Here is a 72,089-nt window from a genome sequence, read left to right as displayed (position 1 = left end):
TATAGTCAGATTCCTAGCATTGATTACACTAACATTTATTCCCCAGTTGTCAAACATACTTATATTCGTGTATTGTTGGGATTGGTATCTTCTAGTGATTATGAATTATAGCAACACGATGTTACTACAACTTTCTTAAATGGTGTGCTTGAGGAAAAGATTTTTATGCAACAACCTGAGGGTTTTGTAGTTCCTGGCAACGAGGAATATGTGTGTAAATTGAATAAATCTCTTTATGGACTCCAACAGTCTCCTAGACAATGGTATAAGAGGTTTGATTTGTTCATGACCAGTCACAAATTCAAGAGGTGTGCTCGTGATTGTTGTGTTTATTACAAAAACAATGATGATGGTTTGATGAACTACTTGCTCTTATACATGGATAACATGTTGATCACAATGAAACATACGAAGGAGATTTAGAAATTGAAAGACCAGTTGAAAGCTGATTTTGAAATGAAGGACTTCGGAGCTGCCAAAAAGATTTTAGGTATGGAAATTGTTCTTGATAGGAATTATAGGATCTTGCATCTTCCTCATAAAATTTACATTGGGAAAGTCCTAAGATGCTTCAATATGCATGAAGCAAAACATGTCAACACACCTTTTGCAGCTCATTTCAAGTTATCATCATGTTTGAGTCCTACTACTGAGACTGATATGGCTTATATGGCACGCATATCATACTCTAGTGTTGTTGGATCCTTGATGTATGTTATGATTTCCATGAGCCCTGATTTGGATTATGTTGTTAGCATGACGAACCCGTGAAAAGAACATTGGAAAAGCAGTATGGTGGATCTTTCGTTTTCTACGTGATACGTCTTCTATGTGTTTACACTTTCGTAAATCTAACACTAGGGTGCTTGGATATGTTGATTCAGTGTATGGCAAAGAACTGGATAAACAAATATCGTGTTTACTTTTCATGGCTATGCTATTAGTTGGAAAGCCCATATGTAATCTATAGTTGCTTTGTTAGGAAGAGTACATGGCGATTACAATAGTTAAGGAATACATCAGGTTGAGGGGTTTATTTAGTGAACTCGATGATAGATTAAAGGTTACCACAATATTTTTTGACAATCAAAGTGTTATCTTCATGAGTAAAGATCAAATGTTTAATGACCAAACAAATCACATTGATATCTATTTCCATTTTATGTGAAATATCATTGAAAAAGGTGATTGTGCCGTGGACAAGATTCATACAGATTATAATCCCTCTGATATTTTTAATAAGAGTCTTTCTATAGCCAAGTTCAAATTATGTTTAGACTTGGTGTGTGTTTCTAATTGCAATTCAGCCTGATAGGCTCGTGGTGGAGGAAGTATTTTATCTTTTGGAATCAAGTTTTCTCTAAATAGTGATTACAGGTTCTTATGGAGTTTTGGAGTTTGATGAGTTGTTAGTGTTTAATGTTCTTGGGTGATTGTTGGGCATGTTGCAATTTTCATTGTCTATTTTGAAGTTAAGGTGGAGATTGCGGAAATATGACTTCCAAAATTGACAACTTCTGCTTAGTTCATGGACTATATTATCTTTCCATCAATCCATATCTAAAATGGGTGTATAAGGTCTAAAAAGGGCACCAGGTCTAAAATGTTTGTCTTCAGATCTAAAAAGGGTTTGTTCCTGAAATGTATTTACTCTACTCTTGAAGGACCAAATTAGCAAAACTGGTCAAACATCTTTCCCTTTTAACCTCATTGAACGCAGGAATTTTTTTTGTCAAAAGGGGAGAGTTTTGAAGACTTCTTCTTCTTCCTTTCTTGAGCGACATTTTCTAGGGTTTTTCCCTTTTATCACCAAATCATTATAGCTTATTATAATCTCTTTGATCAAGCTCTGTAAACACTGCAATATTTTAGTGGATTAGTTCTCGGCTTCCTTCACCCGTGGTTTTTCTCGATTTGGTATTTCCACGTAAATCTTTGTGTCTCTTTTGATTTACTTTTTGCTTGGTATTTTTCATTACATATGATTGATTATTGTTTGATACCTTAGTCCTATTCTACTTAGACTAATATTGTTCTCGTAATTCGGATTTCTGGGTTGTTTCATGCATTGGGGCTTTTTCGTTTTAGTGAATCTAACCCTCTTTGTTTACTACAATCCCATATAATGGAAGGCCCTACAATTATTAATTTTAACATCGATTTCACTAATTTTCTTAGACCAGCCACATTGCCAGCTGTCAACAATTTTTGCAATGTCATGTATTTCATTTTGTTAGATCATCCACATCAGTACAATATCAACTCATCTTTCAATGAAGCTAACTCATCTTTCAATTAAGGCACATCAGTTTTTCAATTATCTCTCACATCAATAATAACATTTTCAAAAGTGGTCCCTACTGACACCTCAATAATTCATTTATATTTTATTAATTATTTAAAAAACTTATATATATATATATATATATATATATATATATATATATATATATATATATATATAAAAGAAAGATTGTCCAGCTTTCTTAAATATGGATAACTTTTACTTTAGTTATATAGAGTAGTTGTGTTCAAATATTTGAGGAAAAATAAAAAGAAAAAATTATGTAAATAGAATGTTATGATAGTTAGTGGTAGGGTCCATAATGCAAGGCTTTTAAAGAATGAAAGATCTATGTATATGTGACATATTTTTAAGTTGATTATGGACCGTACCACCAACTATCATAACTTATTTAACAGATTTGGAGGTGAAGAAAATGAAGATTAATATTGTAATATATGTTTTATGATTCATGCTTTTGTAACATTTTAAAATTTGAATATTTAATAAATAAAATTAAATTTAATATTTAATATTATTTTGTTATTTTATATATTAAAATAGTATTTTAATTATACATAATTAAATTTACATGTATTTATTATCGACTAATTATTAATGTTTAATATTTAAAATATATAAAGTAGTTGTTGATATAATAATGTAATCACTTTTGAAAGATGAGTAATATTGTAATGATTTAGAAGTAATTATAAAAAACTGATGTGACATTTGTAAAAGGTGAATGATATTACATTGATGTAAATGACCTTAGATTTTATTAATTTGAGTCATGTTGTGTCTAGCTTGTATCTTTTTCATCCTAGTCAACGCCATTTTTTCATCTTTGTATTTTATTTTTTTAGGAATACAATATGATTATGTTTTGGACTCGCGTATCCTCATTCCCAAGAGTTGACAAGCACATTGTTGAAATCTTCTAATTCCAAATTGTTTTTGTACATCTTAATTGGGCCAAAATTAATTTCAAATTCTTATATCACTAAATGATTATGGTTTAAATACTTTCACATGAAAAACAATATTTTTAAGTCGTCGTTCAAGTCGCAAGCAATAGAATGATCCATATAAGTCTATCTGCAATACCTTCAATGAAGGGGTTCAAGGTCTACCTGGCCACGGACGTGTCTATGCACACCAGCCCGGACCTTTGTAGTCGAGTGTGTTGTGTTGATTTGTGGTGGGGACAATAGAGGACCACGATTCTTCTTCTCTCTTAGGCCTCAACCTTCTTTCTTCAGCTTATGTCTGTCTGTCTATCTCTTTCTCTCTCTCTCTCTCTCTCTCTCATTCACCGTGGAGAGTACTCCATGGCTTTATGGTGGCTCGTGGTGGCTAATCTAGAAGCTATTTATGATCATTTTCATGGAGACTATTATTGATGACCTAAGGACCTAGTAAACACATTAGAACAACTCTCTTGTTTCTTTTGCATCCCATGAGCCCAATTGTATTTTCATCACACAAACAACTTAACTAATCCTTCTTTATTTTTTTTTTAATTCACTTACGTTTTGAATCATAAGAATTGGACTAAAAGGAGTGGTTGCGGTCCTACCACAATTTTACCACGTTGTCAAAAAGGAACATTAGCCCTAGTGTGTGGTTTGGTTGCACGCAGTAATATCTAGCTGCACTCTTCTCTCTCTCTCTCTCTCTCTCTCTCTCTTTCTCCCTCTCCCTTCTTGTTTTTTGGTACACCACACCTAGTCTATGGCAAACAACCACACTTTTTATGGTTAAGTTGACTTAGATCCTATGTGGCATCTACGTGGCATATAAGGAAGTGTGGTTTCTGTGGCACCACCCGCTCCAGTTTTATAGGCATATTTTTAACTCTTTCAATTGTTTTTAGCATATTCCAGGAAAAGCATCCTATGATTAAGCCACCAACCATATCAATATTTTCTATCAAAAATGATCGCTTTAGGACTTGACATGATTTGAGGTTATTAAATTTTATAAATATTGAGCAACATTTTCTAGAATTCTTCATCTTCATATCCCTATTATGGTCATCATAATTGTAATTGAATTTTCGATAAGACCATATATGATCCTTCATCTTTGAATGTTGTATTACATGTATGTTTTTCCTCTTCAATCACCTTTTTCCATACTACTTCCTTAATTCTTGTGATTTTAACTCTTTTCCCTATCAACCATATGAAACATTAGAAATCACCAAATTTCTTTAAATTTAATTTTAGTGTAAACTCTTCCTACTAAATGGCTTCTTTTATCCAATAGACAAGGTTATGTCACCAAAATGCTTCCCCATTCCTTCACAATAAGAATGAATGAGTATGGGTTCCAAATACTCATAAAGAGCTTTTTATTGGTGATTTAGTGTTACCAGACATTTTAGGTAATTGGAACTAACGTGTCAGCCATGAGCTTATTATTTGTACTCTATATTATATTTTCGATGAATGTGGAGTACATGCATATATAATATCGAATTATAAGTGGGTACGACAGAATGGTAGAGGTCAAGGGGTCGCGCCACCATGAAGGGTCCTGGGGCCAACACCCCTAGCGGGGTCCAAGCGGCAGATCCCTTAGTGGTGGTCCCGCTTGATTAAACTATTAAATTCATGATTTCGCTAACTAATTTAGAAGATTGAAACCCTAATCTATCAAAGCATAAACCCTTCTAATGAGTCGTGATCTGAACCCTTTTGATCTTTCTCTCTCTCTCTCTCTCTCTCTCTCTCTTTCTCTCTCTCTCTTAAACAATCTCATAATTATATGGTAATGGCTTACGTTTCTCTGCCCATATTCACGAGTGTCTTTTTGGATTATCCTAGACTGAATTTCTCATATTCCAGGCATAAGGTGGAAATATCAATTCGGAAAGTGATCTTATCCATAAGAATCATGTTCTCCACCATTAACATACTAATATTCCCCCAACCAATACTTTTAATGTCTACCCAAGCAATGTGATCCTCAATCATGACGTCTTTAGACCATGGAACTATCTTGGAGAACCAATATTTGGTTCCACCACATGTTATGAAAGCTTCTTTATTCAAAGATAGTGGTAAGGAAATCAACATCCACCAATATAAAACGTACTTAATAGACATGTAAATGAATACTTCTAAATTCTTTATATAGTGGATAGCCTTCACTACTCCCAGTTGTGTGGAATGAGGTCATGGATAACAAAGTTATGCACTTTTGAATTAAGATTGAGTGATGGACCAGAGAATGAACCAAAGCATTTTTCACTTCCTTTAACCTCCCATTCTCTATCATATTTATTAACTTCTCGCCATTCACACATTATGAAAGAACATCAACTAGTGTTTGTAGAACTAACAGTTGAGTTTCGTGGTAGCCCATCCTTTTTCTTCATGTTTCAGTTTCTGGATCTAACGAAACCCCAACATCCATGACCCGTTTAATCTTAAATGGATCGATCTAATCCTTATATTGAAAAAACGGTTTGGCATGCCCATAAAAATCACCTGTTCAAAGATATAATAGACGAAACTAAACTTCTTCCTGAATTTATTCACTTTCTTTGCTACGTACATGTCTACAAGCATCCACTAATTTTAGAACAACTTTCACGGGTCTCACACTTCCAACGCACATGGAAAGTTTGTGAAAAAATGTTGACGCATTAATACGCTTAAGGTCTTTGATTTTGTCATTTTGAACTTGTGGCTCCCACCCTCTCAAGCTAATTTCAGTTTACCTTGATCTTAAGTTTGCAATATTTGGTTTAATCTCGATCAAAGATAAAAGCAAGTACAATGTTTGTATTGTGAGTGCTTATGAAGTATTAATTCAAGTGAGACAATGAAATATCAAATTGTTGCGCTTACAAGTAATGCAATTCAGACTTAGGATGTATTTGACAAGAAGCGTTTGGGAGTTTCTAACACTTGACAAAATGTAATGTTTTGAACAAAAAGTCTTGTTTGACACTATAAGCTTTTAGCGTTTAGTTTAAACAAAACACTTAAAATCTAAAGGTTATCTCACGTAGCGGTTAACAAAACGTTATTAGATATCAGTTACCCTCTATCCGTTAACAGCTTGTTTTGTTGAACACGCCATTAAATGAAGATACGTTTGAGTTGACGTTGTATATAATTCTTTCATAAATAGTGACATCCATTGAATGATGATTTTAAGATGCTTGTATCGATTTCACTAGTTTGAGAAAATGTAATGGATAAACTATATATAATAAGAAAAAAAGTTGTACCAAATGATATTATTTGATTACTTGATACTTATCAAGGAGGTGTCGTATTGAGGAAACAAAAGCATGCATCATATCACAACTGGGACACTCCTAAGATTCTTTTTCAAATGTGTGACTAGGTGCCACAAAAGTTGACCTTATCATCAGATGGCTTATTCAAAGCGTCATATATATATACTTATTCTTCACGTTAGATAACAAAATTTCCTCTGGCTCTGGGCCTATGGCTGAATGATATATATTATTTGATTAGTTAATATAATTCATGCATCAACTGCTTGATTATATAAAAACAAAATGAGAGAGAGAGAGAGAGAGAGAGAGAGAGAGAGAGAGAGAGAGAGAGAGAGAGAGAGAGAGAGAGCATACTCCGAGGAACCAGTCGTTTACAAGAAACGCGTACAAAGTCCACACACCACCATTCAGAAAGAGGAAGAGGGAAAGAAGAAATGGCATATACTTAACACTTTTAGTTGTCACCACTAATCTCTGCATTATTAAACAATCACAAACTCATTGAATAAAGAGATTTGACTATATATATAATATTGTTATTAAAATAAATTAATGGAATATTACGATTGACGATAAAGTATAATTCGAAATCGACTACTTTTATTTCTATAAATATGTCGACATTGATAACTCTATCCACCCACAACAGCAAATTAAAAGAAAATTATCCATGTAATTAATTTAAAATTTATCATTTCCATTGTAACAACTTTTCACTAGGTATTATCTAGAACTAAGTAATAACCAAAAGTATACATTTTTGTTGTCTGTTTTTTAAATAACAACAGCTATATTTCTTTATTATTAGAACAGTAATAATATTTTAAATTCTGTTTTTTTTCAATATTTATTAAAAATGGAAAAAAAAAAATAATACTAAAAAGTCATCATGTATTTTTTTTATATTTTTGTTTAGGGTTGGATCGAGATCCACTTACCATAGCTGAGAGAGGAGAAGCGTACATGACAATATTAAGCCCAGCACCCAACAAACCTATCACATCAATCCTCATGTCTCCATCCATCAACAACTGCGTAACCAAAACAGCCACCGCAAACGCAACCACGTCCACAATCCCAGCTAGCTTCGCCGTTTTCGCCTGAACGATCATATTCCCATAATTAATATATACTCACATCAATCATTATAACACATATAATGAGTAATTACGTTACACACTTACCCTTGTTGCTGGAGATGCATAAATGAGGAACAAGGAAATATAAAGAATCTCTACAACAATGCCAAAACCATTAACAGTTGCGACCAGATAACTTCCTGGTTTCGTGATTCCATAATATGTCCATAAACTTGAATTCAGCAAAGTGCAAATGTAGGGAAGGCTCTGAAACTCTTCTGTTGATCCTTTCTGCACTATTCTCCAAAACGTCTTTCTGCATCAAACACATCACCATTTTCATTTGATGATTAAAAGGAATTAATGGGATGAGATATTCTAAGCCGGACAACACATTATATACTTACACTGGGGAGAGAAACATCAAAACAGAGATGATGTTGCCTGCAAAAAGAAACCATTGTACGTTAATTTGCTGGTATGTGTACATGTTGAATTATCAAAGATTAAAAAGAAATAATAATGTACCAATAATCCCCACATAGACATACAGGTTGTCCATATCTTTGAAGAAGAAGAAGAAGAAGAAGACACAAGAAATCGATCGAGCAGATTCGCAAGGAAGAAAGTTTGCTTATGGAGTTGCAATGGAAGACTAATCCCACCTGCCCTCTTGATTATTATGTATATTTTCCTTTTTTATATATTTCCTACATTTTGGACGGTTGATATGTTGTTGTACATATATATTTTATTAAAATCTGATGGAAATTTTCAGCCTTGTATATGGCTTCATATTTTCCCCTAATAAATAATGTTGCAAAGAGAACTGCACGGTGTTACTTGAGGCCACGATTCATTTACAAGAAACACGTAGTATAATAATAAGTAACTGTAGATTAAATATCATAAACATGTGTGTCCATGCGTCGCTGTCCGTCCGGTCCATTGAGCCAGCTTTCCTGGGCCAAGTTTGATGAAATTACTGGATTTTATTAAATGTTTTTGTAGTCTAATGGACCCATTGTCATATCATGCTAGATTGCAAGATTGTGCGTGAAAAATGTGTTTGTATGCAGTGGCCGATGCAGTGATTTGGGAGTGGGGCACACGCCCTCCATTGCAAAAAAAAAAAATTACACATAAATACCCTAATATTTTCACATTATTTTTTCTTTTAAAAAGTTACTTAAGACATTAAGTCATACAAAAGCGTTCGCTAAAAAAAACTCGAAAAATTAGACACATGAAAGTTATTTTCGACGAACATATGTACTTCCGACATTTAAGCATATATACATTTTTCATATGTGCACATTTTTTTGAGATTTTTTTATTGCGAATGCACTTCTATATGACCGATTTAATGTCTTAAGTCACTTTTTTATAAAAAAAAAGATTATAACGTCCAAAAGACAGTCAAAATATAGAAAGGCGTTTCAAAATAGCATAAGAGTAAAACACAATCATAAATGTGGAATCTCCAGTGGATGTGATGCAATCATGACGGACCCTTTCCTTTGGAACCAGGAGTACATGAAACATTTAAATATAAAATTGTAAGCACAAAGTTTAATGAGTTCCCTAAACTACCACATATTATGCATAACATATATAACGTGTGAATGTTGTTGTCTTCCCATAGTCTTACAAGCACTCGTTGTTGCAGTCCTCCTATAGTCTTTATTACTATAGTCCTCCCATAGTCTTCCGTACGTCTGCCATGATCCTTCATTGGTCTTCCATAGCCCTATCGAAAATACTAGATATCCGAATTATCCGCTCGATTTTTTCGGGTATCGGATAAATTTTTTCGGGTAATTCGTTAACCCGATTTTTTCAGGTCGGGTAAAGGGTATTTTTTTTGGGTTTCGAGTATACCTGAATTACCCGAATTATTTTAAAAATTCTTTTTTTTTTGTAGAGCTTGTACTATGTAGCAGGTATTTAATCACGCTCAAACTAACTATTATTATTGTAAAACATAAATCTCTTTTATTATGATAATATGACACTAACAATATTAAAAGTAATTGTTTATATATCATCATGTTGTAATGCCCCGATTCTCAGGTATTATTATTATGGCTTTAAGTTTCAAGTTTTAAGGTCTACTCGATGGTTGGATGCTCTGACCCGTCGAGTAACAACGGGATTGGGCCACATGTTTAAGTGACCAACTCGCCGAATCGGAAGAGTGACTCGACGAGTTGGAGCTGGAAGGTAAAACCCTAATTTTTGGGGTTTTGCATAATTTTTAAGGAATCATTAGCCTCTTCTTAATCCCTTACAACCTCCAGAGAGTCCAGCAAACCTTATTTCGTGTGTAAGCTTCATTTGAGTGTGTTTGAGCTTTGAAAGGTGGAATTTGTGAAAGAAGCTTGAAGGTCAAATAGCTAGCAGCAAGGAAACTCGTGTGGATCTACAAAGCCTGCCTCAATTAGCTTCATTTTGAGGTATCAATTTGTGATCTTGGCCTTATTTCCTTCTAGATCTCATATGGGTGAAGTTTAGGGGTTGTTTGTTTGGCAGGAATGGAATGGAATTCAAGGGAAAGGATTCCAATTCCCTTGAATTCCTGTGTTTGGTTCAGCTTTAAGGGAAGGAAAAGGAATCCTAAATGAAATATTTTTCCTTCAAATGAAGGAAAGTCCATTCCTTCACCATTCTAATGGAATTAATTCCATCGTAACATGGAAAGTAACAGATTACCATTTTGCCCTCACTAATTATCCTTCATCAGGTAAACCTAGATACATCGTGTCATTCTCGTTTTGCCGCAACCTCTCCATTACGTCTTCTCCACTTCTTCACAGGTGCTTCATCCCAGGTAATCTATTTCTCTCTCTCTCTCTCTCTCTCTCTCTCTCTCTCTCTCTCCTTAATCAAATTTTATACATTCAAACCACACAACGCCCTATGAAGTCGACCCCAAACAAAGCTACTGTGACATCGATGGAGGGTTTTTTTTCTTCATTTGCTATTGTGACCCCTCTGATATCATGATATCAGAATCTGAAAAAAAAATCCATTTCTTTCTCTTCAATAGTTTTATTAGTCGAACTTGGTTTATAGTGGATGTGATTTCGGGATGCTTTTTTTGTAAAGAATCGAGTGTTTTTTGGTTCAAAAATGATCTGAACCGTACATCCATACTTACCAATGAGATAGCGAGAAGTGATCGAATTCTCACTATGTTCTTGCTCTAGATTGTGATTGATTGGTTAATATGCATAATTTGATTATTTGATATACCAAAAAGTACGTTGATGTTTACCCTTACCAGAAGTATCCTTTTTTGTAAATCTTCCAAGTTTTTCATAACTTAAATACTGATTTATGGAGTTCTTGATCATACACACTTATTTTTCTAATGCATTGTATCAATTACGATTGCTAATAACATTTTTTTGGAATTAATAGAACAAAAATTTTGTTGTGGTTTCATTTTTTATGTGAAAATAATTGTTGTACATGATATCAGAATATACCATTTTGTTTTTTTGCTATCAATGGAATATGTATACCGTTTTTCTGTTTTACAGGAAAATGTCTCGACTTATTTGCTTAAAAAACCTGAACCTGTTCCCAATAACTCAACTGATCAAAGATGGAAGTGTTTTAAGAATTAGGACCTGTATTTAAAGGATTTTATAAGTTATGAAGCGATTTGCATGATTTTCGCATTATGTTGACACGAACATTCAATAATAAATTAAATTAAATTTTACTACTTTTATAATTTATATAATGTATCTTTAAATATAAGTTAAAAAAGAAAGTAAAATTAAGCAAAATACATAAAAAGGGTAATTTTGTCATTTTACATGGATTCCGATTCCAATTTCTACGAACCAAACAAAATCTGGAATTAATTCAAATTCCATTTCCTACCAACCAAACAGGATATGGAATTGGATTCAAATTCCAGACAGATTCCTTTTCCAATTCCAAATGCAATTCCTTCAGCAACATTCTGCGAACCAAATAGTCCTTTAGGGTTTTTGCCTTGAAATGGAGTTACTATTGTGTATGAGCTAGATCTGAAGTTGCAACTCCAGATGTAAACCCTCCTTGGGATCTAGGTTCATAAAGTTTCTAGCTTGGGCATGTATGAAACCTCCCTTTTGAGTTAAACTCCATTTCAAGTTTGGATTTGGCATTATGAACCATTAGAGCCTTGCATGCATGTAAAGTTTGCAACTTTACGTGATAAGCACGCCCTAGGAGCTTAGATCTGCAATACAGAGTCCTTGCATGTCTTAAAAGCACATGTATGGATGAAGGCCCGTGGAAACTCAGCGAGTTGCATGGTTGACTCGGCGAGTCCTATGAAGATGGCCTTGGGCTCAACGAGACGTATGAGAAACTCGGTGAGTCTGATGAAGATTATCATAAATTCGGCGAGTCAGGTGTATGACTTGGTGAGTCTGATGAAGATTGCCTTAAGCTCAGCGTAACAGGTGAGTGACGTGGCGATTTTTCTAGTTATACAAGGAAGTCGTCGAGTAGCCGAGGGTACTCGACGAGTTGAGGTTAACATGGATTGTTGACCTTGACAGTTACCTTTGACTTTGACCAAGGGTTGACCAGTTGACTTCTAAGGGTGTTTTGGTAAATTGGATAATTATAGCAAAGGTCATTGTTGAATATAGGTGTTAGAGTTGAAGCTACATTTGGAGGAGTTTGACATTACCTTCCAAACGATTGAAGTGGGTTTATGACTCGGGATTCATGAGTAGTAATAGTTTTTGTATCGTTATGATGTTCGTTGATGAGAGGAGCATCAATTAGGCCCTTAGAGTGGTGGAGGAAAGTGGATATCTGCAGGGTCAGAGTGTTGGGCAATTGAAGTGACCACAGTAGTGTCAATCGGTCATCGGGAGCATTCCAGTCATAAGCTGAGGGCCGGAGAGGGCATACCAGACTCATGCTTTGGGCTCAGAGGCAATCCAGGCCTATGCTGAGGACCACATAAGGGTATTCCAGTTATAGGCTGTAGGCATAGAGATTGTGTTGGTTATGTTTGTTGTAGGATCATGTACGGGTTGGATGTATTGTTGAAGATTCGGGGGAAATTGCACTCGGTTGTGGTGAATCTGAGGATGGTGGATGAGTCGCAAGGATAGATCTTTGGATCTCTAGGTTATGAGTAGACCCGAGTTATGGTCATGGAGGTTTTCCAACCTAGGGTATTCCATCCTAAGGATGACCGGACCTTATGATGGACTGGATTTGATATGTTTGGTATTCCAATCCGAGGGTTGATTAGGCCAAACATGTGATGGATACAAGGGTATTCCCTCCTAGGGATGATTGGAGTCGTTGTAGGCTCGCCTGGTATTCCAGCCCGAGACTGTTTGGACCAGGCATGAGTGTTCGTATTCATTAGTGGATTGATTATGCATGATATTTTGAGAGCTGAAGGACGCATCATCCTGTCAGGCGGAAAGGGACTAGATTTAGGAAAGGGACATAATGAGTTTCCAATATTGCAAGTTACTCGGGTTATCACTAGTTTTGGAAAAGGGAAGATAGATTAGTATTGTGAGAGATCCCAGTGAATTATGGTAGTATCTAACTTTCACAAGTCTCGAAAGTGTGTTCATGTCAGGAAGGTGGTAGTACTATATGGTGATACTTAGATTGATGTGTTCTAATATTAAGGAGAAGAGGCCGGTGGCCGGATTGGAGCGTTAGGCAGGGATCCTGCACAGGAAGGAGTTGTTTTAGAAAAGATGTTGTGGTAGTGTTTGAAGAGACCTGAGTTGGCTGGGTGGTCGAAGGCTGAAATGCAGGAGTGTCATCCTAAAAATCGTGTACTCCAGCAGGCTTCGAGGACGAAGCCTAATTTAAATGGGGGAGTGTTGTAACGTACCAAAATTTAGGAGTATATGTTAGGGGATTATGTGTAAATTAAGGATTCTACTCGGTGAGTAGGTAGGCTGTCACACCCCAAAACCAGAACGGCGGAAACGATCTGGAGTGGAGGACGTCATGTCAAGTATCACAACATATGCAGTATAGTAATCAAAGTAAAACAACCATTGAATTAATAGTAATAATTACATAAGTTACATTTAATAACAACATCGAAGTAAATACAGAGAATAACATAAAGTGCAGCACGGTACAAGGCTGTCTTCACAAAAGCTCTCGGAGTGTACCTGTCTACTGACGACCTGAGACTACAAGTTATTTTGAAAGCGAGTATCAGCATTTTAATGATGGTGAGTTCATAAGTATTTAATGGCATTGATATAAATACATGTTTTTATTCAAAATAATCTCATAAAATATGGTGGTTTAGAATTTACAGAGTATTACAATCCTTTCCATAAAATCCTATATTTTCTAATAAAAGTGGTCTTCTACCAAGACCCAATTGTTTATGTTTAAACCAAGGAATATCTCTACTAAAAGCAGTCTTTTACCAAGACCCAACTGTTTTATGTTTAAGGAGTAATTTCCCCCAAAAGTACTATCATTATCAAAATATAGTTTATACTTTAAAGAATACGTGAGAAGATCACGAGCAAAAGTAATATGGAAAATAATATTTTTCCTCAGCAGTAACACTACTGGTTAAAGGTAAATAAATCATAGACTCCGGGCGGGACGCCTCAAATAGTCTAAAAGAATGAAGTACAGACTCCAGACGGTATTAAGTGAACGATACGCATTGGAGAGTCTAAAAGGATGAAATACAAACTCCAGGAAGTATTAAAGGAACAATACACCCCAGAGAGTCTAAAATAATGAAATACATACTCCATGAATTATTAAGGGAACAATACCCCTAGGAGAGTCTAAAATAAGGAAATACAGACTCCAGGAGGTATTGAGGGAACAATATGCCTCGGAGAGTCTAAAATAGCCTTTAATCTTATGTAAATTAGTTTAACGGATGAAAATGTGGCCTAGTATATAACTAGGAAAATATATTATGATGGTTCCATATATAGAAAATACCGTGATGATACTTATTACCTTAAAGCCATGAATTATAAGGTAAGTGTAAAGATACTCGTAACCATACTGATTGACGATCGAATACTTGACGACCTACTGGCGTCGGAATGAATGTGACATTTGTCACCCCTTGGCTTGGTTGGTCAGGACTGTAGCTAGCAGTCAGGATGTGGGAGTGTCTGTCCTGTATAGATCTATACACACAATGTCCGCTCTCCCTCAAGGAGACTCTGGTTACCAACTTGACAACGGTGGAATCTGCGTTATAAGGATGTATCTCGTGATTTGATTTCTATAAACCTTTCCTTTTACTAAAAAGTATATGTTTTAGAATATATATATATATATATATATATATATATATATATATATATATATATATATATATATAAGTTCTCATTCATGAATGTTAGGGTTGGTTTCTAAACTATACATATTATAGTTTACTTGAGAGGTTATCTAGATGCCTTTGCTACCCAAAGGTGATGAATTGGCTAATAGAACTTTTATGAATATATATGTATACATAATATATAACTAATATCGAAACGACCTTCAGATGGATAGCCGATACCCTAAAGCCACATCCAAACAAGGAAAAGGAATTAAAGCGAGCTAGCCTTCCTAAGTCCTTCAAACATTACTTATATAACTATACATATATACGCATGCATTTGACAATATAAAAGTATAAAAAGAATTTTTTGGTAAAACCTTTGGAGAATCTATAATTAAGAATTTATGACTTGATGTCAGTTTATAAAAACAGGATTTGAAAACCTTTAGCTGGATAAAAACAGTTTAACATGTAGAAATCTATTTGCTAGCCAGTTATTAATCACATGCGATTGATCTAATAACTTACTAGTTCAACTTGTATTCCCCCCCCCCCCCCAAAAAAAAAAAGCATTTAAAATCATTTAAAAGGTTAATTAAGGGGTATGAACTCACCTTACGTGGGTGATTCGGCTGAACGGATGGTATAGGATGCTAAGTGTCAAGTTAGGACTTGAACACACACGTGAATCCTATTTAACATGTAGTGATACATTTAAGTATCTAATTAGTCATTTAATAACTAATTATGCAATTAAAGACATCCTAATACATGAAAACACTTTGCTACAAATGCTAGGAGTACTAAGGGTTGCATATAAAGAGAGTATGGCCTCACGTTGGAGTTTACTCCTCAAATGGTGGCCCTTATGGGTGTTTACGATTTCTGGACCACTTCCCCCATGAGTTTATGGCCGTAAACTCATGGAAGTGGTACCATTGGGTGTTTAAAGGTCCTAAACCACTCAAGGAATTAAGCTAGACTCGAATCAAGGGATAAGGAAGTGACTAGGGCTCAAAATGACCCTTTTTTGGAGTTTACGGTCATAAACACATGGGTTTACGGCCATAAACTCATGTTTGCCCATTCCTTTCGTGTTTTGGTGTTTCTATCTTATGCATGCAAGGTTCTAGTCACTTATACAAGCCATAGAAGGTGTTAAGGGCACTTAAACACCATTGGAAGGTGTTTACGGTTTTGGGAGATCTCCCCAAACTGTAAACACATGTTTTCTTGGGGATCTTGATGTTCTTCAAGGGTTTAACATGTATTCGAAGTAAATAACTTGATAGGAGGAGTGTACTTACTTATAGGAAGCTCGAAGGAGTGTTTGGAGCCCAAGAACACTAGTATGTGTTCTTGGTATTTTGAAGAACACTTGAAGATCTAAGAAAAGATGAGATTTCCATGGATGAAATCGAGTATAAACACTAGATAAGGTGTTATATGAACGAATCTAGGAAGAAAATGCTTACATTTTGGTGTATTTGACGGAAAAGTGATATGATACTTGAGAGAGAATTCTTGGTGTTCTTGAGTTGGGAAATGAAAAATGAGCTAAGTGTGACTAAGTGTCATATTTATACTCATTAGGGTTTACGGCTGTAAACTCCGACCGTAAACTCCAAACTCTTGGAGTTTTGAGACTTACGTGATGCACGACAACTTCTAAAGTACACTTCCTTTTTATTTGTTCGTTTGACAAAAACATTTAAAATAAAATACTCAAACGGACTTAAAACAGGCCAAAATTGTTTTGAGATGAATTTGGATAATTTTTGATGTGCTGGATTTTGGAGTTTATACAAATGAAAATTTCGGGTTGTCATATATGCGTACTCGTTGAGTTGGAGCGGGTTTTGGCCACATGTTAAGTGACCAACTCGCCGATTCGGCGGCTGGACACGACGAGTTGGTGTTGGGAAGAGAAAACCCTAATTTTAGGGTTTGCACCCTATTTAAAGGACCTTAAGTGCTTACCTCAGCCCCCTTATCACCCCTTGACGTCCAGAAGCAGCCCTAGCCTATCCACCCCCCCCCCCCATTTTGAGTGTGTGAAAGAGGGAAAGTATGTTTTGAAGCAATTGCAAGAAGAAGGTTGGAGTTTAAGAAGATCATATAGGAGCTGGTGGATTCGATTTCACTTCTTAGTGGCATCAGTTTGAAGGTAAGAAGTCGTTACCTTGACCTTGTTACATCTAGATCTATTCATGGATGATTGGGCTTCTCGTCACCCTCGTATGAATGTAAAGTTATTTGGGAGCGGGTTTAGAGTAGAGGAGTTGCGGCGTTTTGAAGATGATCATTGTTATAGCTTTGTGAAATAAGTGGGAAAGGTCCCATGCATGAATGGCATGCATGCATAAGTTTTAGGTTTTGGTTGGGTATGCCCAGCGTAAGTTGGACGTATGCCCAGCATAATGGCGAGAAAGATGCGGGTTGGCTAAGTGAGTACGCCCAGCATACTCTCAAAAACCCCAAACCCTAATTTAGGGTCAGCCACTATATAAGGAACATGTTGGTTCATACCCTAGCCTCCATAAGCTCATCCTTAACCTCAGAAACCCTAGAAACTCGTATTCCCTCCATTGTTGGGTGTGTTTGACCTTGGAAAGCTCATTTTTGACAAAAGAAAGGCTAGGAGGAGAAAGGAGAAGTTGTCAAGGAAGAAGAGGAACAATTGGAGCTTGTAGATCTAAAGAGATACCATCCTTTAGAGCTTGTTTGAGGTATAAAGCTTCTTGCTTGCCATCTATTTTGCATAGATCTAAGTGTTGTGAAGTTTTTATCATCTTTCTTGTCCCAAAATTCTCATCTTGATTCATGCTTTGTGTTGGCCGAGATTACCTGTGCTTTCAGACCTTTGGAAAGGTCTTGAGTGAGAAAAATGAGGTCCCAAGGGCTGTAGTTGTTCCATGTGTGAGATATATAGGTCTTAATGGATTAAGACCTTGGATTAAGAGCTTTATGGACATCCCAAGTGATAAACTTTGATACTTTATGAATCTTAGGCATATTTGGCCTAAGGATATGAAGTTTGGGCTTAAGAGCTTATGCCATTAAGAAGTTATAAGAACTTAATGAATAGCGCAGTTACGCCCCGCGTAACCCCTGAGTACGCCTCACGTAGCGGGCCAGAGCCCCGATCCCTTTTTTCGAATCATTGCAGTACGCCCAGCATACCAAAGAGAGTACGTGCAGCGTACTCCCCCTGATTGGATCTTAATATTGGGCCTTTCAGTTTGGGCCGTCTATGGGTAGTCGGTTATTGGGCCAAGTCTGGGAATTTATGGATAGAGTATTTTGGGCCCAATTATTGTTATGGACATTAGATCTAGGCCCATTTGGTGAGGTGGGCCCAATTTGGTAAATTGGGCCAATATTGGACCTTGTATAAGATTTGGACTTTGGTCTTGGCCTGATAAGTGAATGTATGCTTGGCCTAATGATTATTTTGTTATAATGGCTAGTTCGGGATTTGCGGTGAGTTGGTGATTCGAGAGTCTGCTTCTTCAGTTCAGAGTATCGGCATTCGCGAGGTGAGTTATCCTCACTATATCGACAGGGTCTACGGCACCAAGGTCGGCCCTTTATCGAATTGAGATTCGGATATTTGTTGTTATGTTATTGCTTTGATATGTTTGCATCCTGGTAGCTAGAATGGTATATGTTAGAGACCTGGTTAAGGTCGGTTTCTTGATATGTAGGGTGATGCTATGCTAGTGACCGGTTAGGTCGGTATCCTGGTTAGGATGATGATATGTTACGTGATCTGCATGATCGGCTTGCTGACTATGAACTGTTATATGATTGTATGTTATGTGCACATGGTTGTTTGGACTAGAGTTGGGTTGAGGCGGTCCTGCTTTGTGCTGTAGGCTAAGATACCCAGGGCGGACCAGTTGTTCCGAAGGCCCAGCGAGCGGTCGGGATAGGTTGTAGGCCCCACGAGGGCGAACCAGACGTGCCGAGGCTCGGAGAGTGAACTAGGCCAACTAAAGGCCCGATGCGGGCGGACCAGTCATATTATAGGCTCACAGAGTCGACCAGGTGGGTTGAAGGCCCGGTGCGGGCGGACCAACCACACTGTAAACTCGAGGGACATGACTAGACTCGGAGGGTGGACCCGGTGGACTGAATGCCCGATACGGCAGACCAGTCACACAGTAGACCCGATATGCATGGCTGTTCTATGTTCTGTTATGTATGCTATTTATGTTATGGGCCGGAAGGCACTATGCTATGGGCCGGAAGGCAATATGTTTTGGACCGGAAGGTCGTAGCCTGGAAGGGTGTATATGTGGTTGGTATTTTGGGGGTATCTCACTAAGCTTCCGGGCTTACAGTTGTGGTTTAATGTTTTTCAGGTTCTTCAGGAGACCGTGGCAAGGCGAAGGCGTGATCGTACCGCTCCTCGTGTTTATGATTTACGTTATGGTTCTGGGAATACTCTGATAATAAATGTATTGAAAACCTTTTTGTAATATCATTATTAAAATGGGTTGTTTTTGAAAAGTTTAAATATTGTTGAAATTTTTGGTCGTTACAAGTATGGTTCATTTCTACCTTTTCTAAGCCTTAGAAGTGCCACATTTGGGATTTTGTGGTTATAAAGCGGTATGACTTCAGATCTAGAACCATTGAAGGCTCCTATGGCATAAAGGTGCCAACTTTATTGCCATAAGAGCCCCATGCATCTTGTAGACTCCATTTTAGGGCCTTTTGAGCCAAATACCCCATGCATGAACGTCAAGTTTTTAACTTTACGTGTATTATGGACCCTAGGAGGCTAGATCTATGTTTTGGATGTGTTAAACCCGACTAACATTGTAAGTCCCAAATTTTTTTTAATGTGTCAATCAAATCCAATTGATGGTGTGAAATCCCAATCAATTGGATGATGCAAGATCAAATCGAGAAGAAGAAGAAGAAGATGATGATGAATCTATGATGTATTCAATAATATGAATCATGATCAATACATGAGATTCACACACATACTTGCACCTTCTCTACTTTCTCTCTCTAGAACGCCTTAGAGTACACACACTTAAGCTCCTTGACTTATGTTCTCCCCTCTAGGCCTACCCCTAACTCCTCACCCCTTATATATATATATATATATATATATATATATATATATATATATATATATATATATATATATATATATATATATATATATATATGGACCACAAACATAAGGCCCAAACCCAATTCTAGACCGAAAACACATGGGTTTTCGGTCCAAGCTACAATTAAACCCAAAACTATTTTCACCCAAGACGAAAAACAATAAATGCTTAGAAAAGCAAAGTATAAACTAAATTTTAGACCCAACAATCTCTCCCTTGGTTTATAGCTTTTTTTTTACCAACAAAATCCCCCTAGGATTGTAGCTTGCATTTCTTCTCAGTCTTTACTCTTTGAGTTTGGCTTTAGCGTTTATCTTTGATTTCTTCACAGCTTCAAGATGAACAAATGAATCTTCTACATGAGTGACTTCATCTTGAACATTTGGGCTTCTCTTCAAAATTTGACATTGAACGCACGTTGGGTGAGGAGGCTTCTTGCAAAGATTCTTGAAAATTAGCACTTTCAGCTTCAGAATCTTCGATGACAATGATAGAGAGGGCGATTCTTCTAGATCACTTCAGCAGGTACATAGATATCAACAAATTGATTGAGGAGGCTTCAATGCAATTTGTCACATAATCTTTAAGTGTAGTTTCACCTTGCTTATGGGGTTAAACTATTGAATGTTGAAAGAATAATCTTCATTTCTTATTCCTTCGAATGAGAATTCTTCAATGATCACGGATGAAGCCTTGGCTATGAAAATCTCGATAGTCTCCATGAGTTTCATCTTTTCAAGACAAAGAAAATTTTAAGATAAAAACAAAATTAAAAGAAAACTTAGCACACAATATTTTTGGATTTTTCATATTTTTCTGAAATAAAAAATAGAAACAAAAATATTTTTGGATTTTTGATTTTTCTAAAAAATAAATAAAACAATTTTTCATATTTTTCTGAAATAAGAAAACATAAACAAAAATATTTTTGGATTTTTTATTTTTCTGAAAAAGAAATAAAACAGAAATAACAATATTTTTGGATTTTTGGTTTTTTGATTTTTGTTTGTTTTTTTTTTAATTTTTAATTCTCCCCCTAAATTTGTGCATAGAGGAAAACTATGAACAAATTTCATAAAAACAAAAAATGTATGGGATCAAAGTTGTCAAGCAATCCAATATCGTTTATCAGCACACGCCTGCATGTCTAGATCTAGTCAATCAACGATATTGTGTGGTCCATTTAAAAACAAAGGATATTCACAAATTGGATAGATTATAAGTGACAAGTCATTGTGATATATATTCCTAAATGGACCATTTAGCTGACGACGACCAAGGATATTATTGTCTACTTAAATTAAGCAGCAAGATCTATAGAAAACCTATTAAATGGTTCAGTTTTAGATGCATTAGAAGGTGTTTCCCGCTTCCTGATATACCCTGGTAACCAAGAACTTCCAAAGAACTCCTTACTTTAGGTGAGTATTCAATCATTAAGAAAGAAGTCAGATATAGAGATGCATATGTTGTATCCCATGTCGGATTTCTTCCAATCACGCAGAGGGAACAACATATGACTAACATGGATAAAGAATTTGAGAGTTAGTAGGGTGCATATGTTATTTCCTAGGTCAGATCTTTCGATCAAACAGAGGGAACAACATATGGCTAACAGACAGAAAGAATTGCATAGATAAGGGTATACATAGAGATAGAGTTGCATATGTTGCATTCCAGGTCGGATATGTTCCAATCACGCAAAGGAGGCAACATATGACTGACGGATACAAAGCAAGAAAATAATTTCCTACATACCTACTTTATCAGAACCCCCCAGTCGCCCTATCAATAACGGAATTAAGGACATGAGTCCATACATCAAAGAAATGTTAAGCCATAGTTCTAGATACATATGACTTTTAGTGTATCCTGCAGGTTCCCATGTTTATCTCACTACTCAATCTACCCAAGCATCGTATGGTCAGTCCAAGTGAAACTATCTAAGTTCACATTGTCTAGTCCTTTCATGTGTCAATAGATGTCTATTCCTTTTGTATCCTTTGTGCCTACCAACACATTGAACACAGAGTATAAACAATTCGACTTTAGTGCATTACATGAATCATAAATTTCCCTTTAGCAATATACTTCATATCACTTACTAATAATACCTACTGACGAAAGACTATAAGAAAATAAAAGATTACGTTCAAAACCAATCATTGTAAGAAAAACTCATGAGTATCGAGAAGAACACTCAAACCATAAGTCACCGATTGAATTTGCATCCAGAAGGTCTGAGAATAGCATGCATAATCTCATAACAGATCCAAAAATTCTTCACATCGTTAAGCACTAACGTCATGTGTGATCCTTTCCTTTCTTCCCTTCCTACAAAGGACACATACTCTCAAACAAAGTTCTAAATGTTGTACAGTTGAGAGATGTTCCCTATGATGTTCCAGGAACATCCACTATTAACAAACCGAAGTCTGATGATATGCCTCCATAGCTGCTCCAGCACAGAGCGGGATCAGTTGATCTTTGGAACCTAGTCCATTTCGAAACTAGTTCGAACTTTTTCATCCTTGCAAGGTAATCTATCCCATGACATATCCTACTTATCACAAACATAAGAATAAGAAATGTTAGAATCATTAGACCATTTGGGAGACTGAACCTTTGGTACCCATCTATAGTTGTGTTTAACCCATTTATTGTTCGATCAGATGGGTGGCTCAATACTTGCTTTTAACCTTGAAGTCGGTCGTCGAGATGACTTTGACCTAACCAATATTTCCTTCATAGGAGCATATCTTGAACTTGGCTTCTTGTCCAGCATTCCCTTCTTGTTTTTGGGATTTTAATTTTTGGCCTTCTGCGCATTCTAGTTGCCATTGTTTGAACGTGGTCTCAAAGGGTTTCTTTTGGAAAATCTTCCTCATGGTGCGATCTTCTAACCTTATGCGTAATAGGGAACATATGCTTGATTTGGACAATTTCTGGCAATGTGTCCTGGTGTTTCACAGTGAAAACATGTCTTTTTTTCACATAGGAATTGTTTCTTCCTGCCCCTGGTGGCGTATCCTTGCCTCGTTTCTGTTTGTTCCCACAAGCACAATTACAGCAGGAAATTTGTTTTGCTTGTTTTGGTGGCCTGTATTTACCAAAAGCAGGTTTAGAAGTAACTGAGTTAGAAGCAACAGATTCAGAGTTCAAGGAGACATTGGTCTGTTCAATAGTGTTCTCCTTGTTCTCATCTTCTACTACTTTACTTGCACAAGAAGTAGAAGCATCAGAAACGTTCACATGAATAACCTTAGTAGGCCCAGATGGTTCAGTCTTAACTGAAGTTGGGACAGGGTTTTGGCCATATTGGGCACGCATTTCTTCCACATTGGTCTCAAGGGGTGGGTTATAGTTGTCATTAAAGGGAAGTGGAACACTATTATACCCTAGGCCCTTGCTTAATTATCTTTGAACTTTAGTTGTTTTTCAATCATAGATGCAACTACCTCACTTGATACATCAAATTTCTTAAACGTGAATTCATCATCATTATATTTAGCTTTCAATGCATCAAGTTTGGCAATTAATTCGGCAAGTTGTTTCTTAACATAGTCATAGTTTTCACATTTGTTGCTATATTCCTCTTGAAGTTTTCGAAAATCCTTAGTTTTGGCCTCTAGTTGTGTTTTTAAGGGTTTTTGTACCTTCCTAAGAGTATATCCCTCATGTTTAAGGTCCTTATTTTCCGTTTCTAGTAAATCATTTTGTTCATGAAGAAATTTAATTATAGCTGCACAAGATTTAGAACATGAAACTTCATTGACCGGGATGTTTGAGTAACTCATTTTTATCAAAAAATTCCTTTTGACTTAAAACCTTAAAAATCAAGCTTAAAAGTCAAACTTGAAAAGTCAAACTTAGAAGTCAAACCGAAAAGCTATAAGTAAAAATTTGAAGGTTAAACGAGAAAGTCAAAGTTTAAAGTTAAAGGTCAAACTTGAAAGTCAAAGTCCAATTTTTTAATGTAAAAAGTCAAAAATGATAGTCAAAAATTAAAAACCAAAATTTTGGGTTGAAAATAAAACTTTAAAATTTGAAAATTTTAATTTTGGGCAAAAAATTTTAAAATTGTGAAATTAGTAGCGAAACAATGAGTCTTTTTGAATTAAATCGGGAAGAGATGTAACGTGTAGTTTGCTAGATGAGTTGGTAAGACTAGGGATGAGCGTAGGCGGGTACCCGCCTCATTTGGCGAAAACCGGAACCGGCGGTTCCTAGAAAGTTAGAACCGGAACCGGAACCGCTCCAAGCAGTTCTTAAATGTTTGGAACCAGTCCCGGAACCAGCGGTTCCGGTTCCGGGAGCAGGTAACCCGGTCGCATTAATTTTGTTAACTTTTTTTTGACAAAACCACAATTTAGTTCGATCTAAATCAAATCAAGTCGGACCAAAGACGGATAAAATCGTACCAATATATTCTAAACCGGTCTAAGTAACACACGTTTATATATATATATATATATATATATATATATATATATATATATATATATATATATATATATATGTGTGACATCCCCAAAATCACGGCCAGAAAAGACCGGTTTTGTTTATACTTTATTTCAAAATCAGAGTTATCTTTTAATAAAAGGGTTGCGGAATTTGTCCCAAAACAATAATATGATAAAGATTTATCAAAAGCATTTCCATAGAAATGTATTTCATTAAAAGACTCGGGATGTCATGTTCGTACAGATCAAAAGTATAAACAGTACAATATAAGCCTTACTACATTATTTCATATCTACAGGCCTATATCCGTAATCCCTCGTCCAAAACATCACACCTATGCTCATGCGCCACTACCTGTAATGCATAAAACTGAGTGGGTCAGGCTTGGGAGCCTGGTGAGCACATAGGGTTTTCAACCCACAATAAGTTTATTAATTTCATCAATCAACAATAACCCGATTACCCGTTCCCGTTATCCTCACTTTACGTCCCTAAACACCTATCATAAGGGACCTAGCCTAAGGATCATCATCGGGACGGACACTACTGCTAAGGGGATTCCTCAGCAATAAATGTCCTAATAGGCAACCATGTGGGGGATGGAGTACACCGGTGAACACATCGTTCACAACACCTACAGGTTGCGAACCTGCTAGTGTTCCACTGGACTGTCTAGAAGAGTCCGTGGTCTTCATCTATACTCCGCTAGATGACTGGATCAACAACAACAACATCGAGGCCTCTCATCATTTTATCACACATCACCTATTACATCTACCCATGTTTTACCCCAACATTTTCGTAGATATAAAATACATATACAGTTTAAATCATTGAAAACATGTATAACAACGTTCATCTAGCATAGATAGCAAGTATTCAGATAATATGCACACATAGCACGTAATTTATATAAAATACTTCATATCTATGTGTAAGTTGAAGGTAACTATGCACTCACCGGAAAAGGTGGTGATTCCGAACTCAGACAGCGCTTCGCTTCTTAAAAAGAATTTTTCTTCGACGAAACCTAGTATTATTACCGCTAGAGTTTAGTTTATTATTCGTCGAGACTAATTAATAGTCTAGCTATTATTATTATTATATAAGCGTCAAAAAATACTTATATAACCCATAATAATAGCCCAAGTATTTATTATAAGTTCCTAATAACGTTACTATAATTAAATAAAAGTTATATTAAAAATAGCGTAGGCGTAGCTCACTTACAGCGGGTTTTATAGAAAACCGGGCTTTGCTTGGAGCAGCGTTCCCGAGCCGAAAAGCTCTTCTTCTCAGAGCCTTCGAGCACTCCGGGGCTTCCGCCTCGTGCTAGGGAGGTTCCCTAGGCTTTTCGGGGGATTTCGGGGCTAGAGAGAGGTTCTAGAGAGAGAGAGAGAGTAAAGAGAAGAAAGAATGGGAAAGGTGTGAAGAAAATGAGGGTGGGAGAGGTGGTATTTATAGGGTGAAATGTGGCTGAACTTGGTGCCACATGTCACCATCTGGTGGCAAGCCTTGGGGAGAAAGCAATGGCCAAGATTGTGCCACATCACCCATTTTCGCACAGCACACTTCCGACTTCTAAAATCCGTAACTTTCACATACGACCTCCGTTTTTGACGTTCTTTATATCCACGCGTAGGTAATAATAAGATCTACAACTTTCATTTTGACACCGTCAGCTAATTCTCGACCAATCTTAAATTTAACAGTACAAGGAGATTATACTGTTAAACGTCTGCGTAAAATTAATAACTTCTACATACGGACTCTGTTTTTGTCTGTCTTTTTACCGTTGATTTCCTATTAATGAGATCTTCAACTCTCATTTATGTTGCGTAAGCCAAAAACCGCTCGAACTAAAATTCGAGTTTCAGGCCGTGCACTGCTAAGCCGAATCTTAGAAAAATCATAACTTCTTCATACGAAGTCAGATTTGGGTGTTCTTTTTATCGATGTTCTTAGTTTAACATATTCTACGACTTTTGTTTAGATTGCTAAGGCTAAAAAGTCTTCTATCGTAAATTCACTATTTACGTTTCCCGGTGTCGTGCCGGTTTTGTCGTAAAACTTCGGCGGGCCATAACTTCTTCTTTATAGCTCGGATTTCGGCATTCTTTATATGCACGGAAACCTTGAGACATATTCTACAACTTTATGTAGAGATATCGGGATTATCTCACACTTTAATTTTGACGCTCATTTTTATTCTTTATTAATTATACATTTATAATTAAATAATAAACACATAAACACACATAATTCACATAATACTCAAATATTTCATATTTATTACTTCAAAAAGAGTTAAAATAGTTGACCTAGACTATTAGATTGACAAAAATGCTTAGCCCTGAAAACCCGGGCGTTACAATTCTCACCCCCTTAGGATGATTCCGTCCCGGAATCATGCATCAGCAAACAAATGTGGATAGCGACTCATCATGTCATCCTCTGTTTCCCAAGTGAGATTCGGCCCATTCGAATGTTTCCATCGGACTAGCACCAAGTCGACCATCTTGCGTCGTAACTTCTTAGTCTTACGGTCAATAATTGCCTCAGGCTCTTCGATCAGCCTTTTATTCTCATCCATCCTTAATTCCGAGATTGGAATTATGTCAGGAACATCTCCCATGAATTTCCTCAAATAACACACATGGAAGGTGTTATGAATACCATTGAGTTCTTCGGGCAATTCCAGCTTGTAAGCTTGGTTCCCAATCCTCTGAAGAACTTTGAATGGTCCAATAAACCTTGGACTCAACTTTCCTCGTTTCCCAAATCGTATAAGTCCCTTCCACGGTGAGACTTTAAGTAAAACGGAATCCCCAACTTCGAAGGTTATCGGTCGTCTTTTCTTGTCGGCATAGCTCTTCTGACGATCCTGAGCTGCTAACATTCTTTCCCTAATCACCTTCAATTTCTCAGCAGTCTCATGGACTATCTCGGGGCCCATAAACTGCTTCTCTCCGGCTTCAAGCCAACAAGACGGCGTACGACACTTCTGCCCATACAAGGCTTGATAAGGAGCCATCTTGATGCTCGAGTGAAAACTATTGTTGTAGGAAAATTCTACCAGAGGTAAGTGCTCGTCCCAATTCCCTTGGAATTCGAGGGTACATGCTCTCAGCATATCTTCCAACGTCTGAATCGTTCTTTCACTCTGACCATCAGTTTGCGGATGGTAAGCAGTACTCAAACACAACTTTGTACCCAACTCCTCTTGTAGACTCCTCCAAAACCTTGACGTGAAACGACTATCACGATCTGACACAATCGTAAGAGGGACACCGTGAAGTCTTACAATTTCCTTCACGTAAGCATTTGCGAGCTTATCCATAGACCACTTCTCGTTGGCGGCTATGAAGTGTGCACTCTTAGTGAAACGATCCACGACTACCCAAATCATGTCGTGTCCATTCTTCGTTCTGGGCAGTTTAGTCACAAAATCCATGGTGATGTCTTCCCATTTACCCATGGGTACAGGTAAGGGTTCTAAACTCCCATACGGTTTTTGATGTTGTGCCTTAACCCTCGCACATGTTATGCACTCAGCCACATACTTCGCAACATCGAGCTTCATCGTCGGCCACCAGTAGTAGGGTTTTAGGTCCTTATACATTTTAGTGCTACCGGGATGAATCGAGTACATGGTCTTGTGTGCTTCTTCCATTAGAAGATCTCTTATTCCTCCCGTCTTAGGTACCCAAATTCGATCTTGGAATACATTCAGTCCTCGACTGTTCGTACCGAACACTAACGTTTTTCCCAAACGTTCTTCCTTTCGGTCATTCTTTTCTAAGGCTTCTTCTTGAGCTTTCCTGATACTTTCCACAATCATCGAGACGACTTCAATTCTTAACGCTCTTGGCCTTCTTCTTTCAAGATTGACTTTCCGACTGAGAGCATCAGCAACAATATTTGCTTTACCTGGGTGGTACAGTATCTCACAGTCGTAGTCCTTGAGAAGTTCTAGCCAGCGTCGTTGCCTCATGTTCAACTCCTTCTGATTAAAGAGATACTGGAGACTCTTATGATCAGTGAAGAGCTTGCACTTCGTGCCGTAGAGGTAATGCCTCCATATCTTTAAGGCGAATACTACCGCTGCCAACTCCAGATCATGAGTGGGGTAGTTCTTTTCGTGCTCTTTCAATTGTCGAGATGCGTATGTTATCACCTTTTCTCTTTGGGTCAGAACACAACCTAACCCGACTCCAGATGCATCACTATAAACTGCGAAATCTTCGACTCCATCGGGTAGAGAAAGTATCGGCGCTTCACATAACTTCTTCTTTAGCTTCTCGAACGCCTCATCGTGTTTCTCACTCCATGTATACGTAGCTCCTTTATGGGTCAAAGCTGTTAATGGAGCAGCTATCAAAGAAAAGCCTTGGATAAATCGTCGGTAATATCCGGCTAATCCTAGAAAGCTTCGAATCTCCGTGGGATTCTTCGGATGTTCCCACTTCATTACAGCTTCGATCTTGGCAGGGTCAACCATTATTCCTTCTTGGTTAACAACATGACCCAAGAATTGGACTTCCCGTATCCAAAAGTCGCATTTGGAGAACTTTGCAAAAAGCTTCTCCTTCTTTAACACCTCCAACACTTCTCGTAGATGCTTGCCATGCTCCTCATGGCTTTTCGAGTAAATGAGAATGTCGTCGATGAACACTATCACAGATTTATCGAGGAATGGTTTACAAACCCTATTCATCAAATCCATGAATGCTGCGGGAGCATTGGTTAGTCCGAACGACATAACCAAGAACTCGTAGTGTCCATATCTTGTTCTGAATGCAGTCTTCTCAATATCCTGCTCTCTCACCTTCAGCTGATGATATCCTGACCTAAGATCGATCTTTGAGAAGTAGCTCGAACCTTGCAGTTGATCGAATAGATCATCAATCCTCGGCAATGGATACTTGTTCTTCACCGTTGTCTTATTCAACTCTCGGTAGTCTATGCACATCCTCATGCTTCCGTCCTTCTTTTTCACGAATAACACCGGAGCTCCCCAGGGTGATGAACTAGGTCGAATGAAACCGCTGTCCAACAGCTCCTGAAGTTGCGTCATGAGCTCCTTAATCTCCGTCGGTGCTAATCGGTAAGGTGCCTTTGCTATCGGTGTTGTTCCTGGTAATAAGTCTATACGAAACTCTACTTGCCTATCAGGTGGTAATCCGGGAAGATCTTCGGGAAAGACTTCCGGATAATCGCACACAACCGGTATATTCTGCACCTCTTTCTTTTCTTTCTTAGCATCGATTACGAATGCCAAGTATGATGCACATCCTTTGGACAAACATTTCCTGGCTTTCATCAGGGAGATGATTCCAGAATTTACTCTGCGTTTGTCCCCGTACACCATAAATGATTCCTTTCCGGGTGGGTTTATCCTAACTATCTTCTTTCGGCATAATATCTCGGCATCGTTGGCGCTAAGCCAATCCATACCCAAAACGATGTCGAAACCGTTTAACTCTATGGGTAATAGTTCCTCCTGGAATTCGTTTCCGTTTAGGTCAATGACGATGTTCCTAATACGATTACTAACAGGTACGAATTTGCCACTGGCAACTTCTACAATTAGGGCGTTATCAAGTTTTTCTACAGGTAATGCTAATTTCGCACTAAATTTATGCGACACAAAGGAGTAGTTGGCTCCGGAATCAAACAGTATATTTGCAGGCAAACCATTTACAAGAAAGGTACCTGAAGCGACGTCTGCTGCCTCCTTTGCAACCTCGAGCGTCATCTGGAAGGCTCTCGCCTTCGGCTTTGGTGGTATGTTGGGTCTTCCTGCCTCCTTCTTCTTCGGGCAGTCCTTCAAAATGTGCCCTTCTTCATTACACCCATAACAGGCCTTCTGGTTAAGAGTGCATTCGTTGGCATAGTGCCCAGGCTTTCCGCATTTGTAACAAGTGACCCCTCCATCACACTTCCCAGAGTGCTTCTTCTTGCACTTGTCACACCACTTTGCTTCTGATCCTCCTCCTCTCGAACTAGACTTCGAGAATCTACCTTTCTTACCGGACCTCGAGGATCCGTCAAATTTCCGTTTCTCTCCCACTTCCGCTCTCTCCAGACCCTTTTCTCGTATCTGGGTCTCCACATTCTTAGCAGCCCAGATGGCAGCTTTTAGAGTGGTAGTTTGCTTGACCATTGGACCGAAGTCCGCTGGTAATCCGAGGGAAAATTTGTTAACCTTGGAGAGTTCAGTTGGGACGAGGTGAGGAACAAGCTTCATTTTCTCAGTAAAGCTTGCAGCGTATTCAGTAACGCTCATTCTTCCCTTCTCCAGATTCTGGAATTCGTTGCTGATCTCCAGAAGATCCTGCTCAGAGCAGTATTGCATCTTCAACTGTACCAGAAAATCCTCCCACGACATTTTGCTTGCTTCACCTTTGGGCATTGAATCAGCTAATAGCTTCCACCAGCTTAGTACTCCAGATTTCAATAGAGGAACTGCAAGAGCAGTCTTCTGCCTATTGCTACACTCGCAACTCTCAAACATTGTCTCCATCTCAGAGATCCAGTTCATGACTTCCACCGGCGTCGGGCTTCCGGATAGACTCGGTGGCTTGGATGCCATGAAATCCTTGTATTTGCATCCACGTCCATCATTTCCTCCATCCTGGTGGTTTTGCCTAACTATCGGTAGGTTGGCTTGACCAATAGTCCCACTGTAGTTTCCTTCTTCAGTCTGCCCTTCGTTCAACTCGGGCTGTTCGAGCTGAATAGTCGCTTCCTCTCGATTTTGCTGGAGCAAACGCCTGGTTTCCTCCATTTGACGATCCAACATTGCCTGGATCATCGCTTGCACTCCGGCCATCGTTATTGGTCCGGCAGCGGCTTCCACAACTGGTATTTGCTCGATCACGGGGGGTTGGTGTCTGTTCCCATTTGCGTTTACGTTTCCACTACGGGTCCTTACCATCTTGATCTATATACCGAATAAGGTGGATTTAGATCTTTATTTAGGAGAGACGTTTTAAATCGTCCTTATCACTCCGAAACGTTTACATGCTAGTTCTAATATCGTAGTCGTACGTTTAGAATCCTAAACACATAAGGTTCCAGATCCGGTCGGCAACAGACCATAGATCCCGAACAAAATAACAGCATATCATGCATAAAACATTTAGCACATAAAAGCATTTTAGGCACAATTCCTAAAATAAGCTAGTGCTCACACCTCACAATCATCGCTTAGCATTCTAAGTTTAAGTCTAGAAATCCTACAAATTCCTAGTTCGCTTAAACTAATGCTCTGATACCAACTGTGACATCCCCAAAATCACGGCCAGAAAAGACCGGTTTTGTTTATACTTTATTTCAAAATCAGAGTTATCTTTTAATAAAAGGGTTGCGGAATTTGTCCCAAAACAATAATATGATAAAGATTTATCAAAAGCATTTCCATAGAAATGTATTTCATTAAAAGACTCGGGATGTCATGTTCGTACAGATCAAAAGTATAAACAGTACAATATAAGCCTTACTACATTATTTCATATCTACAGGCCTATATCCGTAATCCCTCGTCCAAAACATCACACCTATGCTCATGCGCCACTACCTGTAATGCATAAAACTGAGTGGGTCAGGCTTGGGAGCCTGGTGAGCACATAGGGTTTTCAACCCACAATAAGTTTATTAATTTCATCAATCAACAATAACCCGATTACCCGTTCCCGTTATCCTCACTTTACGTCCCTAAACACCTATCATAAGGGACCTAGCCTAAGGATCATCATCGGGACGGACACTACTGCTAAGGGGATTCCTCAGCAATAAATGTCCTAATAGGCAACCATGTGGGGGATGGAGTACACCGGTGAACACATCGTTCACAACACCTACAGGTTGCGAACCTGCTAGTGTTCCACTGGACTGTCTAGAAGAGTCCGTGGTCTTCATCTATACTCCGCTAGATGACTGGATCAACAACAACAACATCGAGGCCTCTCATCATTTTATCACACATCACCTATTACATCTACCCATGTTTTACCCCAACATTTTCGTAGATATAAAATACATATACAGTTTAAATCATTGAAAACATGTATAACAACGTTCATCTAGCATAGATAGCAAGTATTCAGATAATATGCACACATAGCACGTAATTTATATAAAATACTTCATATCTATGTGTAAGTTGAAGGTAACTATGCACTCACCGGAAAAGGTGGTGATTCCGAACTCAGACAGCGCTTCGCTTCTTAAAAAGAATTTTTCTTCGACGAAACCTAGTATTATTACCGCTAGAGTTTAGTTTATTATTCGTCGAGACTAATTAATAGTCTAGCTATTATTATTATTATTATTATATAAGCGTCAAAAAATACTTATATAACCCATAATAATAGCCCAAGTATTTATTATAAGTTCCTAATAACGTTACTATAATTAAATAAAAGTTATATTAAAAATAGCGTAGGCGTAACTCACTTACAGCGGGTTTTATAGAAAACCGGGCTTTGCTTGGAGCAGCGTTCCCGAGCCGAAAAGCTCTTCTTCTCAGAGCCTTCGAGCACTCCGGGGCTTCCGCCTCGTGCTAGGGAGGTTCCCTAGGCTTTTCGGGGGATTTCGGGGCTAGAGAGAGGTTCTAGAGAGAGAGAGAGAGTAAAGAGAAGAAAGAATGGGAAAGGTGTGAAGAAAATGAGGGTGGGAGAGGTGGTATTTATAGGGTGAAATGTGGCTGAACTTGGTGCCACATGTCACCATCTGGTGGCAAGCCTTGGGGAGAAAGCAATGGCCAAGATTGTGCCACATCACCCATTTTCGCACAGCACACTTCCGACTTCTAAAATCCGTAACTTTCACATACGACCTCCGTTTTTGACGTTCTTTATATCCACGCGTAGGTAATAATAAGATCTACAACTTTCATTTTGACACCGTCAGCTAATTCTCGACCGATCTTAAATTTAACAGTACAAGGAGATTATACTGTTAAACGTCTGCGTAAAATTAATAACTTCTACATACGGACTCTGTTTTTGTCTGTCTTTTTACCGTTGATTTCCTATTAATGAGATCTTCAACTCTCATTTATGTTGCGTAAGCCAAAAACCGCTCGAACTAAAATTCGAGTTTCAGGCCGTGCACTGCTAAGCCGAATCTTAGAAAAATCATAACTTCTTCATACGAAGTCAGATTTGGGTGTTCTTTTTATCGATGTTCTTAGTTTAACATATTCTACGACTTTTGTTTAGATTGCTAAGGCTAAAAAGTCTTCTATCGTAAATTCACTATTTACGTTTCCCGGTGTCGTGCCGGTTTTGTCGTAAAACTTCGGCGGGCCATAACTTCTTCTTTATAGCTCGGATTTCGGCATTCTTTATATGCACGGAAACCTTGAGACATATTCTACAACTTTATGTAGAGATATCGGGATTATCTCACACTTTAATTTTGACGCTCATTTTTATTCTTTATTAATTATACATTTATAATTAAATAATAAACACATAAACACACATAATTCACATAATACTCAAATATTTCATATTTATTACTTCAAAAAGAGTTACAATAGTTGACCTAGATTATTACATTGACAAAAATGCTTAGCCCTGAAAACCCGGGCGTTACAATATATATATATATATATATATATATATATATATATATATATATATATATATATATATATATATATAAACCGGTTCCGGCGTGTACCCAGCGGGTAGCGGTTCCGAAAAAACGAGAACCGGAACCGGAACCACTTAAGGCGGTTCCATAACTTTAGGAACCGGAACCGGAACCGCCTAAGGCGGGTTTCATTCCAAAACCGGCAGTTCCGAGGCGGTTCCGGTTCCAAAAGCGGGTACCCGGTTCCGATGCTCATCCCTAGGTAAGACGGCATGTTGATGAAGTGAGTGGCGCGATTCGAATCCTAGCAAGCCCCAAAATTTTTGATTCATTCAGTGCTGGTCCGCAAATGCGAAGGTTGGATCCGAACACGAGCTAGGCCGTGAACTGTCCGAGGATCGTAAACGAGTTGGGCCGTAAACGAACTTCGGCAGTAAATGCGAGGATCGCACAAGTGGGTCGATAAGAGGCTGTTGAACGTGGGCCGAACTCCTGCTGGGCCGTGAACTGTCCGAGGACCGTAAACGGACTTCGCCAGTAAACCCTTCTTCGATAGTAAACGCTTCATCGGTAGTAAACCCTTATTCTCAGATTACGAAAAAAAACAACGTTTTTCACCCCTTTTAAGCCCAAAACTCGATCAAAAACTCATGTTTATGAAAAACACGAAGAACAAACTCCCACTATTTTGTCAAAAACCATCTATAAACGCAAAAATCATTTAAGAAAAAGTGAAAAAAAACGCTCCAGATCTTGCCAAAATGATTGTTACAATCCAAGCTCAGTTACCAACTGTAACTCCCAAATTTGTTCGATGTATGAATCAGATCCAATTGATGGTGCAGAATCCCAATCAATTGGATGATGCAAGATCAAATGGAGAATAAGGAGAAGAATAATATGATGAATCTATGATGTATTCAATAATATGAATGATGATCAATACATGAGATTCACACACACACACTTGCACCTTCTCTACTTTCTCTCTCTAGAACACCTTAGAGTACACACACTTAAGCTCCTTGACTGGTGTTCTTTCCTCTAGAACTACTCCTAACTCCTCACCCTTTACTTATATATATATATATATATATATATATATATATATATATATATATATATATATATATATATATATATGGAACACAAACTCAAGGCCCAAACCCAATACTAGACTGAAAACACATGGGTTTTCGGTCCAAGCTACAAATTAAACCCAAAACTATTTTCTCCCAAGACTAAAAACAATAAATGCTTAGAATAGCAAAGTATAAACCAAATTTTAGACCCAACAGAAATCAATTGTATGGACATGGACCTTGGAGGACTCAACGATTCGTTCATGGGACTCGACGAGTCGGGGTATGGTTCCCCACTCCTCTTCTATTTTGATTGATCCGGTTGAGTCTAGAAGAGGACTCAACAAAATAGATGTGAATCTGGACATGGAAATCATGGAACTCAGCGAGTTCAAGACATGTACTAACTGCATGAAGGCGTACTCGACGAGTTCATAAGGAACTCAGTGAGTCCAGGGATAAAAGGGGCCTTCTTGCATGAAGAAGGACTCAATGAGTTCAAGGATGAACTCGTCGAGTCAGTTGATGAAGGTTCCGACTTTGTATGAGGTAGAGCTCGACGAGTGCGTGTAAGACTCGACAAGTAGGATCGAGGTCTTAGTGTTTTTTTAGGATTCAGGGACTTGGCTAGTTGTTGGGTCAACTCGACTAGTCAAGTCAATCAGACGTTGACTTTGACCTAGGGTTGACTTTGACCAAGGTGTTGACCTTGACTTTGGCTTTGACTTGAGTAACCCTTGTAAGGGTTAAGAGTATGTAATGGTAAATTAAAGAAGGGTGTTACACAATGTTTTAAAACTCGGGTTTTTGGTTGACTTGGTATGATGACCGGTTCACGGGTCAACCGGTTGAACTATCGGGTTAACCCGGTTTATGGTCTTTTTCTATTTTTATATATTTTTACTTTCATGCATAATGCATAAACATATAAAACCAATAATTTAATGTCTACAAAGTTTAAATATTTAAATACATTGAAAAACATTGAAGAAACTGCAAACGGCTCGTTGTTTTGGCGTTCACTACTTGTTTCCAACCCTATTAAAATGGGTCAATCCGATTTTAACCGGTTCGACATAAGCAGTTGAACTGCGGTTTAGAGGAAACCCGACCGGTTCGATCCAGTTTGTATTTTTACAAAAAAAACCGGTCTCAATTGACCCGCCTTCTAACACGGGTCACGGTCCAACCGGTTGAACCAGTCGGGTCAACCCGGGTTTTAAAACATTGGTGTTACATGTAGGAATTGAGAGGAGTTGATCCCGACAGCAAGGACAGTTCAGACACTTCACGATATTGAGGTGATTTACCTTCCAGTAGAAGTGGGTTTAAGACACCAAGGTCGGCCCACTAGTAGAGTGAGTTGGTAGATGATTGTTTTTGTGATAACCATTTAGGGTTGCTACTACCTGAAATGCTTATATGTTAGTATTATGATGTTATATGATAGGAGGTAATAGGGGGAATAGTCCCCGAGTATGGTCGTAAGGACCGAAGGGTAGGCCGGGCACCCCAGAATTGCCTGGCAAAGTAGGTCAAGCACCCCTGAATTTCCTGGCAGGGTAGGTCGGGCACCCCAGAATTTCCTGGCAGCGTAGGTCGAGCACCCCAAAATTACCCGATAATATGTTTGTTGTATGGTATGTGGTATGATGGGGGGACTCACTAAGCTTTGTGCTTACGGTTTATAGTTTTGGTTTCAGGTACCTCTTCGTCGAAGGGGAAGGAGCTGGCATGGTAGCAGTGCATCGCACACATCCTATTTCCGCATTTTGAGATCCATGGGATTGTACTCTGATATTATTACTATTGGTGATATGGTTTTGAGACATGTGATTATGGTTTTATAGTTTCATATGACATCGATGATGTTTTCAGTAAACGGTTTTATAAGTAACATAATTAAAAAACAAAATTTTTGGTCTTGAAATATTGGGATGTTACAAAAAGCGTAGATCTAAAAGTATATCACATAAAGGTTTGAACTTAAGGACTTACATTAATCTAGAATATATTCAAGATGGTGAAGAGGAGATTTGTGTTTTGGATAAATTCACTAAGACAACTTCTTCTTCTTTGAGGCACCAAAAACACCACAACGAGCCAAGAACTTAATGAGGGAGGCTAAGGTTTAACAAAAGTGATTTAGAGATGATGGAGGTTAAGAGTGGAGGAAACCCTTGCCATCACCTCCTTTAAATAGGACCATAATTAGGATTTACACAATCTTCCGTTAGTATTCTGTCACGACGTGGAGTCAATAAATGAAACATGCATTTCATTCATATTTTCATGTCATGGTGATCCCTACACCATGTCTTGGCCGACTGAAACCTTAACTTTTACAAAGTGGAATTAATACTTGAAAGCAGACATTACAATTCTCCCCCATTTGAATCAGACTTCGTCCTCGAAGTCCACCACTACAAATAGCTTAGGGTAATGCTCCCCCATCTCCTTATCCGGTTTCTAAGTCCACTCAGAACCCTTCTGGTGCTGCCATTGCACCTTCACCAATCCTTGTTGTGTAAGTTCTTCATCTTTTTGTCTAAAACAACAACTGATCTCTCTCATAGTTAGGCAATCATCAACCTAAATGTCATCAAAGTAAACTACTATGAAACCATCGGCCAAGCACTTCCACAGCTGAGAGACATAAAATGTGTTATGAATCTGGCTAATCTTGGCCGAACACCGTTGAACTACTATTAACGAGACCTTCAATTCTTGTTTAGGTTGTGTCGGCCGAAAACCGTTCGATCTACTATTCAAACTCTGGGTTGTGTACTGTTAATCCGAAACTTGGAAAAATCATAACTTCCTCATACGAAGTCAGATTTGGGTGTTCTTTTTATGCATGTTCTTGGTTTAATGAACACTATGAATTGTGTTTAGATTGCTAAGGCTAAAAAGAATTTTATCGTAAACTTAGTTTTACGTCACACAACGTCGTGCCGGTTCTATCGCGAAACTTCGACAGGTCATAACTTCTTCATTATAACTCGAATTTCGAAGTTTTTTATATCCTCAGAACCCTTGTCATGACCACTAGAACTTTATTATTAGATATCAGGCTTATCTAAAGTTTTGTTTTTGATGCTTATTTTTATTTTATCTTTATAAAGAAGTATATAATCACATAAAAGCACGTAATTCACATAATATTCAAATAATTTATCTTATTTACTTTAAGATAGTTTACATTTGTTGACCTAGACTATTACATCATTGCATCATAACTTAGCCTCGAAACATGGGTGTTACATAGGGCGCGGGGACGAGAGTTTGATTTAGAGCACATATGGAAGAGGAAGGTGGATCATGGGCAGACGTTTGGGGTTTCGGAAAATAAACCTAAGGGTTTCGACTCTAGGTCAAAGGGCCAGTAGTGCTGGAGCCTCTGTGGCAAATAGGGCAGGTCACAAGATGTGGTTTGAAGAGAGGGTGGTTTGGGCTGCTACAAGTGTAGCAAGATGGGGTACTTTACCAAGGATTGCACTACTGTTATCACCACCACCCAAAAATCAGATCTGATTTGCTTCCATTGCAATCAGATAGGCCATAAGAAGGCTAATTACCCGAGTATAGCATCAGGAGGACCATGTTGGATAAGATGTCTAAGTCCATAACTATAATTGGTATGTACTTGACCCGAGAGTAGCATGGTCCATTTGGGTTGCATGGCACCGGAACAATCTGAAGGATGAACATTTGAGAAGAGGTTACTAATGATATATTAATATATTATAAGTTCTAATATATTAATATGAAATCATATTATTTAATTAGTATTGATCAATAATTAGTTTGGAATTAATTTTGTGATCATAAGAGACTAATTAAATATATGGGGATTGATTTGGTAAATCATTGATTCTTATAAAGTGAGCTAATGATCCATAATTCTTTAAGTTGGGCTAAACCAATGTCATAACCTATGGATGGTCCATAGAGGTTTAAACCCATGGAGCATGAGGAATATGGAAGGTCATGCACATTACAGTTTTCATGGTGTAACCCTAGTCTTGCCACACTATATAAGAAGTCCCTAGGCTACCAAAATTAGTACCTAAGTGTTCTTAGAGAGCTATAGCTGAATTTGGTGCAAGATAATCCTTCTCAAGTCCTTCCATTGTTGGTGGTGTTGTGTGAAGCATTTGAGGCATCGTATTTGGGGTGTTAGGCTCTTAAAGATCTAAGGTTTCAAGCTACAACAAAAGGTATGTCATTTAACTAGATTTTTGTATTGTATATACTCCATAATATGCTAGTCAGGATGATGCTTTGGAAAAATGAAAGTTTGCATGTATAATAGAGAAAACATAGATCCAAAGCATCTAGGGTTGCATGTACACCATAGGAGTGTTAGAATGCTCAAAACCCATCAGACGAGTGGTAGCACCTGCTCTAGCAACCCTACAGATTATTGATGGCCGCAAGGGAAAGACAAGTGCGCCTATTGTGAAGAGCAAGGCTTTTCAGCTGATCGCTGAGGAGGCACGTCCTACACCGGATGTGGTAACGGGATCGTTCCTTGTGATGGTATCTCTGCTTTGATATTTTTTGATTCGGGGCGACCCAATCTTTCGTGTCTCTTGCAATTAGCAATAGGTTTGTTGGAGCTCCGGGAGAGCTGGATCATCCATTAGAGGTTGAGATTATGAATGATCGATCTATCCAGGTATCAAGGGTTCATCGAGATTGTGTTCTAGAGATGTTTAGTGTGTAGTATCCAATCTATTTGATTCCTATTCCTTTTCCCAGGAAGAAGGTTATAGTAGGGATGCATTGGATGAGCCCCAATGGGGGGTGATTGATTGTGAGCATTAGATGGTGCAGGTTCGGACCCCAAGTGGGGGAGAGTTAGTGGTCTATGGAGAGGGCGCTCAACGCGGGCCGGTGCTATGCTCAACCGCTAGGACCAGACGCTATCTTTATCAGGGTTGTTTCGGTTTCATTGCCTATGTTATGGATACCCGAGATAAAGGTAAGGCGATGGTAGATGATGTGTCGATTGTACGGGAGTACCCGAATGTGTTTCTGGAGGATTTTCCTGGAGTGCTTTCGGAGAGGCAGGTGGACTTCTGGATTTACTTGGTTCCTGGTACGGCTCTGATAGCCACAACACCATATCGGTTAGCTCCACAAGAGATGCAGGAGTTGTCAACATAGCTACAGGAATTTTTAGACAAGGGGTTCTTTTGGCCGATTAGTTCACCTTGGGGAGTATCAATCCTATTTGTGAAGAAGAAGGATGGGTAATATTGAATGTGTATTGACTATTGGGAGTTGAATAAGCGAACGGTGAAGAACTGTTATCCACTCTCGAGAGGATGATGTGCAGAAGTTGGCCTTCTTGACTCGTTATGGTCATTACGAGTTCATGGTGATGCCCTTTGGGCTCACTAATGCTCCAGCCGTGTTCATAGATCTCATGAACCGCGTGTGTCGACCGATGTTGGATCAGTCTATGATTGTATTCATCGACGATATCCTGGTCTATTCCAAGACCCAAGAGCCACATGAGGAGAACTTAAGGGAGATATTGGAGACCTTAAGGAGGGAGAGACTGTATGAGAAGTTCTTTAAGTGTAAGTTCTGGTTGCGTGAGGTGCAGTTTTTGGGGCACCTTATCAACCAGAATGGTATTTTGGTCGATCTGGCCGAGGTCGAGGCCGTGATGAGGTGGAAGGTTCAGAGGTCTGGTTGGCGGGTTATTACCATAGATTCATTCATAATTTCTCCAAGATAGCGGTTCCTATGACTCGACTGACGAAGAAGACTACAACTTTTCACTGGGGGCCTAAGCAGCAGGCAACATTTGAGAACCTGAGATATAGATTTTGCAAGGCACCGATTCTGACCCTGTTGGAGGGCGTTGAGGATTTCATGTTTTATTGTGATGCGTTGATCACGAGTTTAGGTGTAGTTTTGATGCAGAGGGGTTGCATTATTGATTACACTTCGAGGCACCTGAAGCCTCATGAGGCGAATTATCCGACGCATGATTTGGAGTTGGGGGCTATGGTTTTCGCCTTCAAGATTTGGTGACATTTCCTTTATGGGGTCCAATGTATTACTTACACGGATCACAAGAGCTTGAGGTACTTGATGGATCGACCGAATCTGAATATGAGACAGCGTCCGTGGTTGGATGTGGTGAAGGATTATGATTGTGAGATGTTTTACCATACGGGGAAGGAGAATGTGGTGGCCAATGCTCTTAGCCGCAAGGTAGTCACTGCTCCGATCAGGGATATATATGTATGAGGATGACAATGATTACTCCACTCTTTGAGCAAGTTTGAGAGGCTTAGGTTGAGGCTATGAGGGAATAGCATCGAAAGAGTGAGCGCATAGTGGGTCACGTGGATTCCTTCGATTATGATAAATGGGGTTTATTGACTCTCCATCAAAGAGTGTGAGTTCCTTATTGGGGAGGTGTACATCAGGTTCCGATGGAGGAGGCATACACATCAAGATTCTTCATTCATCTATGGGCGACGAAGATGTATAGAGATCTCCATCCTAATTATTAGTGGCCCTGTATTAAGTGGGAAGTAGCTTGGTGTGTGGAGAGATGCTTGACTTGCAGGAAAGCCAAGGCTGAACATCAGTGGCATCATGGCAAGATGCAGTCGTTAGACATTCCTATTTGGAAATGGGAAAAGATTACCATGGATTTCAGTATGAAGTTGCCTAGGATAACACACAAAGTGGATTCGATTTAGGTTATTGTGGATCGTTTGACCAAGAACTCGCACTTTATTCTGATTCAGGAGAGTATCTTGGTGGAGAAGTTGGCTGACATTTATATTAGGGAGGTTGTGGCATGATATGGGGTGCCAGTTTTGGTAGTTTCAGACAGGGAATGTCCGGTTTACTTCCCGATTTTGGAAGAGGTTCCACAAGAAGCTGGGTACTTGTCTGCGTTTCAGCACAACCTTTCACCTGTAGACGGATGGTCAGAGCGAGCGGACCATCCAGATATGGGAGGATATGTCGTGGGCTGGGATACATATCTTCTGTTAGCGGAATTTTCGTATAACAATAGTTATCACGTAAACATCGATCGACCTCATTTTGAGATGCTCTACGAGAGGAAATGCAGAACCCTGATATGTTGGGGTGAGGTCGATCAGCGAGTAATGGGGAGTACCAAAGTGGTACTAAAGACTACCGAGTTGATTTAGTAGGTTCGGAGTAGACTTTAGACAGCTCAGAGTCGGTAGAAGAGCTATGCCGACAAGTGCCGATCAGACTTAGAGTTTCAATTTGGGAATATAGTTCTTCTGAAGGTGTCACCTTAGAATGGTGTCATCCAATTCAGGAAGCGGGGCAAGCTGGGTCCCAGGTATATCAGTCTTTTCAGGGTTGTAGTCCAAGTGGGCGGGGTAGCGTATTAGTTGGATCTTCCAGAGGAACTCAGTCAGATTCTCAGTACTTTTCACGTATCTCAGCCGCGCAAGTGTTTGGTTAATGATCCTATAGTGTTTCCATTATAGGATATTCAGTTGGACGACTGTTAAATTACATTGAGAGACGGGTAGCGATCCTCGATAGGAAGATGAAAACTTTGAGGAACAAGGCTGTTGATTTGGTAAAGGTGTAGTGGCAGCACCACAAGGGTTCAGAATGGATGTGGGAGTTGGAGGACGAGCTGAGAGAGCATTACCTAGAGATATTTTTGGCAGCACAACTTCAAGGACGATGTTTGATTCAAGTGGGGGAGAATTGTAGCACTTGAGTCGCCGGGTATGAAATTAATTTATTATTCAATTTAATTCAATCTAAAAGTGGTGAAGGGATAGTGAGTACGTTGGGTGTACATTAGGTACGCACATCGTACTCATTGCATCACATTATCGGGGTGATCCTGGCATATGTTGGGCGCACTCAAGTAAGAACAAACCATAATTTTTAGGGTTTACACCCTATTTAAGGTGCTTTAGTCCTTCAAGTGCATCACCCTTTCAACTTACATTACCTTTTAGTGCTAATCTCGAAACCCTAGCCATATTGAGTGCATTTTGAGCTTACATAAAGTGTTTGGGTGTTCTTTTATGGGTTTGAAGAAGAAGGAAGCTTTAGGAGAAGAAGGAGCTTGTAGATCCAGATTTTGTGCATCATTTCTATCCTATTGAAGGTATAAAGTTTGAAACTTTCTCATTCTAAGTTTGGATCTAGGTTTAGAGAAAATTTTAATATCTTTGGTCCCATAACTTGGTGTTTTGGAGTATGGGCTACTCCAGACGTTTAAGCTGTCCTTTTGGACTCTTGGGAGTGTAGGAAGTCATACATCATATCTTGAAGGTTAAGACTCAACCCTACATGAGTTTAGCCTCATCAAAAATACCCGTTACCCGAATTACCCACCCGATTTTTTCGAGTATTAGGTAAATCGGGTATCGGGTTAATTTTTTCGGGTAAGTGGGTAACCTGGATTTTTTTTGGGTCGGGTAAGGGGTAAGTTGTTTGGGTTTCGGGTATACCCGATTACCCGAAATATATATAAGAAATAATGTCCCTTTATGAGTTTATCCAATTCCCAAATCCTAATTTCCCTCGTTGAGGCTCGTTCTATTTTCCCCACATCAAAAAACCCTCGTACCTCGTCCGCTCTTCGTTGGTATTCATCACCAATGGATGACTATATTGAAGTAGAAGATGAGACGATTGAAGTTGACAACCCAACCAATGATCAAGTTCCACAAGAAAAATAGGAAAAAAATAAAGAATTCAACCCAAGATCGAAAGTTTGGAAAGAATACTTGATATCTAAAATATTATTAAATAAAAAATCTCAATGTTCAAAGTTTAGCACGAGATACTTATTTCATTACATTTATTTTTAGGTTCCATTAAAAAATAAAAAAAAATTAAAAATCGGGTAATACCCGAATTATCCTTACCCGACCCATTACCCGAATTACCCGAATTTAATTTGGGTAGGGTAACGGGTAAATTTTTTTATATGAAAACCCCGAATTACCCGACCCGAATTACTCGAAACCCGAAAATTTTACCCGATCAACACCCCTACATGATTTGGTAACCACCTAAGAGAGTTAGAGGGTTTAATTAATGGTTTAGTCCCAATAAGGCATGTAAGAGTACTTTATGTCTTAAGACATTGTTATGAGCTTGAAAATAAGTTTTGGATGTTATAGCTTAATGGATTAAGATATAAGAGCAATTGTAGGTTGAATAAACAGTACGTCGAGAATACTCTAGAGTACGTTGCGCGTACTGGGCAGTGCCCCCATTCCGGATCATCAGCGTACGCTAGGCGTAGGATCCATGTACACCGCACGTACGTAGTCTGTGAACTTAGGAGATTTTTGGGCTTGAGTCTTGTTGGGATTTTGAATTGTTTATGATTAGGCTTTAGACCCACCTATTGTAGCAAGACATTTTTCGATTTTAGGCTACTATGGGGGCTTGTGGACCATACCTTGTTGTTAGGCTTGGCATGTGTTTTTGCACTAGTTGGATTTGAGCCTGAGTGGGGCAGGCCTAATGAGGCAAGGGTTAAGCAACCCTTTCTGTTTTTAAGACAAGAATTAAGGTTTGGACCCTCGGGTTAGAATATTGGCCTAATTTCTAATTAGGGTTTATTACTTCTACTTTAGGGGAGAGGATATCGTGAGTCATCTGCTGAGTGCGATCTGATACCTTCAGTCTGAGGTGAGTTTCGCTCACTATATCTGTGGGCCGAAGGCACCAATGTCGGCCTACTAGTTTATGTTGTAGTGTTGATGGTTGACTTCGTGACAAATGCCAGTTATGCATGTGTTTGCTTGATGACTATGTGATTCTTTGTTATGATATTATATGGTAATGGTAGGGGGTGAAATAGACCTGGTATCCAGTTGAAATAGAACGAAGGGGATTGTAAGCACCTATATATTCTTGACAGTATATGGTTAAAATAAACCGAAGGGGATTGTAAAACCGAAAGGGGATTGCAAGCACCCATATATGCTTGATAGTATCCGGTTGAAATAGGCTAAATTGGATTGCAAGCACCCATATATGCTTGACTGATCCAGTTGAAATAGACTAAAGGGGATTGCAAGCAGCCATATATGTTTGGTTTTATGTTTGTATGGTATGAGGTATTTTGGGGGAACTCACTAAGCTTTGTGTTTACAATTTTCAGTTTAAGTTGCAGGTACTTCTAGTTCGAAGGGGAAAGGCCCGACCTGATCACACTGCAACACCCTATGGTTTCCGTATTTTAAGATTTTGGGAATTTGTACTCTGATAACATGTTGCTATGATACACTTTTGACTGTTTTATTATGACTATCGTATGTTTTGAATGAATTTAAAGACAAAATTTTATATGTAATTTTGGGATGTTACAGGATGATTTATTGAATAGTATTAAAGAGGTATGAATTGTATATTCAGTAGATATTGTATGGACATGTATTTATACAACCTTTACAATGGGGTGAGCAAAAACCAAACCACATCTAAAAATAATTGAAAAAAAATGCCCACGTTAACCTATCCCATGATCAACATGGAAGGTCAAACAAACATGTTTTTGATCTATGGATCATCTAAATTAGCATATCATTTGTTAATTCAATAAAAATAAAAATTATCTTCCAATTTTATCCCAATATCTTACGTATATGTAAGGTGTCAGGGAGAAAAATAGAGAGAATGAAAGGAACAAGACAATTGTGAAAAGTTTCATTTATTTAATTATTATTATTATTATTTGTAAAATACACCGGTTAACTTGTTGGTATTGTCCACATTACACCCTTACGACATGTTATTGTTGGTTTTCGGCCAAAAGATGGATTTTTTTTTTTTTTTGGCTATTTTGGCATCTCTGGCGAGCCTCCATACATCTTATTTAACTATATATGATTTCAGACGATGTCCAAGCTGTCGGATTACCTAATCAGAACAACACAATACACCCATCACTCTTAGCTCCACCATCTACTCCGATATCCTTCTCAAAATTTATACTTCAATCTATAGCCTAATCACCAAAATTGTTTCCTCTCTGCAAACTATCCCAAAGGTCCTTCATCCACCATGTTTATATCTCATATGTCTTCTCCTCCTTTACCACTGAATCATCAACAACTTCTCTCATACCACCACCAGAGCTAGCCCATCTGACCACCCCTTCCTTCCCTGATGTCCCTTATGTTCAATTCCTTTCATCTACTTTGAATCTTAAACGTGGAGATAAAACAAATTACATGACTTCAAAATGAGCTCCAATCAACATATTCTCTCTACCCAAGAAGTTCGATGAGTACTCTCCAGTTACCCATCTCAAGAACATCCAATGAAGGTCTTTCATAGTCTTTTCTAGAAAAAGGTTTTCGTCCTTAATGGAATCCTCCAACACCTTCTTAATAGAACAAATCCCAAGACGTGTATTTTTTCTACCCTAAAACATCTTCACAATTCTATTTGGATCAATCTTCAACTCCTCATTTCGGGGTGTGATTGAGTGTTTCAAAGTTGTCGGGAAATCCATATATATTGATCAATCTTTGCTAAAAATTTATATATCATAGGAGAAGATTATCGAAGGCGTGTTAGAGATGCAAAGTCACCGAAAATATCCATCTTTTGGCCGCAACCTACAACAACAATTCATAAGGACGGAAATATCCACATTTTGCAAATAATACAACACTTAACTTGTTCGTTTTGCAACAAAAAATAAATAAACAAATTAACTTTTGCATTTTGTAAAAACAAAATATAAAATAAAAACAATAACAACTAAACATTTACAAAAGAAATTTTTTAATTCATTTTCCTTTTATTGAATTACAAAAGAGATTGGAGATGCAAATTTAGACACTCTAAGATCAAAACCCTAAAACAGTTGAATGAAAACTAAAATACAAAACATTTTTTTGGACATAAAATCTAAAAAAAACAAATTTGTAAATTAGTCCAATAATTTTCTTCAAGTTAGATGATGGGCCGAAAGAGCCCACACTCGACATGAATTTGTGGAGACCGTCGGAAAAAATCCGAACCGTTGTTCATTGCAGTTGCTATGTAGAAGAAATCAAGAAATTGACTGAAAAATGTCGAGAGAATAAAATTGCAAAACAGATCAGAACAAATCGTAACTCAAGGAAGAGCAGTCGGAGAGAAATGGGGACGACGACGGCACTGGCGCCGGGGCTGTCAAGAAAGCTGAAGAAGGTATTGGAAACTCGCACCGACAATCCAGATCTGCTGGCATCACTTAATACACTCTCCACTTTCTATAACGATAATACCGCTCCGGCTCGCCGTAACCTCCGATCAACTATCGAGAAACGTTCTCTCACCATTAACCATGACTTCCTCCTTGCTTCCGATGCCGCCCAGCAGGTTTGCGCATTACTTTCTGTTTCTCTGTCAATCATGGAATCAATCGATAAATGTCATGTGTTAATTCTTTTATTTTACGGTTTTAGGCTTTGGATCGGGTGGAGGAAGAGGTTAATTCCCTAGCTGAATGCTGTGACAAGTGAGATATTATATTCATCTTTCTGCTCTTCAAACAATTCTAAATCATTCGATACCATCTCCTATCCTAAATTGAGCCACCGGTCGTTCAAAAAAAAATCTAACTTGAGCTATCAAACACACCACCTTGTAGTTTTAATTCTCGTGAAATCTAGATAAAATTGGAAAGAAGATCTGTTAAGAAATTAACAAGTACCCCTATAGTGCTGAATGCAACATCTTTCACAATTTAGTAGTCTTTGAAATAAACGAAATTTATCTCAAGGCAATAATAAATCGTGTTTTAAACCTTGCAGAATTGCTAGATCCTTGAATAACTGTAATGCTACTACTGGAGATATTATCACTACCACAGAAAGACTCAAACAGGAACTTGAAATCACTACTCAGAGGCAAGAGATTGCATCATGCTTCCTTCGAGATTATCAACTTTCCAGTGAAGAGGTGATAGTTTTTCATGCTGATATATTCTGATTCAACTGTCATTGAATTGCAAACTGAGTAGAATGTGATTGTAATTACTTCTGTAGATAAATGCACTGAGGGAGGAAGAATTGAATGAGAACTTTTTCAAGGCATTGAGCCATGTACAAACCATCCATGGAAATTGCAAAGTCCTTCTCAGGACCCATCATCAGGTAACTCTTCTGCATAGCTCCCCCATAGACAGGGAGGCCTTCTTTGCTACTTGAAAAGATTTTTTTGGATGAATTTTGTATTCTGTATCAAATATGAAGTGTATATAGAGTGGGTGATTTGATCAAATAGTTTAGTTCTTATATATGAGAACCAAAGTTTCTGTGCTATGATTATTTATTTTCTGCAGATATGCCAATAAAACTGGAACAAAGATTAAGGCCCTTAGTTGTTCAATGCAAATTATGCCTGAAACTGATAAGATATATGATAAACAGATACAGAGTCTGAGAAATGCTATTACTGTTGTTATCCTTTATGTTGAATCATTGATAAGACCTGTTAAGCTACATAAGTGAGATTTAGATTATGAAATATTTGGACTCATACAAATTCTTGATGCTTTTTGAGCTATTTCAAAGCTTCTTATTTTGGTTGGTTATTTTCAATTCTGATTTTTTACTGTTGACAGCGAGCAGGTTTGGAGCTGATGGATATGATGGCTGTCTATCAAGAAGGTGCCTATGAACGCCTGTGCAGGTGAAACATTCCCAAACTTTTTTGGTTATCTTCTTTTTGTTGACTGACTGTTTGACTTTTATTATTCATTCAGATGGGTTCAGACAGAGTGCAGGAGATTGGGGGACACTGATAATCCTGAAGTAAGTGAGCTTCTGAAAATGGCAGTTCGTTCTCTCAAAGAAAGACCTGTACTTTTCAAGTATTGTGCTGAAGAGGTAATTTCCCTTTAAATCTTTTTCTCTAAATCTAAAAAAAAAATCACATGTATTTTGAATATGTAACTGGTAACCTGTTACCTGCTATAAATTATGAGTAGATTTTAACCTACAATGCCCTAATAAGACAAAATGGAAGTACAATTCTATAATAAAATTTGGATACTAATTCTGGCATGTTAGGCCCATGGTATTTTGAATACAACTACATATATCTATTTTTATTATAAAGAGATTTAGGTAAGACATGTTCAAAATACAATGGGCTAAATGCAAGTAATAGTAATAGTAATGTATTTTATATCTGAAAATCTACTCAATTATAGCAAATGAGGTAACAGGTTTAAAATAAGAAGAAATGAGTGATTGTAATTGTAGGTAGCAAATATGAGGCACAATGCACTATTTAGGAGATTTATCAGTGCTCTTACACGTGGTGGGCCTGGTGGCATGCCCAGGCCCATTGAAGTTCATGCCCATGATCCACTTCGTTACGTAGGTGACATGCTCGGTTGGCTGCATCAGGTATGTATGATATTAGTTCACTTTTCAGTATAAACCAACGCTCCAGGGTAAAATGGTCATTTACTACTTTATTTTTTGCAGGCCCTTGCATCCGAAAGAGAACTTGTATTCGTGTTGCTTGATCCAGATGCAGTAGTGGATACCGGACCAACTGCCCGTAAATTCTCCACAAACACCTCAAGCTCAGAGATTAATAATAATAATAATAATAATCAGGAAAAGGAAAAGGAAAAGGAAAAGTCAGAAACAGATTTGACCTTTGTTTTGGATAGAATCTTTGAAGGTGTTTGTAGACCTTTTAAAGTCAGAGTTGAACAAGTGTTGCAATCTCAACCTAATCTTATAATCTCATATAAGCTTAGCAATACCCTTGAGTTCTACAGCCACACTGTAATTTCAACTCTTAAATCTTTTTATTCTTTTTTGTTTTTTTCACAATTGTGTGTGTGTGTGTGTAACGGATTTTGACAATTATAGGTGTCAGATCTGTTAGGGAGAGAAACAGCACTTTGTAATACACTGTGGGGTCTAAAGGAAGCTGCTCAGAAGACATTCTTTGAGATTTTGAAAGTTAGAGGGGAGAAGCTTCTGAGATATCCGCCTCTGGTTGCTGTTGATCTTTCCCCACCACCAGCAGTAAGAGAAGGAGTCTCTTTGCTGCTTGAATTAATCACAATTCATGACAGCATGATGGTTCCTGCTTCTGGGATTAAGCCACTCTTTGATCCCGTTATATCCGCTTTGCTTGATCCCATAATTCAGGTAACACACTCTCTCTCTCTCTCTCATCCCAATTAAATGATTGGTTTACTTGGGTTTCCGATGCCTCACTTCATTCATTTAGATTTGTGAGCAAGCAATGGAAGCTCACAAGTCAAAAGGATCCATCGACTCATCTAGAAGAAACAGAACCAGGTCTGACGTGGCCCAATCGCGAAGATCATCTGTCGATGCTATTTTGACACCCACCCAAGTAGCTCCATCTAAGGTACGTACGTATAGGTACAGATGTGTGTGTTTCTCTTCTTTTTTGTGTATAGACCTAAATGAAGAAATTGCAATGTAGAGCAATGAAACAGCATCAAAGATTTTCATCATCAACTGCTTATGTGCAATCCAACAACCATTACTAAAACACCAAGTTGCAGCGTCTGGATACGTGAAAAAACTCGGAGCAATGATCGATAGCCACATGTCCAGCCTTGTGGAAAAGGAAGTGAAGGCTATTTTAACAAAATGTGGTCTCTCAAACAAAATGCCACTCTTCCTTCACACATCTGACTCAGCATCAGCGTTATCTGACATGGAAGAAACATCTCCGGCAGCTCTATCTGAGTGTCTCAAAGCCTTTTTTGGCTTGATTTTGGGCAGCGACACCTCCCTGCCCGAATTTGAAGAGATGCAGCTCCCACATCTGCGGTCGGAAGCTTCCGTCCAGGTGGCGAGATCGCTGGCGGAAGGTTATGAGGTTATTTATAAGGCAATAATGGATCCTAAGAATGGGTATCTGGATCCTAAGTCCTTGGCTAGGCACCCGCCCGATCAGATCCGGACCATTTTGGGAATTTGAAAATTTCACATAGATATTATTATTATTATTATTTTTTTTTTTGGAAAAGTATTTCTTTTGCTTTAAGTATCATATTTGTTAAAAGTATTGTCAAATGGGATAACAATATCTAAATAGCTCGTCTGGACATGCCTTGTCTATGCAATGTAGTACAGAAAGTTAAATTTGATTTAATTGCATATATCTTGTCATATTTTTGCAACACATCCCAACAGAATGAGGAATTAGAAGGTGAAGGATTTAAGGTTCAAACTATTTAATCCATTTAATAAATAAGTTGGACTAAGATTGAAATTTCGAACTTGATTTTAACGCGTCAGCCCATTTAGATATAATAATTGTTTTATTTTATTATAGATATTAAATTTTATTATTATTATTTTATATTTAAAAAGTACAAAATCAGAAAACTATAATAGAATTTTTTTTTTTTTTTTTTTTTTTTTTTGACAAAACTAGCCATATTTGTTAATTACTTTTCACTTAATAACTACAATTTTGTAATTAGTAAACAATAGCCAACAATTTGTAGCCCATCTAAGATGCATACGGTTTCGGTTTCATCTCGCATTATAAAAAAATTCATTTTTTTTTCAACAAAACCGTAAGTGATTTACTATATGCTCTCAATAAAACTATGGTTTGGTGTTTTGATGAACATAAGAAAAACCTCGTACCTACTCTTTCCTTCAAATAACTTACTATTTTATTTTTTTGGATTCAATTATTTTTTCAATTAAACTACAGAATCATCCAAAATAACATACCACATGATAAAACTATCAGATGTTAGAAACAAAAATAAATAAAGATAAAATTTCATAACCGATCCTTTTGTTTGCAAAATATTGCATTCTGTGGACTTTTGTGAAAAATGTCAATTCATTGGTCCCTATGGTTTCAGAAATTACATGAATGGTCCTTCTAGTGTTAATTTTAACTTTTGAGTACTTAGTTTTTTTTATAAACAACCAAAATGCCTTTGGACAAATTCTAAAAATTATGTACACCTCAGGGATCAATTATGAAAATCTAAAAGTTTATATATATATATATATATATATATATATATATATATATATATATATATATATATATATATATATATATATATATATATATGCATTATTCTTTTTATTTTTTATTTTATTTTTCAACAATTTGATAATTATTTTACCTTTTGACCTTTTTTTTATGTTAGTATTTCAATTTATTTTGATTAAAGTATTTGAATTTAAATTCGATAAACCATGTTTGAACCATTTTATTTCTTTAATTTTTCTTATTTGTGAAATGAATCATTAATGTTTTTCTTATTTGTACTTGTAGTTCTAATTTTCAAACTTTTAAGAATTATTGAAGTTTATAACAAATTTAACTAGATGTAACTTTTTTTATATATTTTATATTAATTTTATTTTTTAATCGGTCAATTTAATAAAATAATGGACCGAGAAAGCAATAAATAGGTCAACCTGTTGACTTAACAAGAAAATTTCAAACCCTTTAACTAAATAAGTCGTATTTAGTTACATAAGTTAGGTAGGTTGAGATTGTCAATATGTTTAATGGTCTTATGTTTAATCGACTGTTTGAATCCGAATCTAGTACAATTCATTACCACCATGGCCCTTGGCCCATATCAATTACTATCACCAAATTATAGGGATAATGACTTGAGAGGGTAACATACTATTACTTTTGATCACTAAACTTTTTTTTTTTCGTGATCTAAGAGCCCTTTAACTTGTTGATTTGTGTAGATTTTGCCCTTATGATCGATTTTAGCCGGTTTCAACGGTTGAATTGATCTTAGGTGTCCTTTTTTATCCTACGTGGCCAATGAGGTGGCATGTAGGCCCTGATTTTGTCTCCCCTCCTTATTAAAGTTAAGACCGAAGTCTCATTTGATCCTTAAATTTGATTAGGGCACGAAGTCTCATGAACCTCCTTCAATCTTCAATCGGTCTCTATAATGGTTTCATCACAATGTCCCATTGATCGAAACTTCATTGTAGTGGATTTCCACTATAATTGAACATTTGCACCCAAACCAGTAGTATACTTTGATCCCGACAGAACATCAGTGCAAGATGTTGACTTCAGTGCATTTGAGTATGAATAGTTCATTGAATTCCTTCACAAGCTCACCAGAATGAGAAGCAAAGACATCTACTTCTACCTTCCACAAGAGTCTTTAAGTCAGGGAATTCATACACTGGTGAATGAGGGTGATTACAAAGAATTTTTGGATTTGGCTTATGCAAATGAGAGGAGAAGGAATGTGTATGTAGAACACCAGAATAAACTAATATTCGAATGGATTGCGAAAGAGGAAAATGAAGATGAAGACTACAATTGTGAAGAGGATGAAGACTTAGTCTTGTCGGACACTTATTCTGTTGACCATGAAGAAGGTGATGTTGAATATCCATTCCCAGCCAACAAAACCATGGGTGACAGGTTCTTAAACAAACTTTGTCTACATACAATAAATGTAGATGAAGATGTTGAATATGTTAAACCTCAATACCATGTGCATGATGATAGACAACCATGGAATCAGATGAAACCACTGTGTATGCGATTTTCAAACCCTAATGAGCTTAAAAACATGATGAGAAACTATGCAATTGTTAATGGGTATTGTAACGCCTGTAGATCCGGGCTAGTAAATTTAAAGATAATAAAGGTCGAAAACGACTTTTTGACAAAAGATTATTTAGAATAAATAATTTAACCAAGTTGTAGAATATGTCTTAAGGGTTTTGTACATATAAAGATCCCCGAAATCCGAGTTATAACAAAAAATTTATGACCCGTCGAAGTTTAGCGACGGAACCGGCACGACACAGCGAAGACGTAAATAGTGAATTTATGATAGAGCGACTTTTAGCCTTAGTAATCTAAATGAAAGTCGTAGAATATGTTAACCTGAGAACGTCCATAAAAAGAACGCTCAAATCTGACTTCGTATGAGGAAGTTATGATTTTTCGAAGTTTCGGCTTAGCGGTGTACAACCCGAAGTTCAAGTATTAGATCGAACGATTTTTAGCCGACACAACCTAAACGAGAATCGAATATCTCATTATTAATAGAGTAACAATAAAAAGATAGATGGAAATAGACATCGGATGAAGAAGTTATAAGATTTTAACGGACTAATCCTGTCCCGGCCTGTTAAAAATATAACTTTAAAAAAAAAGTCAAAATTAGTCGACGGAGTCTAAATGAAAGTTGTAGAGTACATCTCCACCTACGCGTGGATATAAAGAACGTCAAAAACGGAGTTCGTATGAACGAGTTACAAATTATAATAGCATATTTACGTATTAAAATAAAGTATAAATCATATATACGTACACACACACACACACACATATATATATATATATACATACATATATATATATACATATATATATATATATATATATATATATATATATATATATATATATATCATTAGAAAGGTATCGACAATGCGGTCATTATAAGACTAATGTTGAGTTATTTCGACATTAGTTTAGTACAAATATCATTAAATCTATTTAAAATAGTATTATGAAGGGGTGTTTAGTCGTTTATATAACTATAAGGTCATTAAGTAATTATGGAGGGTAGTTTTTGTAAATTTAATTACTATAAATAAGAGGCTTGGGCTCTCATATTTCTTGCACCATTCTCTTGATTCAAGAGTCTTTCTCTTCTTATCCCCCGAGCATTTCGGTCCCTCGTGATTCGACTTCTCTTTCTGTAGTTTTAGTATAGTAAGGTGAGCGCTGAAGCGCTGCAATAATATTTCTTAGAAAGATTCAGCGATGAAGTTCTACCCCCTTCAGAGCCCGACTCCTAGCTAAAATCCCCGTATATGTAAGTTATGCTTACCCTATTTTAAATATAGTTTATATTTAAAATTAGTATTGTTATTATAAATTTATAATAAATATTTGAGCTATTTGTGACATCCTCAAAATCTCGGCCAGAAAAGTCCGATTTCATTTATGCTTTTTAAAATAATTTTCTGAGTAAATCCTTTTAATTTTAAAAGAGATGCGGAATTTGTTCCCAAAAACAAAACATGATAAAATAGATATTTATCAAAACATTTCATAAAGAAATATGATTTCATTTCATAATCAAAAGTCGGGATGTCATGTTCCGATACAGGTCATAAAGCATAAACGATAACATTACAAGTCGTTCAACAAATATATACATATACAGACTTGTAAACAAAACAACTTGATGTTCGCCCATCTTAAGCTCTTGCGCCACTTCCTGTAAAATAAATCAACTGAGTGGGTCAGGCTTGGGAGCCTAGTGAGCATATAAGGTTTTCAACCCACAATAATTATATTTAATTTCAACAATCAACAATAAACCCGATTACCCATTCCCGTTATCCTCACCTTACGTTCCTAAAAATAACGTCTATTATAAGGAACCTATTTCAGGATTTTTCATCGGGACGGACATCACTGCAGAGGGGCTTCCTCAACAATAAGTGTCCTAAAGGCAACCATGTGGGGAATAGAGTACACCGGTGAACACGTCGTTCACAATACCTACAGGTAATGAGCCTGCTAGTGTTCCACAGGACAGTCTAGAATAGTCCGTGGTCGTCATCCATACTCTGCTGAATGACTAGAATAACACCAATAACACCGAGGCCTCTCATCTGTTTATTACACACCAATTATCTACCCATGTTCTACCCAACATATTAGTAGATAAAAATATACATTTTTATACATAGTTTAAAAACCTGTATAACATGTTTTAATCAATACATATTCCACATAACAGATGAGGCATACACACATAACACGTATTTCATAGAGAATACATCAGATCTATAAGATAGAAGAGAGTGAATATACACTCACACGTATAACAACCAAGTATATACACATAACACGTATTTTATAGGAAATACTTCATAATATTGCATTGGAATGAAAATAACTACACACTCACTTGATCAAAAGATGATCGGGCAGCACTACGGCGTGCAGAAGAGGTGTTTCTCCGTAGATCTGGAAGATCTTCACAAAACCGGGCTCCTCGCGGGCAGCGTTTCGGCTCGGGAATAACGCTCTTCGGGATCCTCGGGGCTTCGGATCTTACTTCGGGGCTCGGGAATATTACCGGGGCTTTGGGGTATAAACGGCACGCAAATCGAGGCAAAACTTAGAGAGAGGGAAGAGTTTGAACAAGAGAAAATGGCTGAATTCAAGTTCTATTTATAGGCTGCTGGGTCTGGGATTACGCGGGGCGTACTTTGACGTTACTGCGTGCGTCGACTGGTGGCACTCGAGTATTGGTCAGACAAGTTGCATCCGACTGAGTACGCGGGGCGTACTCAAATTACGCGGGGCGTAATTGACTTGTCAAACTTCTAAATTGTATAACTTTTGCATACGAGCTCTGTTTTCGACGTTCTTTATATCCACGCGAAGGTCAGACCATACTCTACAACTTTCATTTAGACTCCGTCGGCTAATTTTGACTTTTATTTTTATTATTTTTTGTTTTTAGAAGGCCGGGACAGAAAAACTTCGTTATAAATTCATAACTTCTTCGTCTGACGTCCGTTCTCCCCTAACTTTTCATCGTTTCGCTACTAACAACAAGATCTTCGATTCTCATTTAGATTGTTTCGGATAAAAACCGCTCGATCTCAAATCGAGTATTCGGGCTGTATACTGCTAAGTCGAAACTTCATAAAATCATAACTTCCTCATACGAAGTTAGATTTGGGCGTTCCTTTTATGCACGCTCTCGGTTTAACGAAATCTACGACTTTCATTTAGATCGCTAAGGCTAAATATCGCTCTATCTTAAATTCATATTTTACGTCACTCGACGTCGTGTCGGTTCTGTCGCGAAACTTCGACAGGTCATAACTTCTTCGTTATAACTCGGATTTTGGCATTCCTTATATCCCCGGAATCCTTGTTTTGACCACTACAACTTTATGCAAAGATGTCGGGCTTATCTCACACTTAAATTTTGACGCTTATTTTATTCTTAATTTATTAAATTATAAAAATTAAGAAAATACACACATAAATCACATAATTCAAATAATTCACAAATAATACATTCTTATTATTTCAAGTTGAGTTACAAGGTTAACCTAGACTATTACATTTCTAAAAATGGCAAGCCTAGAAACACGGGCGTTACACTATTATTATGACTTATATAAGTGTCGTTATGATATCTTTTTAACTACTTGCGGTATGAAGAATCTGGTTTAAAGGGCTGCATAGAGTTGTTGGATTTCAGAAATGCTATACGCCAAAATGGTCATGTCCTCCGGTGTTTTATATTTGGCCCCTATCGGTACATAGTGGTTGGAAAGTATTGTTTAAACGCTTATATAATAATAATAAGACTAATAGTTAGTCACGATAAATATTAGACTAAAATCTAGTGGTAATAATACTAGGTTTCGTCAAAGGAAATTATTTTAAAGTAAACGAAGCGTTATCCGAGTACCGAGTCACCACCTTCTCAGGTGAGTGCATAGTTACTTTTTATCTTACACATAGATATGAAGTATTTTATATAAACTACGTGCTATGTGTGCATATTATCTGAATACTTGCTGTCTATGCTGGATGAACGTTTTTTATACATGTTTTAAATGATTTGAACTGTATATGTATTTTAAATATACAAGTATGTTGGGTATGAGATGGGTAGATGAATGATGAGAGATAAAAGATGTTGTGAGTAAACATTGACAGCTATAGACTTATTACCTAACAAATAACATCGACAACTATGGATCCAGATCCAAAACCTCAGCACAAGGAGGGAACCACTGGGCATCAAATCATCCCATAAGTGTCCATAATAAGCCCTAAATCGCATAATACTTCACCAAACAGAATATAAACCGAAATCATACCTCTAGATTGATGATCTAGGCTGCAAATCCACGAAATAGCAACCTCCTTTGCTTCCTCTTGCCTAGGATCACCTCCTTCTTTGCTAAATGGCACCCACAAGGTCAAGATATGCTCCTTTCTCTCTCAAATCGTCCAAGCACTCAAGGGTTTCTCTCTAAGGGTTGGGTGAGCACAAATGACGGCCATAAGGCCCTTTAAATAGGTCTCAAACCCGGAAATTTAGGGTTTCACTACACAGCGCAGACTCGCCGAGTCCATATCCTGGACTCGCCGAGTCCGGGCGCGATCCATCGTCCAATCCGCGTCTCTACTCGGCGAGTCTGAGCTCCAACTCGCCGAGTCCCCCTCACAATTTAACAAAATTCAATTTACATGATACCTGGCAAAAGTCCGGATGTTACAACTCTCCCCCACTAGAACTAGACTTCGCCCTCGAAGTCTCGCTCTAAAACAGCTCCGGGTGCTGCTCCCGCATCATATGCTCTGGCTCCCAGGTCATTTCTGATCCCTTTCGATGTTGCCACTGAACCAAAACCAGAGGTACCTCCTTGTTTCTCAAAACCTTGATCTTCCGATCCCTGATGGCCACTGGTCTCTCAGCATAATTCAGGCTTGCATCAACCTGAATATCCTCTAATGGAACCACTGCCGACTCATCGGCTATACACTTCCTCAACTGCGATACGTGAAAAGTGTTGTGAATCTGCCCCAACTCTGCTGGTAACTCCAACCGATAGGCTACCCGGCCTACCCTTGCAATCACACGAAATGGACCTATAAACCGGGGCCCCAATTTGCCCCTCTTCCTGAACCAGATCACTCCTTTCCAAGGAGAAACCTTCAGGAGAACGAAGTCGCCGACCTGAAATTCCAGCTCGGACCGGCGTCTATCCGCATAACTCTTTTGTCGGCTCTGGGCGGTCAATAACCTCTGTCTGACCTGCTGTATCTGCTCTGTCGTCTGAATCACGATCTCTGTACTGCCCATTACCCTCTGCCCAACCTCTCCCCAACAAATGGGATTCCGACACCTTCTACCATACAACAGCTCAAAGGGCGGCATACCGATGCTCGAATGATGGCTATTATTGTAGGAAAACTCTGCCAAGGGCAAATACGTATCCCAACTACCCCCAAAATCCAATACACATGCTCGAAGCATGTCCTCAAGTGTCTGAATCATCCGCTCACTCTGGCCGTCGGTCTGGGGGTGATATGCGGTACTAAAATGCAGCTTAGTACCCAACTCCTCATGAAATTTCTTCCAGAACCGAGAAGTGAAACGCACATCGCGGTCTGAAACAATCGAGATTGGCACCCCATGCTGAGATACAACTTCCCTCACATAAATCTCCGCCAACTTTTCCGCCGAAGAACTCTCACTGATGGCAAGAAAGTGAGCGCTCTTTGTCAACCTATCCACAATCACCCAAATTGCATCGACTCCTCTGGCAGTCCTCGGCAATTTGGTGATGAAATCCATAGTGATTTGTTCCCACTTCCACTCGGGAACCTCCAATGGCTGCAACTTGCCATGCGGTCTCTGGTGTTCGGCCTTTACCCTTCGACAGGTCAAACACCTCTCGACAAACCATGCGACATCCCTCTTCATACAAGGCCACCAATACTCTTTCCTCAAGTCCAAATACATCTTCGTAGCCCGGGGATGGATCGAAAATTTCGATCTATGAGCCTCCTCCATCAATGTAGTACGCGTACCGCCCACAAATGATACCCAGATCCGGCCCTGATAAGTCATAAGCCCTCGACTATCCGATACAAACTCAGAAACCAACCCAACGACCCGTTCTCTCTTCTGCATCTCCGGTCGCACAGCCTCGGCCTGTGCCCCACGAATGGCATCCAGAACTGGAGCTATCACTGTCAATCTCAAACATACCTCTCGCAGTGGAGTATTCTCCGCCCTGCGACTCAACGCATCGGCTACCACATTAGCCTTGCCCGGGTGGTACAAGATCTCGCAATCATAATCCTTGACCACATCTAACCACCTCCTTTGCCGCATATTCAGGTTAGGCTGATCCATCAAGTACTTCAAGCTCTTATGGTCCGTGTATATCGTACAATGAACCCCATACAAGTAGTGCCGCCAAATCTTGAGGGCGAACACCACTGCCCCCAACTCCAAATCATGTGTGGGGTACCTCGTCTCGTGAGGCTTCAACTGCCTCGATGCATATGCTATCACATGTCCCTTCTGCATCAGTACCGCTCCCAGTCCTAATATTGATGCATCACAGAATACCACAAAACCTTCCATCCCTTCCGAAAGAGCTAATACCGAAGCTTCACACAGCCTCTGGCGAAGCGTCTCAAAGGAGATCTGCTGCTCGGGACCCCATAAAAATGTAACGCCCTTCCGGGTCAATCTGGTGAGTGGCACTGCAATCTTGGAGAAATCCTTAATAAACCTCCGATAATACCCTGCCAACCCAAGGAAGCTCCGGATCTCCGAAGGTGACTTTGGCACCTTCCACCTCATCACTGCGTCAACCTTGGCCGGATCGACCAATATCCCTTTCTGATTAATGAGGTGCCCCAGAAACTGGACCTCCCGCAACCAGAAATCGCACTTGGAAAACTTTGCATAAAGTTTCTCCGGTCTGAAAACTCCAAGAACCTCCCTCAAATGCTCCTCGTGTTGCTCTCTAGATCTCGAATATACCAAAATATCATCAATGAACACAATCACCGACCGATCCAACATCGGCCGACATACCCTGTTCATGAGGTCCATGAACACAGCCGGGGCATTGGTGACCCCAAAAGGCATCACCACAAACTCATAATGCCCATAACGCGTCCTGAATGTTGTCTTCTGGACGTCCTCGTCCCGCATTCTCACCTGATGATAGCCCGACCTCAAATCGATCTTGGAGAACCAAGATGCTCCCTGTAATTGATCGAATAAATCGTCGATCCTCAGCAACGGGTAACGGTTCTTGACCGTCAGCTTATTCAATTCTCGGTAGTCAATACACATGCGATGCGAGCCATCTTTCTTCTTCACAAACAGAATGGGTGCTCCCCACGGCGAGCTACTCGGCCGAATAAACCCCTTCCCCAGCAACTCCTGAAGCTGCGAGGATAACTCTTGCATCTCTAGAGGCGCAAGGCGATAAGGCACCTTAGCGATAGGCGCGGCTCCCGGAACCAAATCGATACCGAACTCCACTTGCCTCACGGGAGGCACACCTGGTAACTCTTCGGGAAAAACATCTAGAAACTCACGCACCACCGGATCTTCATCCACTGAACTCGGTCTCTCGGAGATCACTCGCGTATCCATCACGTACGCCATGAAACCCTTACAGCCCTGCTGTAAACACTGCCTCGCCCTAGCGGCCGAACAAAAGGCTGATCCAGAACGTGTACCCTCGCCGTAAACCGAAAGAACACCCCCACTAGGATCTCGTATGGTCACCAGCTGACGCTCGCAATCGATAACCGCGCCGAAACGGCTCAACCAGTCCATGCCCACTATAACACAGACATCACCCATCGCAATAGGAATCAGGTCGATCGGGAACTCAACCCCAAAAATCTCCAATACGCATCCCCGGAGGACCTCCGTGGCACAAATCACTTTGTCGACGGCTATGGAAACCCGCAGGGGCCGACTCAGTGCCCCACGACTAACACTGATATGCTGACTAAATGTCAAAGATACAAAAGATCGACTCGCACCCGAGTCAAATAACACTAAAGCAGGTACAGAGTTCACGAGGAAGGTACCAGCCACAACGTCGGGTGCAGCGCGGACCTCTTCCGCAGTCAGCTGAAAGGCTCTCCCTCGAGCTCTCGGTGCCTCGGCCTTCACGGGCCGACTCTCTGTAGCTCTGATGGCGGCGGGAGCAGATCCCTGAGACGCTCCGCGCAGCAACGGACACTCTGCCTTCCGGTGTCCGGTCTGGTTGCAATGGAAGCACACTGCAAACCCCTTGGGGCAGTCCTTGGCCATATGCCCCTCCTTGCCACATTTGTAGCAAGACCCTGCTCGACAGACTCCATCGTGACCCTTGCCGCACTTCCCACAAGTGCGGCCCTTCTGGCTCCCGGGTTTGGGATCAGCGGGCTTGGCCCGCTTGGCTACCGGTTGGAACTGTGCTGGCCGCCGATCCCTCCCTAGAGACTCCGCCTCCTCCCTGGCCTGAGTCTCAAGCTCAATCTCCCTCTTCCGGGCATTTGCCTGAAGCTCAGCAAATGTCCGATACGAGGAGTTCGCAGCGAACTCCCGAATATCCCGTCTCAGAATGCTCAGGTAACGGCTCATACGTGCCTGCTCGGTGGACACGTGCTCAGGGCAGAACATCGCCCTCTCATGAAACATCCTCGTAATCGCTGTAACTTACTCGGTACCCTGCTTGAGGGTCAGAAACTCCTGTGCCAGACGCTCCCTCTCCACCTGAGGAACGTACTCATCTCGGAACATGGTAGTGAACCTCTCCCAGGTCACTGCCGAAAGCTCAGTAGGCGTGAAGTGCGCCGTCACAAACTTCCACCAGTCCTTCGCTCCCAAACGAAGCTGGTTCAGTGCGAACCGAACCTTCAAATGCTCAGGGGATGAGCAAGTGAAGAAGCATCCCTCCATGTTAGATATCCACCTCATAGCTGCCACCGGATCCTGCGTACCATCAAACTCTGGTGGTTTGGTGTTGCTGAACTCCCTAAACAGTGACGCATCACCTCCCTGGGGCCTCGCTGCAGCGATCGCTGCGGTAGCCGCTGCGACAGCAGCCTCAGAAAGAGCGGCATAGCGCTCATCAAATGTCTCAATCAACGCGGTCTTAATAGACCCAAACATCTCTGGTATCTCAGCTCTGATGACCGCAGCCACCTCCTCATGAATGATCTGTCGAATCTCCTCATCACTAGCTCCGGCATCCTCTGGCATGTGACGTGTCCTCACCATGATCAACCTCTGAAATACAACATGCGATAATTAGAATTCACTTGAACACTCTTTCATTCGACAATCCACCCCTCCTTGATTCTTGGTATCCCAAGATTCTTATTTGGGCCGTGTACCGCACCGGTACTTTCAGTAGTACGGGCCCAATACTACTGTCCGCACCGTCTCAGTACACACCCCAAATCTTCCTCTTCGGATCCCAATCCCTAAGTACTCTATTATGCTTAAATCACTTTCTAACAAATCTCTCACAAACCCCTAGCTGCTATCTACTCACTCTCAGCATCTCATAGCAGCTCACCCCTCCCTAGACTAAGGCATCACAAATCAGGCCACTCTAGTCCTATTAGCAATACCTAGCCTACTCTAGCATGCAAACACATCATATTAATATTAATTATCACATAATATAAAGGTATTTTGGGAATTCACCGTTCGGGCGCTGACTGATCGTACACACGTTTCTTCCTGGAATCTGTTCCCTTTTCAAGAAAATCTTTTACTCTTAGATAATTTTGGTTTTATTTTGAAAATACTTTTCCAATTCCTCAGTTTGAGTTCAAATACCCCCAAAGGTGTACCCGAATCCCTCAAACCAAGGCTCTGATACCAATTGTAACACCGTAAATTTCAAAACAAAATTTTCAATTTTTATAAAACATAATTCCATCGATATTCATAAAAACAACCATTTAATTATCCAAACAAGACAATACAAAATCCCAAGATCATAATATCAAACTCCGAGCTGGTGTGTGTACGGATCAAGCCGGCGCCTTCCCGCGACCGTCACTAGTACCTGAAACAATAACATCAAACACTGTAAGCACAAGGCTTAGTGAGTTCCCCAAAATACCACATATAACACATATTAGCCACTCGAGGCTATAACTTTGTGGGTCCGTGCACCGAAACTCTGTGAACCCTCAGGTTCTAGCTCTGATAAATATGCACCACATAAATCACATAGAAATAATGTAGTACAACACGTAACATACATAGCATACCAATACTCTATCACATAACTCTGGTTACCTACTCAAGGTAAAGTATAATGAGAAGACTCACCTCGTGTGTCTCGGTAAGTCGTAAATCTGAAATCGCTAATCACTCGATCTGCCGAGCTATAGTCCTCCTATAGCACAATACATCTCTAATTAACACTTTCCCAACTTGGGTTGACCATACTATAACAAGTCAACTTAGGTCAACGCTGGTCAACGGTCAACGGTCAACTTTGACCGGACTCGGTGAGTCTGAGCGTATACACCAATTTCCCTGGGATCCTCCCTTGACACGTCAAGCATTCTCCCAACTCGACGAGTTCCACCTGGCATGAGTTGTGGGGCCACCACGACTCAACTCGCCGAGTCTCAAGAACAACTCGGCGAGTCCAGTTTGACTCAGTCCACCTGTCCACTCTGACTCCCCCCTGACCCACTGAGTCCACCCTTCCCAACTCGGCGAGACCACTCACTGTGTGGTCGGGCAACATTCATGCTACTCGCCGAGTCTGTTCTTCGGACTCGGCGAGTCCGTGCCATGCAATGACTCAAACTTGCTCATAAGGTCAGATCCAGTCCATTAACCCATAGATCCAGTCCTTCCAAGCTCATTTCGCACGTAAAGTTACAATCTTGATGCACATACAACCTCTATATGACCATATATGATGTTTTTGACTCAAATACTACAACACAAGGTCATGAACTCCATTGCCATACAAAAAGCTTGATGAGTGAGGCTCTCTGGACCTCTATGGATCCAGATCCAAAACCTCAGCACAAGGAGGGAACCATTAGGCATCAAATCATCCCATAAATGTCCATAATAAGCCCTAAATCGCATAATACTTCACCAAACAGAATATAAACCGAAATCATACCTCTAGATTGATGATCTAGGCTCCAAATCCACGAAATAGCAACCTCCTTTGCTTCCTCTTGCCTAGGATCACCTCCTTCTTTGCTAAATGGCACCCACAAGATCAAGATATGCTCCTTTCTCTCTCAAATCGTCCAAGCACTCAAGGGTTTCTCCCTAAGGGTTGGGTGAGCACAAATGACGACCATAAGGCCCTTTAAATAGGTCTCAAACCCGGAAATTTAGGGTTTCACTACACAACGCAGACTCGCCGAGTCCATATCCTGGACTCGCCGAGTCCGGGCGCGATCCATCGTCCAATCCGCGTCTCTACTCGGCGAGTCTGAGCTCCAACTCGCCGAGTCCCCCTCACAATTTAACAAAATTCAATTTACATGATACCTGGCAAAAGTCCGGATGTTACATTAAAGAGATGTAGATCACTAGTGTAAATAAATGTAAGTTTTGTTTATGCTTATGATTCTGTATTGACGATGACACCCCAAATTTTTTAAAACGAATTAAAAAGACTTTTCTTCATAAATGCTTTGATAACGTATTTATCATGTTTTACTAGGAACAAATTCCGCAGCATTTTTATTAAAAGAGGTACTCTGATTTTTATAAAGCATAAACAAAATCGGTCTTTTCTGGCCATGAAAATGGGGATGTCACAAGTATGATCTTTGGTTTGAAAAAAATGACTCCTAAAGGTTGTTAGCTAAGTGCTGCAAAAAAACAAGTCACCTACTTGTCCATTTAGACTTTGAGCTTCTTGGATAACTAAAGAGAAGACTTTTCAGATAAAATCTCTAGTTAGTGAACATAATTGCAGTAGGGTGTTTAAGTTTGGGTCCATAGTAACTTATAAGTGGTTAGGCAAAAAATTTATGAGTGACATTATAGATAAGAAAAAATGAGTGTTAGGAAGATGAAAGCTAAAGTTTCAGCAACATTCAACATAAATGTGAGTGTGGGGCAATGTAGAAATGTAAAGAAATTTGTATTACAAGAAATTGAAGGAAGTCTAATTGAACATTATGGGAGATTATGGTCATATGGTCATGAAATTATGAGGACAAACCTTGGGTCTACTGTGAGGTTGGATGTCGACATCATGCCAGATTCCACAACTTTGTTTTCCAAGTACTATGTCTGCTTTAAAGCTGTAAGTGATTGTTGGGAGGAAGGGTGCAAGCCTATGATTGGCCTTGATGGTTTCTTTTTAAAGGGTATTGGTAGAAGAGAAGTTTTGGCATCTGTAGGGAAAGATGCAAACAACCACGTCTACCCTATAGCATGGGCTGTGATTGGAGTTGAGAACAAGGCCACATGGAAGTGGTTCATAGATGGTGGTCTTGGTACAGGCATTACCCTTCTTTCTGATGGACACAAGGTGAGCATTGGTTCCTATTTATGCGTCTATTTTTATGCTTGTTTCACTAATTTTGATGTTATTTGTAGGGGTTACTAGAAGAAGTAAAAGAAAGGTGCACCGAAGCTGAACACAGACAATGTGCCAGGCATATTGTGGCCTATTTTGCTAAAAGGTTTACTGGTCAACATTTCAGGAAGCTATTTTGGAGGGCTGTCAATGTCAGACGTGTAATGGAGAAGATCAAATCTGTAGATACTCAAGCATATGATTACCTTATAGAGATAGATCTTACTACATGGTCTAAGGCATTTTTTCAAGAGGGAAGAGAGTGTAATTATAACATCCGGAAACCCAGGTAAATTAATTATGTGCTTAAAATTTGAAGTTTATGGAATGACTCGACGAGTTGTGAGTCCAACTCGCCGAGTAAGGTCGAGTTGCCGCATGGAATTAATGAGTGGACTCAACGAGTTGGAGAGCTGACTCGCCGAGTAGGTGTTGGGCAGAGAAACCCTAATTTCTTGGGGTTGGGGCCTATATAAGGGAACTTATGCCCCCATTTCCGCCTCACCAGTTACCCTACACTCGTGAGAGAATTCCCTAATAGCAATTAGAGCTAGAAAGTGAGTGAAGAGCTAAGTTGGTGGTTGTTGGTGCATTCTTTGAAGGAGAAGTGAAGAGTATTGAGGTTGGGGCAAGAGGAAACTTTGGATCCACAAATTCAGCAATGTTTGCTTGATGTAAATATGTTGACTTTCTCATCTTCTAGGGAGATCTTGATATGGGATTTTTCTAGGGTTTTCTTCCATTTCTTATAGTCATTGAGCCTTTTTTGTGTATGATTTGAGGTTGAAACCTCAGATCTGAGAGTGGAAGGTCTTGAGAGCCCAAAGACATGAACTTTATTGAGTTAGAGACTTGACTTTGAGCACCTAACCCTTTGTAAGGCTTTTTATTGGCATTTTTTGGCCTATATGTCATGCATGAGCTAAAGGTCGAGACTTTATGTGACTTTTGTGCCTTTAAGGACTAGATCTAGAGTCTAGTGTAGTAGATCTTACCTTGGACGTCTGAATAAGAAATTAGGTTGTGAAGACTTGTTGAGTCCATGAGCTGACTCGACGAGTTAGTGAGGGTTTGTCCCGATGTTCACGGTCATATGATAACTCGGTGATCTGGGAGTCAACTCGACGAGCTGAGCCAACCTCCATGAGACTTTTGAGGAAAATGAGGGGACTCGACGAGTCACATGGGTGCACTCGGCGAGTCAGGTCAAATATGGACTCTTGACTTGAGTTTGATTATTGTTGACTTTAGGGTTTGGTCAACATGAGTAATGGAGACCATGGAGGGGTAAAATGGTCTTTTAACCATTCCAAGAGTCAGAGAGAGAGGGGGGGGGGGGGAGGGGAGAACAACCTTTGGTGTAATTGAGTATGATTAGAATATTAACTAAAGATAATTATTTTATGTGTTAGACGGAGGAAAGTTCGAGATTCCGTGTTCAAGATTACACTTGCTAGCTTATGAGGTGAGTCTTCTCACTATACTATGAGTAGTTATCTATGTGTGACTAGAGTATCTTATGTGCTTATATTGAGTGTTGTGATATCCTGCATTATGTCTTTGTGATTTATGTTGTATATTATGTTGAGCTTATAGAGTAGGGACCGGAGGGTCCATCGGAGTTATGGGACTGGAGGGCCCCACTGAGACATATTTACCAGAGGGTCTTACAGTGATATAGCATTGAGTGGCTAATGAGTTGTGTGTGTAGTGTTTTGGGGAAATCACTAAGCTTCGTGCTTATCGTGTTATGTGTTATGTGGTTTAGGTTTTTATAAGAATCGCAGGAAGGCGCCGGATTGAATGTACACACCAGAGAAAGAGCTATATTTTGAGGATCCTGGATTGTTAACTAAATAATCATGGAGTTATATTTGGTAAATTAAATAAATGGGATTTTTGTAAAACGCATTATGAGAACTATGTGATTTTAAATGAAAATTTTGTTTTGAAAATTTTAGGTGTTACAAGTTAGTATCAGAGCCTTGGTTTAAGGGATTCGGATGCACCTTCGGGTAAGTTTGGAATCAAACTGAGGATTTGAGAAAAGTTTTCAAAAAGAGAAGATTTTTTAGTAACGAGTAAGAGTTTCTAAGAGAAAAAACGAGGAGCAGTGTGTACAATCAGCTAGAGCCCGAACTGTAACACCCAGAATCAGGAAGAACAGGAAAGGAAAGAAAAGCCTTAAGTCAAAGGAGTCAACTCATCGATTCCAAGAAGGAACTCGATGAGTCGGACTGTGACCCGTGTCGTGGATTAAGTGACCGACTCGACGAGTCCGGGAGACCGACTCGGCGAGTCTGGTCTGCGTTGGGAGACCCTAACTTCCGGACTTGGTACCCTATTTAAGCATCATTGCAGGCCTCCAACCCAGCCTCCATCACTCCTTTTACCTACTCTTGAAACCCTAAGCCTCCATTGGAGTGTTCTCAAGCTTTCTTTGCCATTTTTAGGTGCTTTGAAGCTAGAATGAAGAAAGGAACCTTGGTGATTCAAGAATTGGTAGTAGATTCTGAGTTGGTGTGATATTTCAGATCATTTGAAGGTATGAAGCTCATACCTTGGTTGTTATTCATTTAGATCCCCTTTCCTAGTTAGATTTTATCATTTTTGGGGCCATTTCCAAGGTCAATTCGTGTATTGTTCCTTGGTGAGCAAAGAGAACTTCATATCTAGGTTTGTCTTGGCCTAGAAACCCATAAAGTATTAGTCTTTGGTGTATTAGTGAAGCATGTTTGTCTCAAACCCTAGCCCTAGAGTGTTTCAAGCCTATAACTCCTTGGTTTCACGTAAAGTTTGCAACTTTACATGAAGGGTGGGCCGTAGAAGTGTGGATCTACAGTTTGGAGCCCCTGCATGGCTCGAAAAGTCACTATATGGGTTAAGAAATAAATCGACTCGACGAGTCACATGGGTGGACTCGGCGAGTTGTATGAAGATGGGCAGGAACTCGACGAGCTGGAAGAACAACTCGACGAGTCTGTTGAAGATTGCCTTGGACTCGACAAGTCTGTTCTTGGACTCGGCAAGTCTGGTCGCAGAAACCCCAATCTTCTCTGGTTAAGATGCAGATCAGTGAGTTGAGTGGTGACCTGGTGGGTTTCGTCAGGATAGGAATCGGAGATCGTTGAACTCGACGAGTCTTGGGGTGACTCGGCGAGTTGAGTGGTATTTTGAAGGATTATGAGTTTAGGAACTCGGCGAGTTTTCGGGTTGACTCGGCAAGTAGAGTCAACTGGAAGGTTGACTCTGACCAAGACTTTGACTTTGACCAGAGTTGACTTAGTTTGACTTCCAGAGTTCAGCTTAGGCTAAGTGTTGTTATTGGTATTGGTAGCTCAGGGAGCTAGAGGAGCAGCATTTCGGAGAGTCGTCGGATAGCAGCCAGAGGGTTATCGGCTGAGTTCAACAGTTCAGGTGAGTTTCCTTCCAGTAGGAACAGGTCTACGGCCACAATGTCGGCCCGTTTAGTTAGCAGTAGTTCCGGACCTCAGTCTGATGCAGTAGTTAGATTGCTTGATGTCTTTGTGATTCAAGCATGTTTTATGTTATGTGTTTCGGACTTCGGTCCGATGCAGTATGCAGTATATGTGTTCATGCTAGTTGATATGTTTATGCTATGTTATGTTTAGTCAGCTCAGGACTTCGGTCCAATGCAGGGGGCAAGGCCCCAGTTAGTCCGAACTTCGGTCCGACGCAGGGGGTAAGGCCCCAGTTAGTCCGGACTTCGGTTGATGCAGGGGCAAGTTAGTCCAAACTTCGGTCTGATGCAGGGGGCAAGGCCCCAGTTAGTCCGGAATTCGGTCCGATTCAGTTTCCAGAATTCGGTCCGATGCAGTGGGCAAGGCCCAAGATGTGCTTATATGTTATTGTATGGTATGTGGTAGTTTGGAAGAGCTCACTAAGCTTTGTGCTTACAGTTTCAGTTTTGGTTTCAGCTCCCTACAAGAAATTATGGTATATAATACATGACTTTAACAACATACTTGAAAGTACATGAAGTGGAATGTCTCACAAAACTTAGTATCAAATAGATTTAAGTATGAAAAGTCCATTTGTTCTTGTATATGAAAGTATTTTCTTGACTTAGTACCTATAGTATGTAAAATCTCATGATTTCCCCGTAAACTATACCTATTATAGTTTTTCCAAAAGTGTATTTCGTTTGTATGGTAAACCCTAGTGTAGCGTCGACTTTGTACGTAAAGTATAACGTTTGTAATAACATTATTGAACATTTATACCCGAAATATAAATAAAGTGTTTGATATTTATATAACAACATGTTTCATTTCAAAATGGACAAGTGTTATCGTGATATGTTGCATGAGAATGTTTCCGTATGATAGTCATAAATCACATATGATTGATTATAATAACAAGTATAGCAAAAGATTTATGTTATTCACACGAGGATAATCATGCGTTTACTTGTATCCCACCTTAAAGTGTATAAAATCATTTACAAAGCATTTGAAAACATAGTTATATGGGTATGAACTCACTTGATAGAGTGAAGGTAGTGAGATGAAAACCGAGCAGAACTTCGACAGGAGAAAACGGGTTTCTCGGGATTCTCAGGAATATCGGGAGGGTAAAACTTCCTTCGAGACATGGGTATGAAAACTGGGGCTTCGGGATATTGCTTGCACGAAAAACGGAGTAAAAATGCAGGAGAAAGATATGAAACGAGCAATTTTGCCCGGAACCCTCGCATCCCTTTTATAGGGCTCGGAAACCCTTGCTACGCGGGGCGTACCAAACGTCATGCATGACTGCATCCTCATCTGTCGGACTTTGGATGGGATGGGGCATAGAGTCGTAGAGGGGCGGCGTGGATGATCCGAAGCCTAGCACCCGAGTACGATGGGCGTACGAGGGTACGCTGGGCATAACTCGTGTCGGTTTGTGCATCTCGAACTTGTAAAATCCGTAACTTTTGCATACGAGCTCCGTTTTTGACGTTCTTTAAATACATGCATAGGTGAGAATGTAATCTACAACTTTCATTTAGACTCCATCGTCAAATTTTGACTTTATTTTGATTATATTGTTTTTAACAGGCCGGGACACGAAAAGTCCGTTAAAATTTCGTTACTTCTTTATCCGATGTCTGTTTTCGAAAAACTTTTTACCATTGTACTACCATTTTTGAGGTCTTCGATTCTCATTTAGATTGTTTCGGTCAAAAATCCCTCGATCTCTATTTCGAGATTTTAGTTGTCTACTGCTACATCTGAAACTTCGAAAAATCATAACTCCCCAATACAAAGTCAGATTTGGGCGTTTTTTTATGTATGTTCACAGTTTTAATGATATCTACGATTTTCATTTAGACACTTAAGGTTTAAAAGTATTTTATTAAAACTTCGAATTTTACGTTTAATCGTATTGACGGTTTTGTGGTGAAATCTTAGGTTGGTCATAACTTCTTCGTTATAACTCGGATTTTAGTGTTCTTTATATTTCTGAAAACTTTGACATGATAACTATCATCTATGAAATCCAGTAGATGACTTTTGAACATTTTATTTTCGATAATAATTTCATTATATTAAAAGGGGTTGCAATTCTTGACTTTTTAGGTCATTACATTGATTCGAAATATCGGGTTTTCACAATTACTCTTTGTGGTTATCAAAAGTATGAAGTTAGGTTTAATGATTCAGCATATGGAGTGGATCTAATTGCAAAGACCTGTGCATGTAGAATATGTCAACTTAC

At 39.1% G+C, this 72,089-nt stretch overlaps 2 protein-coding genes and 2 long non-coding RNA genes across 4 annotated transcripts in view; 1 reads left to right on the top strand and 3 right to left on the bottom strand.

The window, feature by feature from the left end:
* Positions 1 to 8,312, bottom strand: part of LOC145014436 (bidirectional sugar transporter SWEET17-like) — a 15,090-nt gene extending 6,778 nt beyond the window's left edge. Inside the window, exons 1-5 of the mRNA XM_078972799.1 lie at positions 8,153 to 8,312; positions 8,032 to 8,068; positions 7,730 to 7,940; positions 7,484 to 7,645; positions 6,900 to 7,019 (exon numbers count right to left, since the gene is read on the bottom strand). Coding sequence (XP_078828925.1) covers positions 6,900 to 7,019; positions 7,484 to 7,645; positions 7,730 to 7,940; positions 8,032 to 8,068; positions 8,153 to 8,186 — 564 coding nt within the window. The 5' untranslated portion in view covers positions 8,187 to 8,312. The remainder of the gene's footprint in view (positions 1 to 6,899; positions 7,020 to 7,483; positions 7,646 to 7,729; positions 7,941 to 8,031; positions 8,069 to 8,152) is intronic.
* Positions 8,313 to 24,812: 16,500 nt separating this feature from the next.
* Positions 24,813 to 25,826, bottom strand: LOC145015059 (uncharacterized). Its single transcript, XR_013665715.1, has 3 exons — positions 25,763 to 25,826; positions 25,494 to 25,562; positions 24,813 to 24,886 (listed from the first exon to the last, which is right to left on the bottom strand). It is a non-coding gene; the product is annotated as an uncharacterized LOC145015059 (long non-coding RNA).
* A 6,214-nt stretch (positions 25,827 to 32,040) lies between these two features.
* LOC145015058 (uncharacterized) lies at positions 32,041 to 33,060 on the bottom strand. Its single transcript, XR_013665713.1, has 3 exons — positions 32,997 to 33,060; positions 32,722 to 32,790; positions 32,041 to 32,114 (listed from the first exon to the last, which is right to left on the bottom strand). It is a non-coding gene; the product is annotated as an uncharacterized LOC145015058 (long non-coding RNA).
* Positions 33,061 to 47,237: 14,177 nt separating this feature from the next.
* LOC145015335 (oligomeric golgi complex subunit) lies at positions 47,238 to 51,394 on the top strand. Its single transcript, XM_078973801.1, has 11 exons — positions 47,238 to 47,595; positions 47,682 to 47,734; positions 48,030 to 48,177; positions 48,264 to 48,371; positions 48,842 to 48,909; positions 48,983 to 49,106; positions 49,485 to 49,631; positions 49,713 to 50,021; positions 50,109 to 50,393; positions 50,476 to 50,619; positions 50,698 to 51,394. The coding sequence occupies exons 1-11, from the start codon at positions 47,374 to 47,376 to the stop codon at positions 51,199 to 51,201; spliced, it is 2,112 nt and encodes a 703-aa protein (XP_078829927.1). The 5' UTR covers positions 47,238 to 47,373; the 3' UTR covers positions 51,202 to 51,394.
* The last annotated feature ends 20,695 nt before the right edge of the window (positions 51,395 to 72,089 follow it).

This window comes from Lactuca saligna, chromosome 9, assembly GCF_052625555.1.
Source record: "Lactuca saligna cultivar CGN05327 chromosome 9, ASM5262555v1, whole genome shotgun sequence".
Classification (NCBI taxonomy): Eukaryota; Viridiplantae; Streptophyta; class Magnoliopsida; order Asterales; family Asteraceae; genus Lactuca; species Lactuca saligna.
Note: the sequence above shows the minus strand (reverse complement) of the source record. Positions and strands in the feature narration are given on the sequence as shown.

What these genes read in the sequence shown, in the direction of transcription:
- LOC145015335 (XM_078973801.1), top strand. Translation starts at nt 47,374, where the DNA reads ATGGGGACGACGACGGCACTGGCGCCGGGGCTGTCAAGAAAGCTGAAG. An exon ending in GCCTATGAACGCCTGTGCAG is followed by an intron (nt 48,910 to 48,982) that starts GTGAAACATTCC and finishes TTATTCATTCAG; the next exon opens with ATGGGTTCAGACAGAGTGCA. An exon ending in TCAAGTATTGTGCTGAAGAG is followed by an intron (nt 49,107 to 49,484) that starts GTAATTTCCCTT and finishes TTGTAATTGTAG; the next exon opens with GTAGCAAATATGAGGCACAA.